This window comes from Ornithorhynchus anatinus, chromosome 12 (assembly GCF_004115215.2).
Source record: "Ornithorhynchus anatinus isolate Pmale09 chromosome 12, mOrnAna1.pri.v4, whole genome shotgun sequence".
NCBI classification, from domain to species: Eukaryota; Metazoa; Chordata; class Mammalia; order Monotremata; family Ornithorhynchidae; genus Ornithorhynchus; species Ornithorhynchus anatinus.
In genome coordinates, this window is record NC_041739.1 from 20,170,115 (window position 1) to 20,242,203 (window position 72,089).

General features: G+C 42.1%; 1 protein-coding gene across 1 annotated transcript; it reads right to left on the reverse strand.

Annotated features, from left to right (window-relative positions):
* Window positions 1-2,677: 2,677 nt before the first annotated feature.
* Window positions 2,678-57,671, reverse strand: TRIM2 (tripartite motif containing 2). The gene is given in 9 exon segments (XM_029076978.2): window positions 2,678-2,754; window positions 2,757-2,871; window positions 3,813-3,916; window positions 11,355-12,078; window positions 14,107-14,287; window positions 15,743-15,894; window positions 20,829-21,066; window positions 24,802-24,983; window positions 57,132-57,671. Coding segments are annotated over 8 exon segments (1,710 nt in total). The 5' UTR covers window positions 24,936-24,983; window positions 57,132-57,671; the 3' UTR covers window positions 2,678-2,692.
* Window positions 57,672-72,089: the final 14,418 nt, after the last annotated feature.

Below are 72,089 nucleotides of genomic sequence, written 5' to 3' on the forward strand. Positions count from 1 at the left end.
ACCAAGGCCATTTGGGACAGAAGCAGGGCAATTGTGGTTTGGGTGCTTGCATTTGGACAAGTAGAACCTTGGACACATGTTGAACCTGGATGCATGTAGAAGCTGAAAACTTGTAGAACAAGGCCCAACTCTGGAAGAGTCCAGTCCTAGTTCCTGGGGAAGAGGAGGCATGAATTACATGGAAGAGGAGAATGGCAATTTGTTAGAAGAGACATTCAGCTCAATTCTCGCTGCCAAACTGTGGGACACATATTTTCCATGTATTCTGGGTTTATGCACAGGATAAGGGGAAAATGAACTGGTAGCCCTGGGCAGAGGTGACAAATCACCATACTTTAAATGTGAAGTGGAAAAGCTAGGTAGGGTTCAAAGACTAATAACAGGCATATCCTATGAGGAACAATTAAATAATCAGTCTTCTTTAACTTAGGAAAAGGAAGATTTAAAGATGTGATTTAATAGCCACTTTCAAATGTCAGTTAATGGGTGGTTTTTATTGAGCATCTACTGTATCTAGAGGACTGAACAAAGACATGATAGTCCTTAAGGAAGTGAATGCTGATCAGTTACTCTCCATACCTATTGAAGATGAACAAAATGAAACAGGCTTAAATTAAAACAGGACAAATTGTGTTTGGCCAAAAGGACGAATTCTTTGAGGATCATGAGAAAAAACACACCAGAATAGACTCCTAAGAGAAGCTGTGATGCCTCCTTGGAGATTTTTAAGGAAAGAAGAGCCCTCTCATCTGTCTGGGATGGCTTAATTTTTCTCCAGAGTCTTGACCGGTAAAACCCTTGAGGCCTATCTCTAGCTCTAAGATTCTATGCTTTACAATACTATTGGGCAAAACACTGAAAAAAGAACTTAAACTAGGGACTTCTGTACGGATAAGAAAAAATGGAGTAATTATCTACCCAACCCTACAACATGAATGAATGTATGCAAGTGAATAAAGGGAGGTGGGACATGGGACCTGTATTTTTGCAGGAGGAGGTGAGGAGAAATGGTATCCAGGTTGTTTTTTTTATGGTACCTGTTAAATGCTTACTGTGTGCCAGGCACTGTACTAAGATCTGAGGTAGATACAAGCTAATTAAATTGGACACAGTCCATGTCCCACATGGGGCTCATAGTCTTAATTCCTGTTTTACAGATGAGGTAATTGAGGCACAGAGAAGGGAAGCGACATGCCCAAAGTCACACAGCAGAGAAGTGGGAGAGCTGGAATTAGGCCTCGGGGCCTTCTGACTCCAAGGTCTCTATCCATGCTCCAAGGTCTCCCATGCTCTATCCATTAGGACACGTTGCTTCTCAGTCACCATGTTAATGAAGTGTTCCTGTATTCTCTCTGTAGATTCCCTATGAGGGGATCAGGAAGAGAATGTGTAATCTAATGGTCATCTCTGACCATCAGCTGCCATCTCATTAAGTGGGAGAAAGATGAGGTCAGGAGAATTTGCCTTAGGCTCTGAACCAGCTGTCACTAATGTCAGGAAATGCCAAACCAGAGGTAATTGCTGTCAATTGCTGTCATGCACAATCTAACACTGAATATGATAAGCCCTTCCTTAATCCTTCCCTCAGGGTGCATTGTTTCTCAGACTTTGGAGTGCTGTGATATGTTTTTGGTTGGCAGAATGAGATTTCCCTTGGCTTGTAACACAGAAAATATCAACACTGGAGAAACTGCGACAGTTGCCTGTAAAAATGACCCCACATTTATGCCACTGTAATTCCTCAGTTTTCCTGTATTTCCAATGATTATTATCTGTAGCACATGGAGACTGACAAAATCCTTTTTATTTTCTAGTTAAATTTAGTCCTCTCGAGAAACAGCAGTATAAGAAGAACCCTATGGGAAATGACAGTTCTCTTCATGAAAAGAAAACAACAAAGACCACAATAGTCTATGTCTTATCCCATACCTTAGGACAGCCGGTCTAGGGTCAGGAGATGACTGTAGATGAGAAATAGATGTTCAGCAGGATCCTAGCTGAAGTAGTGGGATTTTAAGTCTTCCTTTAACAGGCATTGCAGAGAAGAGAGCAAAAGGATGACCCTTACCACATCCCACACTTCCCCACTTTCCTTCCACCAAGAGCTACCGGGATTGCCTCGGCGGGCAACTGGCTCTTCTACCAAAAATCGGGAAGCCCGACCTCCTGGTCGTGTGGGGCAGTGAGTGGGGCCAGGAGAGGATATTCAGTTTGGCTTCCTGTGCTGGATGCTTTGTATCAGCTCCTGACCAGGACCACACCATAAAGTTTCATGTATGTCTCTTGCTTAAGCCTATACCTGGGTAAAAAGGAAGCTATGGAAAGTTAAGTTGGCCTAACCTTTAATCTGAACTCTTTCTCAAGCAAAGCCTTTTGACAGCCAAGCAGTCAAACACTCTGTGATTGGTTTCTGGTAAACAGGCAACCAAGCTTGGCACTGATGGTTTTAAACACTCAGTGGCTTTAAACAGTGTCTTACAAACCTCCACTTTGTATTTTCAGCAGCTCTTTTTCTCATTTATAATATTGATTAAATCTCAATTTTGGCCATTAATCTGCTTGGGGACTCAGATACCAACTAGATCTTGGCTGGGAGTTTTTAATCCCACACCTTCCTTGGATTGCTAACTTTCATCCTGGTGTGGTGTGAAGAGGCATCAAGCTCACCCTGTGAAAGCAAAACTTTGGACTTTTAATACTTTACCTTAAACTTCCCATCAGACGAGAAAATGCTAACCCATTTGTTATCATATCTGCAATGATAATATCGCCACTAGGATGTACAGCCACTCCTGTTGGCCTTTGTAGCTGACCAGGAGACCGTCCTCGTATCCCAAAGCGACTTTTAAATTGACCATCATTGGAAAAAATCTGTTAAAAAACACTTGAATTAATTGCAAAAAAACCATGCAGGATTCAAGATAATTTTTTTATCTAAAATCTTCTCAAAAATAATTATGTGAGAGAGAACAGAAAACACTACAATCAGTTCCACCATAATGCAATGCTGTCTTTTTGCATTTTGAATATTTTTCATTGTATTTGTTAAGCACTTACCAGTGTCAAACACAGTTCTAAGCGCTGGGGTAGGTACAAGTTGATTTGGTCAGACCCTGTCCCACATGGAGCTCATAGTGTAAGTAAGAGGGAGAACAGGTGTTTAATCCCCATTTTACAGTTTAGGAAACTGATGCACAGAGAAGTGAAGTGACTTGCCCAAAGTCACAGAGCAAGCAATTGGCAGAGCAGCTGACAGAGTCAGGTCCTTTGCTCCCAGGTCCATGTTCTTTTCACTAAACCACAATCCTTCTCAAATGGAAATTATTGGTTTTGTGGAATTAGGAAATGTTTTTCCAACGATGCATGTTTTTCTGCAAAGATTCCAATGTGGCGTCAGGAGATGTTGTTTTGTGAATGTGCATAGGATCCAATATGGCATGAATGTGACAAAGGGGGTTTGCCTTCATGCAGCGTTCAATCAATCTGTGGTATTTACAAAGCATTTACAGTGTGCACAGCACTGTACTGAGTTCTTGGGAGAATACAATAAATTGAATATTATACAATGATGTGTATGATGTATGATGAGGCATCAGGCATGATGCCTGCCCTCAGGCTTCTTCAGGAATAAAACCCCCTCATTATAGTGTAGTGAAGAACTGACTGTACTTGGACCAAATTGCTGAACACTAATAACTACACTAGTGTTCAGCAACTTTTTATGTGCCTCGATTTCTGACTCTTAATGACTGTAGAATCTATAGGATGAAAAATCAACTGTTTAAAGTCACATGTAAACTTGCAAACCATACCTGCACACACTGATTATTACTGTCTGCAATTAGTATCTTTCCATTTGTAGATGCAGCTACCCCCTGAAGATTTGTAAACTCTCCTTTATTTCTTCCTTTGGTGCCTGGGAAAATTGTCAAAACCACAAGAAGTAGATATTAACAATTAGGCTTCTCAAAAATAATCCCACAAAACTACACCTCTCTTCCAGAGTAGGAAAATCTCTGCAAAATGTCCTTTCTTAGATATACAAGTTACTTTTATTAGACAATGATAGTAACTGTGTACAATTATGATCAAAGCAAAATCCATAAATATTTCAGCAGGTGAGACACAATAATAAACCTTTTCTGACATCAAAAGATGCAGAGACGATGCACGCATCCTGAATAAATTCCTTTCTTTGAACTGTGCCAGAATAGCTCTCAACTCAATCATTAACTTCTTGGAGAAATACTTTCCCTCCATTCCTTAATTTCTGAGGGTTTCATTTTCAGAGTATGTCTAATTTTCCTGAATTTTAAGCTCCCAGCTTCATAGCTCTTTCATGTCAGTGAGATGTATAACATAATAATTATCTTCTACTAATAAAGTTCTTTTCATCTGTGGTGCCCAGGGCCCTTGACTAATATCAACTCATTAATCCTCACTCTATCCATATGTGGCAAAGCCTTTTTTCCCCTCGTTTAATAGACCTGGAAACTTGGCAACAAGGAGATATTAGGAAACATCCCCTCAAATGGGTGAGATGGCTCAGGAGGGAAGAAAGTTAAAGGAGGAATGCAAAAGAGATATTGTAATCCTCTTTGGTGGTAACATAAATATTCAAGGCAGGAAACAGAATGGATATTTCTCAGAAATGACAGCTGAATGCTATGTCTGGAAATGGAAATTTATTTTCACAACTCAGCAAAAGGAAATGGTGTCAGATTCACTTTATTTCTATTCAACAGCATAATGGCTTTTTGTTTAGAGAAATGAAGTGATAATTTGGAGCTCTGATAACTTGGAACTCTAAGAATAACCAGCTGCAGGCTAAATCTCATGGTTCTTCGGTCATTATGAACAATAGATGATTAGAGTCAAAGCTGACACACACATTTTTCCACACGCTTCTTAGGTTTGATAGATACAGTACTTTCAGTTTTATTTTCCTTTATAAGTCTCTCTTATCACCCTCCTCTTTTCCTTAAGTCCCTGAACTCATACCACCTGCCTGCCTACCAGTTTTACTCTCCATTTATTTTTCCTTCTGACCTTGTACTTCAGTCCCTTTACTCTCTTTATCCCTCCTATGCTCTCCTGGCATCTCTCTTCATTTGTCCTTTTCATTCTTCTTTTCCTCTGTGATTCTACTATGAGAAAGCCATCCTGAAGATGTTTGGTGAAACCTGGGTGAATGCCCAAAGCAGCCCTAAATGGGCAACCTACAACAAAGAAATTGTCTCTACATCTAATTCCAGCCTCAAAAATCTTCACCCTGGGGGGGGGGGAGGGTGTGTGTGTGTGTGCGTGCGTGCGCTGGGTGTACGTTCATAGTCAAAGGTGCCAATTCGGGAGGGGGAGGCAAGAAGTCTTTCACCTCCCCCCAGAAAGGGCATCATGGACTACAAAATGCCATCTCCAAGTGACATATCAGGGGACCCTGGGAATAATGATGGGGAACAGCAAGTCTGCATTAAAATAGGCATGAGAAATTCACAACATTTCTCCTTCTGGACACTGACAGATATAGAGATGCCTTTAAATCTCTCTGAAGTTCAATTTGACCCTCACTTTGCTGATTTAAAAAAAGAAGCGTGGAAGGACAAAGTTGCAATAGCATCTGTGTCAGGCAATGCTAGTTTTCCCAAATGAATTTTTCAGTTGAAAGTCATGATGCCAAATGGGGTAAACTTAACACCAAGCACCTGCATCATGCTAGCTGTGTAAATCCAGTGTAGATATAACAAAACTTAACAGAGTTCCACCCAAGTAATGGTGCCTCCGAGCACCCCAGCTTGTCTGATTGACAGGAAGTACTCCAGGCTTGGCTTTGCCCTTATCCCTCCTCCACTTTCCCTTTGCCTCTGCTCAGTCCCACTCTTTGGCTGGCCAGGATGTCCAGGAAATTTTGGTTGAAGTCTTAGGGATTTCCATCCTTTAAAATCCTGTAGTATACAGCTGAAAATAGCTAGTCTTGGAACAAAGCCAAACACTATGATCTGAGGAGGCTATTTTCCTCAGGTATCAAACGTCTCTGGGCTTAAAGATTCTCTGGATTCTGGGAGGATTTTTCCAGGTGCAGGGTGAACCATTGTCAGTGGGCACTCCACTCATGCTCTTTCATTCCAGCTGGTGGCAGGATATGGAAAGTGATCAGTGCTCAGAACAGTGCTTGGCACATAGTAAGCACTTAACAAATACCATCATCATTATTATTAAGAGCAGAGAACAACCTCATCAAAACGCTTAGGCATCCATTTTTAATTGGGCACACTTCATAGCAAATCAGAAGACTCAATTTTTAAGAATAGATTTTGAAGAACCAATTTTTGTTAGGTTTGGCAGCACTTTCCTTGAGATTATGAAGATATTCTTCCTGGATTGTTTTGGCTTCATTACCTAATAATAAAAATGGAAAGCAGCGCAGCCTAATGAACAAAGCATGGCCTGGGAGCCAGAAGACCTAGGTTCCAATCCCGGCTCCACCACTTGCCTGCTGTTTTACTTTAGGAAAATCACTTTAGTTATCTGTGTCTCAGTTTCCCCATCCGTAAAATGGGGAATCAACAATTGTTCTCCTTCCTACTTAGACTATCAACCCCATGTGGGAAAGGGACTGTGTCTGACCTGATTAACTCCCTTCAGGACTTAGAACAGTGCTGGACACATAGTAAGTACTTTTCACAATATAAAAAAATTATGATTTCCTGAATTTCTGAACTTCTAATTCACCAGGCCAAGCTACAGGAGGCAATCAGCATTCATAACAGCCCAGCAAATCCACCTTTTCTACTTTTTACAGCCCAGCAAACCCACTTTTTCTACTCTTTACCATTAGAAGACTGTGCTGGCGTTGCTAAAGATGACGAGGTTTATGCTTTGGTGACATGATTGCCTTTGAGGAAGTTCAAGCAATTGTATGTCAAGGACGCAAAACAATAAGCAAAAATCTAGAGACCTTTCTTGTAGGTCACGCAAACATAATTTTGTAGTCTTAAAAGAAAAAATCAATCAATGCAACTCCTTTCATGATTACATCGACCTTTGAGGCAATTATGCTACTACATGAGATTATTGGAAATAGTTGACATAAACCTTTGAAAAGAACAATTTAAATTGTATCACAACCTCGTTCAAAATGAACTGTAGTCAGAAAAGGCCTGCCAGAGACCTTGGGGCCATTATGAAGGAATTACAGGGTTAGATGGTGCTGCAATCTGTTACCAAATCAGAGTGGTCAGAGATATCAGCTACCTTGTTGTAGACAAGGCTGACATTCTTAGAAGCCTGAGAATTAGCCATGAACTTCTGTCTGGCATATCCCTTCTTGGTGGTAGAGGTGGTTGCCTCATGGAATGAAAGAGTCTGGGTGGGGTGCCCACAGACAGTGTGTCATGCTGTACCTGGAAGAATCCTCCCAGAATCCAAAGAATCGTAAAGGCCAGAAACATTTCACATCAGGGGGAAATGACCTCCTCAGATCACACCCCATAATATGTGGCATTAGTCCATGACTAACTATTTTAAGCTGTATCCTACGTGATTTTTAAGGATGTAAATCCCTGGGGCGGCAGCAAAAATAGGAGTGTTGAGGGATGGGAGATAGTGCCCAGGAAATGGCATGAGGTACTTCCTGGACAATCTGCTGCCAGTCATGGGGGATGGATGGTCAAAGGGTCACTTTACGGCGGCTGCTCAGGGAATGGCAAACCCAACTGGAACGGCCAAAGAGCTACCTGCACAACACCACAAACGTCAGCTGACAACATTGTTCTAAATCATCCCAGGTAGATAGATGGAGGGCTGAAAATGCCACAAGGAAGCAGCAGGGAAATGAGAGACTTGGATTCTCATCCCTTCTGACACAGACCTGTGGTGAGAACCTGGGCAATCACTAAGCTCCTCTGGATGTCAGCTCTCACAGTTATAAGAGAAGTCTCTTCCTACTTCACAAGAGTATTTTGAGGCTAAAATGACACAACTGATGAGGTAGCACTTTGGAAAATAAAAAAGAGTGATATAAATTCAAGATAATATTATTAGTGCTACTACCATTTCTTGTAATAACCTATAACAACTCAAATTCACTTGATGTGGGTTAAATTCCCAAAGCATAGAGGTCCCAAAAGCGCAATAATTTCTTAATAGTCTGGTTGATGCTATAGGGAATAACGCCCATGGATGGATTATCTGGTGTGTTTTAAACCACTAATTTCTACAGTTGGGATAGTGATCACATGATGATATCCTTCTTGCCAGCAAGGCACCTCCTTCTTTCTAACCTTTTTCTTTCAGAACTTTATTAGTCATTATCCTCGCGGGCTGGCTCCCCTGCACTCTCTGCTGAACCGTCCCTCCTCTGCCCCAAATCCCAGTAGAAGTATGATTTAACCTCCCTAGGCCTCAGTTTTCATATCTATAAAATGGTCATTCTCCCCGTTTCTTAGAATGTGAACCTAGTGTGGGATAGAAACTGTGACTGGTAGTCTCGTGGTTAGGATTCGGCGCTTTCACTGCTACAGCCTGGGTTCGATTCCCTATCAGGGAAGTTTGCCTTAGAAAAGTAGGGTGGCTTGGTGGACAGAGTATGGGCCTGAGAGCCAGAAGACCTGGGTTCTTAATCCCAGGTCTGCCACTGATCTGCTGTGTGACTTGAGTAAGTCACTTTCCTGTGCTTCAGTTCCCTCATCTACATAATGAAGATTCAATATCTGTTCTCTCTCCTACTTAGACTGTGAGTCCCATGTGGGCTCATGAATTATCCATGGATTACCTATATGTATAAACCCTCATTTGACTCATTTCTCACATCTGCTTTTCACTTTAGAGACTTTTTTGAGCAACTGAAAAAATCAGTTTTCTGTGTCATCAGCAAATTATTTCAGCCCTCCATTTTACTCGCGATTTCTCAGAGCAACATTATTTCTAACAAATGTCCAAAGTAGTTTGATTTGAGTGTCCAAGGTATTTTTTTGATACAATAAATTAAGATAAAGCAGTCACAATTTTACATCATTTTAAGATTTAGGGAAATATATTTCTTTAGATGATAAAACAAATTCAATATCAATTCAATTATGAATCAAAATCAAAATTACTACTGTTAATCTTTGGGGACATTTGCTGCTAGAATGAAACTCCTTGTGATGCTAATGGGAGTTTTACTGTGAAACTGCCAGAATACACCGACAGGTACCAAAATTGGTATTACACACATCAGTCAGCTGTATACTGTAGTCCATCTGTAATGTGCCTAGATGATGGTAAACTTAATTCTAACTCAGCAGTTATTAATCATAGAAGAAATTGGTCTTTTGTTGATGGACTGGGATCATATGCAGTTCAACCAAATAGCTAAATATTGAGATTGGGCTCCCCTTTATGCGATCAACTTGAAGAGAGATTCTGCCCAGGTAAGTTCCTTGAGCACTTCTACCGTGCCACTTTATTTTAATGGTTATTTGTTAAGCCCTCTACTAAGTACCATACAAGCTAATCAGGTTGAACAGAGTCCCTGTCCCACGTAGGGTTCACGGTCTTAATCCCCAGTTTACAAATGAGGTAACTGAGGCCCAGAGAAGTGAAGTGACTTGCCCAAGGTCACAGAGCAGACAAGTGGAGGGGCTGGGATTAGAACCCAGGTCCTCTGAGTCCCAGGCCCATGCTCTCTCCACTAGGCCACTCTGTTTCTCTGTGCCTACTGAGATGCTTTTATTAGCGCATACTGGCAGCCATACGTATGGATGAGCTTAATAAATATTATTGGAGGTTTGAATGTCTCCCTTGTCATATATCTTTGCAATGCTTATTAAGATATTCTGCATAGGCCCAAATCTTCTTGAACTAAATCCGGCTCTGCCAAATGCCTGAAATGTGACCTCGGGCAGGTCACTTAAACTTCTCTGTGCCTCAGTTACCTGATATGCAAAATGGGGATTTCTCCCTCCTTCTTAGACTGCAAGTCCCACATGGGACAAGGACTGTGTCCAACCTGATTAACTTGTATCTACCCCAGAGCTTAGAACAGCAGTAAACAGATATCATTAAAAATCAAAATGGGACAGCTTGGAGTGAGAAGCTGAAACATGCATGTGTAAAAATCGCTCAGATACTAGTCTACAAGTCATCCATTGTTGTCCTAGTATGTTCAGGTAAAAAGCAGCAACTCTATTTAATTGGCTAGTGGAATTTTGAAAATCATCCTCACTCTGTGGGGCCCAACCAATCACATTCAGCAGTGAATCTCCACCAAGATTCATCTTGATATACTGCAATACAGGACTGAAAGAAGTGGTGGAAGGAAACTATGGTAGTGCACTCTAAAATTGTCCTTTTATTAATAATAATGATAGTATTTGTTAAGTGCTTACCATGTGCCAAGCACTGTTCTAAGCACTGGAACAGATTCAAGTTATCAGGTTGTCCCACATGGGGCTCACAGTCTTAAACCCCATTTTACAGATGAGGTAACTGAGGCTCAGAGAAGTTAAGAGACTTGCCCAAAGTCGCACAACTGATAAGTGGCTGGAGCTGGAATTAGAACTCAAAACCTCTGATTCCCAGGCCCGTGCTCTTTCCACTAAACCAAGCTGCTTCCCTTGAGAAAGCCCAAGTCTAAATTGACATTTGATTTTGTAGAAAATGGTAGAGTCCCTGGCTATCAGTGTTCATATTAATTCATTTGTTTTTGAAGTAATCACATCTAAGTGTTATAATTGTAGGACTGGAAAGGACTTCTAGAGGTCATCTAATTCATCTTTCTCTAAGCAGATTGCTCCCAACTATTCCATAAAAATAGCTGATTCCTTTTCCTTAAAAACCTTCAGGGGAGAAGTCTTCAGGATCTTCCTTAGTCATGAGCCTTTAATAATAATAACAACAATAATTGTTATTATTAATGATAATAATGATAATTGTTGTAGTATTTGTTGAGCTCTTACAATGTGCCAAGCACTGTACTAAGCTCTGAGGTAGATACAAGATAATCAGATTGGACACAGTCCTTGTCCCACATGGGGTTCACAGCCTAAGTAGCCAGATGGGGTGGCTACTCAAAATGAAAAGGATTTAATCCCCATTATACAGATGAGAAAATTGAGGCATAGAGAAGTTAAGTGACTTGTCCACGGTCACACAGCAGGCAAGTGGCAGACCTGGGATTAGGACCTATGTCCTCTAACTTCCAGGCTCTTGTTCTTTCCACTATGCCACACTGCTTCTCAGTGTCTCTTATCCTTTTCTGCCAGGAAGTTCTTTTTTGGAACTAGGCCTGCAATCAAACTCTCCCAAGAGAACATGAAACAAAACCAACATCAGCATTTTAAATGAAAGTGACCCACAAAACTCATTCTCCTTACCTACTCGAAAGATCAAATCATCTTCAATGGGATTCTCTTTTCTCTTCCCAGTGCTATACATACTAGCAGGCCTTTTCACAGCTTTTTGTTTCACATGGCCACTTCCAGGAGATTTAACCCGCCTCTTCACACCTTCCGTTGTAGGAGACACATCTGCTGAGCGGATCACTTTAAGTTTAAATGGGCTACCCCGGATGTGCTGATCATAGAGTCTCAACGAAAGAGTAAAATCCCCTTCTTTCTGGACAGTATACAAAAATTCATAAGTGCCATTTTTATTATCAAGTATTTCTCCATCTGATACACTGCCATCAGGAGTGCTCAGTTCAGCAGTAATGTAGGCATTCCCAGATTTACACAGCTCCCCATCTTTATCCTTGGTTGTTATAGTAACGGACATGGGCTGTCCAATCACAGTCTGCCTCAGCCCCTCTCCCGTGGCAACCGTCTCAGAGGCTACAGCATTAGTGGTTAAGATAGTCCCGAGATTGTGGATGGATTTCTTCAGCCCTTCTGTTTCCACTATGAAATCCAGCTGGTCATTTTCCCGGGGTTGTAATGGGAAGTCTTGATCAGCAAGTTCATTCAGCTTGTCGCTCATTTGTTTCTTAACTAGTAAGACTTCGGTCTCGGTGCCATGGTTGAGGGCCTGGGCAGTAAAATTGCTGCAACTTTTAATACTCTCCTGGCCTTCTAACAGAGTGTCCAGCTGGGTCTGCAGGACCTAAGGGCGAAATGAGGTGCCAAGTTAGTGATAGGATGAAGTTCCGTGCACCAGCCAGAATGCATTAGAGCAGCGGCACGGCCTAGTGGATAGAGCACGGGCCTGGGAGTCAGAAAGTCATGGGTCTAATCCCAACTCCATCAGTTGTCTGCTGTGTGACCTTGAACAAGTCACTTCACTTCTCTGTGCCTCAGGTACCTCATCTATAAAATGGAGGTTAAGCCTGTGAGCCCGATGTGGGACAGGGATTGTGTCCCACCCGATTTGTTCGTATTCCCCCCAACCCTTAGTATAGGGCCTGGCACATAGTAAGTGCTTAAATACCATAATAATTATTATTATGCTTCCTCACAGGGCAACAGAGGGAGATGCAGATATCTAAGCAGATTACTAGCCACAGATTCTACCAATATCTTAAAGATGGTTATGTTACCTGAGTACCAGCCAAACAGGAGGCTTTGTTAGCACTAATTTTACTTGGAATTCAGAGCAATAGGGTGGGCGAATATTAAGTTGGACATACCCAGGTAGAATTTTTCTCACGCAACTGCGCCCTCATGGGTGCTTCCTAATTGGCTAGGAGACCAAATGATGGTGGTTCTTGTTCAGGGAGACTATCAAAATTTACCATTCCCTTCCTTACAACTTGCTCCCCAGCCTGCCTGGGCTCAGAGACTGTCAGAGGAAGCAGAGAGGGGCAAATCTTTGAAGGTGTCAGGGGAGGAAATTGTAAAAACCTTGAAATCCAGGTGGATGTGCTAATGTTAGGTTTCCCAGAGTTAGTGTAAAAAAGATACTCAGATTTAGAGGCTATAAAAATGTAAATAATCATTTCCAGTTTGTGCTGAGCACCTACTGCGTGTAAAGCATTGTTCATGTGCTTGGGAGCATCCAATATACATCAAAGTCCTGGTGTCTGCTCTTATAGAGATTAATCTTACTTTAGATTGGTGCTCAACATTAGGTTTGCCCTTCATCTCAGGGAAAATGATATTTATTAAGCCCACCCCTTATAGGTTTCTACTAAAACTTATTTTGTTTTCCATGAGGTAAACTAAGTATTGATATTTGCAACACTGACCATGAAACTTTATATTTTCTTCACTAGGCTACCTCGCATCCATTACATTCCACCTAGAAAGTTGCTTTCAATAAAAATACTTGCCCCCAAATCTAGGGTGGCTACTCAAAATGAAAAATGGCATTTGGGGGATCAAGGGAAAGAAAAATTATTTATTCCAAGCTTTGTAAAATCATTAATGGGCCCAAATCTTAGGAAGTCCTAAATGCATCCTTTCTGTCTTCCCTTGTCCCAGACCCACCACTTACTGTCTCACCCATATTTTCTAAGGACTTCTGGTTTGGGCTTAAGCAGGCAGGATACCATAACAAAGTGCTGAGGAAGCAAAGCAAAATGGATTCACTTGACATCTGAAATATTTGTTATTCAAAAATCTTTCCCTTATATGAAAGGCCTCCTCCTCCTTCCTCCCCTCCAACTGAAAGGACAAGACCAAATCAAACAATAACTCTACAGGCTATAAAATGCCACATGCTTTTGATCCATGCCTTTGTTCTTAGACACTCTGAGTTGAACAGTGAGTGACTGCAGTCAGACTGAAGCTGACTAGCAGAGAAACAGGGTGGTGCTAGTGAGCAAACTTTGAAGGAGTGAGACACTCTGGCTAGGGAAAAACCAAAGTATGAGAAAAACCTAAAATCATCACCCATTGACACACTTTCTTTTTATAAGGAGGCTGACGGGGGCAGGGGATTTAGCATAAATTCATAACTAAAACCATAGAACTCTAAAATACTTCTTGTCACTGTAAATGAAAAGAGCTGCAGGTGTGCTGTTGGTTAATCACTTAAATGTAAATATAGTAAAGGACCCACACATTATCCCGCTGATTTTCTGACTCCAGAGAGATGGGGCCATTTTGATCCCCAGATATCATGCATCAATTATACAGAGAGCAGATAAATATTCTTTTTAAAAGTGGTAAAATACATTTATCCAAGTCTTACTTTGTGTTTAAGGCCATAATTAACTTCCAGTTCCATGAGTAGCACACTCTTTCTCACATTTAAAGTCTTCTGGAGCTCATCAAAAGTAGAATGAATGTCATCTACGATGCTCGCCTTTTGATTGGTTAATTGATGAATGATTTCAGATATGAAATGAAGAGCTGTATCTATCTCTGGAAGCCTATGAGGGTTGGAAAAATCCAAAAAATTGACGTTAAACATACTCAATGACAACTCAAGGACCTAATCACAGCCCTAATCCTAAATTTTCCCCAATCAGAAACCAATTGCTCTATAAACAGAGAAGTTTTATTTCAGTCTTAAAGAGCAGAACAAACTCGGAGAGAAACCGATGCCTTCAAATAAATAACAAACTTATTTGTCTACTTACTTACAAATGAAGAGAAAGAAAAAGAGAAGGATGAAGGAAGGTGAAGAAAGAGGAGGAGGAGAGTGAAGGAAGACAAGAAAGAAGAGTAGGATGACAAGAGGAGAGGAGGAAAAGAGAGGAGCTCACACATGAGCAGTGGGGGCAGCAACTCTGGCTCAGCTGTCCTGTCCTCAGTGTCCCTGCTGCTTACCCATGACGGTGGCGGATCGTAGGGGCAGCGGGGTGCCAAGCAACATAGAGCGGCATGTCCTCTCATATGCCGAGTTGAGAGGAGCCTCTGACCCAGCTCTGCAACCTAGTGAGGACATCTGGAACCCTCTAAGCCCCTGGGCTGGGCTGCGGGCTGTGTCCTACCAGCGAGGTAAAGAGATGGTGCTGCCATCTTGGCTTCACCTCCAGAATCAAGGGACTGTCTATCCTGTCCCCAAACTGAAGGTTTAGCCCCTTTTGGGACCTCTGGGGCCAAGTCAAGGGGCCCAGCACTAGTAATCATCATTTTCAGTATAATCTGAGCATTTCAGTGAGCAGAGGATTGTATTAAGCACTTGTGAGCACTCAGAATAGGTAGAAGACTCAGTGCCTGTTTGCAAATCAATCAGTTGATCAAACGAAAGTATTTTTTGAGCATCTGTCTGGAGAGAACTGTACTAAGTGCCGGAGACAGTACCAAAGCGGTACAAGCCATGATCCCTGGCCACAAGGAGCTTACAATCTGATGGGGACAGACCCGAAGTGTATACATACAATGGAAACAAACTGGAAAACAGATATAACTGGCAAACAAAAAAATTAATCAATAAACAAATAAAGAAACGGAACAAATACACTTATGTTTAAATGCTGGAAACTAATGGGATGGCCAGATCAAGTAAGTGGGAATTAATTCAGGAATATTCTCAGGAGAACATTTTTCTCAGGCCTGCTTTTTTAAAGTCCACTCTCATTTTAAATGTTATTAAAATAAATAATTCTACAACTCATTATAAAATCAAGGAAAGGTTTCGCTAGGCAAATAGTTTTATATATCTGGCTTACTTAGTTCATTACTACTTTGAAAACTGTGACAATAGCAGTCCTGTTTTCAGCAGTTGAAATTGGATGCATTAACATAGTAATTCCTAGAGAGACGACGGGGACACAGTAACCTACTTTTAGAGATAGTTCTAGTCGAGGCAGTGAGGCCAGTTGTCAAACTCCCAGCAGAGAGAGCCAACAGAAAGGGAACAGGTGGAGTCATTTACAGACCTTTTATTAACGGCATCTAGCTGGACCTGCAAAGAAGCCTTATGCTGCTCAACGACATCCTTGAGCTGAACCGTGGGGTGTTCTGCATGCTCTCCTTCCGTACACTCCCGGCACATAGCAGTCTCGCAGGATTGGCAGTAAAACTCCATTACCTGAGTTGACAAGAGACAAATGTCAGCTTCAGTGTAGAAACCCAAGCCCTAGCTAGCATCACACCGAGCTTGCTGGCAAAGACTTTTTCCACACTGTAAAGACGACACCTCTGAGACCTTGAACTTCAATGGAAAGGTGGAAGAGAGAAAACCTTCTAACTAAACCATGAGGGCAAAGCAAAAGATCCAGAACATGCAAATCCATATACCTACACATCCGTTACTAGCCTTTATTATGGTGGCATGGTGCTCAGCAGAAATGATTTGATAAATTTTCTCTTCTTGTGCAGTAATTGGAATTTCTGGAAGTCACTGATGGGAACCAGACTTCCCACAGCCTTCTTGGCATCTCCGGGGTTGTGTGTCGGGGATATGTGTGGACTTGGTCTCCTGCCTGGGTTTTGTGGTGGGATGAGTGGCTCCTTTAAGAGGGGCTGTCATTCTGAGCTTCAAAGGCAATCATTCCTGAATTGGACCACTTGTCCAAGTTTCAATTTCTTGCCAAGTTTCAAAAGCCCAACAATATGACATGCGGTTGTTGGCCCTGGATGATAGTACAGAAATGACACCAAATGCCTACTTTTACAGCAGGCAGTTGCGATGTTCACAGATGCTGATCTTCAGTGGTTGGGAAAGTAAAGTGGATCTTGTATTAATTGTTATTTATTGGAGATTTGAGCACAGCCTAGTGGGAAGAGTGTTGGCCTGGGAGTCAGAGGTGTTGGGTTTTAACCCCAGTTCTTTCACTTACCTGCTGATGTGACCTTGGACAAGTCACTTAACTTGTCCGTGTCTCAGTTTCCTCATCTCTAAAATGGGGATTCAATACCTGTTTTCCCTACCACATATACTGTGAGCCACATCTAGAAAATGGACTGTGTCTGACCTGATCGCCAGAGCACTTAGTACAGTGCTTGACACATAGCAAGTGCTTGGAAAATACTATTATCATCACCATTATTATTATTATGTCTCTGCCACAATCTCTAGTTCTGGGTCCAGGAGCCCAGAGCAAAGCATTCTCTTTGGAGGCCCTCCATTAGGGACTTTAATTCCACAACAGGTATGATTAAATAGTGGCCAGGCTTCTCTGGGTCCAATTTAAAGCTCAGCTGCATTCTGAAGTTTTTATTCTAGGGAAAGCCCTAGAATGAAAAAGGTAAACCCCGGGGTTGCCAAGTTCTCAGCTATTTTGTCAACATACTGTTGTGATGGCGGCTTTCCCTCTTTCATTCTGAGTTCGGATGCAGCATCAAGGCAGTTTAATTAGGAGAGATTTTATCACAGCATTTAGAACAGATGCTGGGTGGTAGTTTCCATGTCCCCATGTGCACTAAGCCTTCAAGACAGCAGCCTCTTATTTTATTATTAATTATTCTATTTTATTAACCTTCAGACATTTGGATTGTTTTAAGTAATTTACCCTTGGCAATTAGCTCTAGTGATTTATCTGCTATTGCACTGCAGTGCATAGCCCTATGAATACCCAAATGAGGCAGAAGGATTTAAAGTCACTGCAGCCTGCAGCTGCATCCTTCAGTAAAACAATGGAATAATTTGAGACAAATGCTGCAGATTTTCTCAAAGCCCTTTTGTTAGCAAATAAAACTCCATACAATTCAAAGAACAACAATGGCCCAGCACAGATAAAGCAATTGGGTTGAACAAGGAATGAATCTACTCTTCTTAGGATTCAGTTCTTTCATTTCATGCATAAGCTCTATCTAAATTAAATTGGATTTTAGGGAGTGCTAAGCAACTGGCAAATTTATAAAATGGAGTCCACCTAAATGATTTCCAACTTGTTTTGAAAAAGGGCCTCACAGTTGAACTCTGTTCTAATGTTCTTGTTAACAGTTTCTGGATTGGCAGCTCCAGGGAGGCAGTGTGGCCTAATGGAAAGGACTTTGGACAGGGAATCAGGAGACCTTGGTTCTAGCAAGTCTAGTTGCTTGCTCTGTGACCAAGTCACTGAAGCCCCAGCCTCTTCATCTATAAAATCCATTTTACAGATGAGGAAAATGAGGCACAGAAGTTAAGTGACTTGCCCAAGGTCACATGACAGGCAACTGGCAGAGCGGGATTAGAACAGAGGTCTCCTGACTCCCAGAACTGTGATCTTTTTCTTTAGATTATGCCAAATGCTTTTATTGAATATGCCTGACCTTTATTAACCTCTGAATCTATGCACTACTGTTGAATAAGGCAGTATATTAATTTAGTCCTTTTTTTTCCAAAAAACCAAAAAGGTTCTAGAGGATGCTGACTTCTAGGTCCAAGTGTGGCTGGGAGATAAACTGAGGCTGCACTGGAAAGAAGAGGATCCCATGATTCCTCAATATGTTGACCATAAGTCAAGGAAGCTCTTAGAACCCTGCAGTTATTTAAAATGCTTCTTTGCTTCAATAATCTTTTCATTTACTGACAGTAGGTGTTGCAGCCTGAAGCTCATCCTGTGTTAACTATTTATTGAGCATTTACTGTGCACTTATCATCTAAAGAGGTAGGGGAGTGTGCTTATGTATTTGTACTGGAAAAAAAAAGCCTGAATTTAATTATCCCCATGGAATGGGACAGGCATGGTATTTACAAAGGTGGATAACAACTGCTCATGGAATTTGAAGCCCCAACTCTGGGTTGAAAAGCCTATAGTTTTGCTTTGCAACTAAAATTACAGACCTCTGCATCCTTTTTTTAAAAATTTTTTATGGTATTTGGTAAGCGTTTATTATGTGCCAGGCACTGTACTAAGCACTGGAATAGGTATACACTAACCAGGTTGAATACAGACCATGTCCCACATGGGACTCACAGCTTAATCTCCATGTTGCAGATAAAGCAACTGAGACACACAGAGAAGTTAAGTGACTTGTTCCAAATCACAGAACAGACAAGAGGCAGAGCTGGGATTAGAAATCAGGTCCTTCTGACTCCCGAGCCCATGTTCTATCCACGGGCCAGGCTGCTTCTCACGGAAATTGTTTGCTTCACTTAGACCAGTCGGAAGCCGGAATCACACAGGGCACTTGTCCCTTATATTAGGGGTACCAGTAATCCAAGCCCCCATAATTAAATGATGGCTGCAGGATTACAGTAGCTGAATTCTGTGGGTATAAGAAGATTTCAGCCTGGGTGAGGAACTTTAGAAATGTTACACGTTCAGTAGGAATTAATAATCATTTTTAATTACTCCAAAGATGTGGGCTCGAGAGTACGCAAAATGCTTTTCACTAAATGAAATAAGCACAGATGTGTGGGAGTAAGCCATATTTTTTCCCTCTGGCTTGTTGCCTGGATTCCATTTAACCTTCTTTAGTCCTTGCAAAGTCTATGGTCTCACTGCCAGCTTCTTTTAACTGCATCTCCCACCATTTGCTAATGCTTGGCTCTTTCTGTACACACTGAAGAATGGATAAAGAACCAATGCTTTCTATTTCTCCTGAAATAAATTCTTGGCAATCTGAAGTCTTTAATTTAGAATTCTTTATTAGTGAAAAGGAGAGACATTTTGTCTCCAGATTATTTCCTGCCTGAACTATAAAAAAGGTGCTTTGCTTTCAAATACACCCACCTAAAAGTCAAAAACAGTGTCTTTGAGACTGGCAGTACATCACAGAATACCACATTTTGTCTAAGGCAGTCTGAATTACCCCACGCAGAACAATTTGAAATTTCACATGTGCCAAAAAATGATGATTGACTTATTAAATAAATAGAGATAATTGTGAATGTCCTGTGCTCAGATCACAACTAGTTCTACAGTTCTACAGATTCTACCATTATTTTCATGAATTATTCCTCCCAAAATCCCACATTGTGGCCTAGAAATGTTACCATCATTTTATAAATGAGGAAAAATAAGATGGAGGGTAAGTAACTTTCAATTACCTTCCTCTGTATCTACCCAAAATAGAGCTCCGGCAAAAATTAGAAATCTTGCTCAAAGTTGAGTTACAACTACATTGCACAGAAGACAGATATATATTTTTGCTTAAAATTCATCTACCGCTTGGTTGTTGATGTTCAAAGTAAATCAACAGACTCTGGTATATCACTGCTACAACTATTGTAGACATTTCCTGATTGAGATTAGCACTCACAGCCCAGGGGTTCTATTCCACTAAATCACACTACCTTTCAGTTTAAATGTTACGTCAGTGTAGGTCACCTTTAGGGAGCCTGAGAGATCTCCAAGGTAGAAACCAGAAAGACTTGTGCCTTATATATCATGCTCATGCCAAATGAACAAGAAGCAAAATAATTTTCACTGCCGTATTTTCACAGGTTCAGTGCAGACCGGAAATATCTCTCAGTGACAGGCTTAAAATGGTGTAGTCTCCCAGTTAGGGTATCATTTTCAAATACAGATATTTAATACATGCATATATTAAATATATGCATAAATACCTGTACATACACATAAATATGTATACATATGTAACATCAAGTTAAGCACATATTTCTGCCACAAAATTAGTTTTCATTAAGCTTTATGGCTAGGGCAGGACGGCAGAAATTTGGAACATTCTTCTAACAATGTAAGCATGGCCTGGTGGATAGAGCATGAGCCTGGGGGTCAGAAAGACCTGGGTTCTAACCTTGGCTTTACCACTTCTCTGCTGTGTGACTTTGGGCAATTCACTTCATTTCTCTTTGCTTCAGGTACCTCCTCTGTAAAATGGGGATTAAGACTGTGAGCCCCATGTGGGACAGTGGACTGTGTCCAACCTGATTATTTTGTATCTACCCCAGTGCCTGGCACATAGCAAATACTTTACAAATACCGTTTAAAAAAATCGTAAACCCTTTCTAGATAGAGTGGGATGTAGTGTCAGGAGAAACAGCTCTACACAGGCACATTTGGGACACAGTGAATACTACATGTCGGGAACTCCTTAACATGAGATTCTGAACTGTAGGAGAACCACACTTACATTTCCATCATGATTTGGGCAGGATAGCGGCTTCCCTGCAGCAACGGCTGTGACAGTCTCCAAGATGGAAGACTCTTCAATGTTGCTACCTGGAGTTCGCTGCAGCACATCCATCAGGTTTGTGATGAAGAAGTTGTTCTGAAGTGCAGAAACCCCTTTCTCTGGCAGAATGGAGGTCTGGCGGCACACCGGGCAGGAGAGGGTTAAACTATGGGCCGGAATGTAGTTCTGTAAGCACCTATTTTTGGTTAAGATAAGGAAAAAACCAAGGTGGTCATCTGAATCAAAATAAAACTACTCTCACTTGTGAAAACTATTTTCTGTGCCCTGATCTTTTTAATCTTCTCAAAGAACCAATAAGAGGGCTCCATGGGCCTGAGGATGTTCAGTGTAATTTACCCGGTCAGAAGATGGCTGCACCGAAGGACTAGATCTGAATTTCAAGCACATTTTTCAAGCATACTTTCAAGCACATTTTTCCACAGAGATCAAGCAGAAGGGGTTTTTCCTGGAGGAGGAGAGGTGGTAAGGAGGATTACATGATTCATTCATTCATTTGTATTTACTGAGCACTTACTGTGTGCAGAGCACACGTGGGAGAGTACAACATAACAATAAGGAGACACATTCCCTGCCCCCAACGAGTTTACAGTCTTGCGGGGGGAGGAGGGACAGACATTAATGGAAATTAATAAATTACGGATATGTGCATAAGTGCTGTGGGGCTGGGAGGGAGCATGAATAAAGGGAGCAAGCCAAGGTAACAAAGAAAGGAGCGGGGGAAGAGGGCTTAGTCAGGGAAGACCTCTTGGAGGAGATGAGCCTTCAGTAAGGCTTTGAAGCAGGGTGGGGGGGTGTCTTGGACTTCAGCAGGAGCCATGATGTCCACGCTCTGGCACTTCCATCTGGTCATTAGGTCACCCTAACCTCTCCCCAAGTCTCATTCACATCACCCCTCCCCACCCCAACCCCCGCTCCTGGCCAGGCCCTCCTTAAACTTTTCCCCATCCTTCCCATGATGGCTTTTTCATTCAATAGTATTTATTCAATAGTATTTATTGAGAGCTTACTATGTGCAGAGCACTGTACTAAGCGCTTGGAATGTACAAATCGGCAACAGATACAGTCCCTGCCCTTTGATGGGCTTACGGTCTAATCGGGGGGCTTTTAAAACTACTGCCCATTGACCAGTTACTCCCATGTGCTCCTCCAGTCCTGTACCTCCAAATCTTTCCCTCCCAACCCTGTGATCTTCCACAGGTCCCTCTTTTCCCCACCCTTCCTGTGCCTCTGCATTTTATTAACCAGTTACTGTGCTCATGGCCTTGTCCTAGATAGAACCACAGCCATGGGGACTACTCTCGAGTAGGAGAGCCCCATGTGAGACGTGAACTGTGTCCAACCTGGTTAGCTTGTATTTACCCCAGCACTTAGTACAATGCCTGGCACATAATAAGTACTTAATATCATAAAAAAAGAAATAAATACCATTGATTGACTGAGGAAAGAATCATGAAGGTGGACTTTAGGGACAGGAAGGAAAATTAGGGAAGGGGACGTTCCAACAGGAGAGAGAAAGATTGTTGACTGTTTGTGAGACAGGAGCCATAAAAGGCTGAGGGTAAGGGAAAAATACTTTTTATCTGGAAAATTTCAGGAAAATGCCAAAGGAATATTTACCTGGGAGTGGGGGTGGGGGGAATATATCGGTTGATTGAAATAATCAGGAGTTTTTCCAACGGCATATTTTCTAATTATTTAGGGCTCCTTGAGGGCAGGGAATGTATCTGTCAAATCTGTTGTACTGCACTCTCTCAGGCACTTAATACAGTGCTCTACACACAGCAAGCATTCAACAAATACCATTGACTGACTGATTGATAAGGCTATTGGCCCCGGTTAGCAGAGTGAGCTATGTGAAGGACTTGGTGAAAGGACTTGGAGAATGACTGAATGAAAGTCTGGAAAAACCCAGACTGTTGACAAGAAGGATCATTAATACATACATGATACGTAAAGATCTTAACCTGCAAAGACGTTAAAACATATATTCCCAGGAGATAATTGATTGGACTTTGCATTTGAAAAATTGGCACAATCCATTTGGAATGCTGGTCCCTTCTATAATTTATGAATTTAGTGGATTAAGAAGTAGGTGGGGGTTGGGGGTGGTGAGGAAAGTGGACCCTGTTAAGCTTTCCTGACAAAGAATTAGGAAGATGGCAGGGGGTTTTCACTCTCTCCCTGATAATGGAGGTAGAAAGAGGAAAAGAGAAATCCTGCATGGTTTCATTACTCCTCTGCCTGGACATAAACGTTTGAGGTCCTTTGGAGCACTGGAATTTAAGATTCTATGGGAGACAACAGGAGTTAACCCCTGATGTCATCATTCAATGTACCAAAGTTACCATCCCCAGATTAGTAGGAGGACAGACCAGATAAATGTTTGAGGGTCCTTGGAAGGCTGGCATTTAAGATTCTATGGGAGATGCCAGGGGCTACCCCCATTATTGCTGAAGGTGAAAAAATCATCAGCCCCAAATTAAGGGATCTTTTTCACTAGAAGCAGTTTTAATACCCTCAAAGCTGAAATGAGTAGAGGACAATGTCCTGTCTTGTCTTATGCCAGCGAGTCGTCTCTGATCCATAGCGACACCATGGACATATCTCTCCCAGAATACCCCATCTCCATCTGCAATCGTTCTGGTAGAGGATCAATAGAGTCACTTAAACCCAAGTCCTGTATTTAAAAATGTCATTTTACTGCCATGCATTGACCCGGAAAAGGTGATTTAAAAAAAAACTTCGCAATGTAGTACTTTAGTGTCTTCTAAAACCATCCCTTTTCTACATTACAATCAGCTAAAGATTATGTGACTTCAAGATGAGAGAGGCGTGATGGACTTCAATCTTCATGCTTTTGCCATTACCCTTTGCTCAGCACATCTCCTCTGAAAATAGTTGAGAATTTATCCAATTACTAAGAAAAGCATTTTTAATCCTTAGTCAAGAGCTTAGCACAGTGCTCTGCACACCATAAGCACTCAATAAATAGCATTGATTGATTGGTTAAATAAATGCTATAACTACTCCTGCACTTCCAATGCCAAAAGAAACAGGAATTGTTAATCTCATCCAGCCACTTCCTAAATTATGTCGTTTTAGAGGTGTTGAGTGATTTCTATATCTGTGCTGCATTTCAAAAATTGGGATAATAAAAAAGGGAGAAATTGGGGAAAAAGAAATAGAAATTCCTGACTGCTTTACAGAATGAATAATTCAATATGAGACAGGCTATGAATCTAGGCTTTTGAGCACAACAAATCATACATTCAGGAAAGACTTTTAATAATATTCTCTATAGCTGCTTTTCCCCTTTTCCTAAAACAGTCAAATCAATCTTGTGAAAAATCAATCAGCATAAGAAAAACCAGGTTAAAAACTGACTTCTAAAATGTCTGTGTGAAATACCATTCAACCTTTTGACCTGACACCTTTTACACACAGATGTTTTACTCTGATTTGGTGAGAGCTAAGAAATAGTGAGAGTGAAAAAATAGTCAGAGCGAGGAAATGGCAGATTTCATTTGATCTTCACTAAGAAATCACTGCGTGGTAATTGTGCTTAGCAAGAGCTTCCAAGAGAACAAAGAGAGAAGAAATAGAAAAATGAAAAAGACTTAATTAATGCTTCCTTCCCTCTTTTTCCCCACAGACAAAAAAATAGTTCTATTTGGTTGCTGTCTCCTACTTGTAATTGTTAGCACAAAGCAACTTCTGGTCATCCCTTTAGATTGAAACAAATAACGGACAACGTACGGCAGGGTTTCTAGATGTCCTACCCAAAGCATAAAGGACTGCTTGTTAAAGGGAGGTGAATGGAGAATTCTGGGAAAGAGCCCCATGGTGGCTCTAAGGGGGAACATGGGTGCCGTCGGGGCCCGCCCTCCCAGCCCCCACAAAGACGGCTTACCTCTCGCAGAAAGTGTGCAGACAGGGGAGTACCTTGGGATTCTTGTAGCGCTCCAGGCATATGCTGCAAATCAGAAACTGCTTGTCAATCTGACGCACCACGGGACTTGGGATGTTGGAGCCTTCACTGGCCATCCTAGACCATTGACATATGGGTCCAGTTCCCTTCTACCCTGCACTCTGCTGCAACAAGAGGGAAACTCCCATCAGGAAGATGAGGAAGGTTTAAATCACCCAGAAATGCCAATTCAATCATTGTGATCACCGTGTTAATCAGGCTGAGACCAACTCAGAGACCCTGCAATGCAAACCAGAGCCGCGGAAGGGGGGGGAGTGGGTCTCTCCCCATGCCCCCCCTCCACCACACACACACACACACACACACACCACTCACCAGCCATCTTCTCCCCAATTCTCCACCTGCTTCCCATCCGAGTCTTGGTGTGCCCTGCTCTCCCTTAATGCAGCTATCTGGACTTGATGAGGAGCTGTGGCAGGGGAGGAGACAGCAGTAGCATCTTTCATGCTGTTGTCTAAGTCAGTGCAGGCCAGCTACACAGTTCCCACCCACCTCCCAAAATACTCCCCCCACCCAACCCAGTGTAGCTTCAGAGGTTGCAGCTTGCTCTTTCCCTACACAGGAGCGCTAACCCAATAGAAAAATACACTCTCGTATTAAACCTATGCAGCTCTAGGTCTCAAGAGCTGCACAGATATGTTCCCTTTCACCATCTCTCCAGGGTCTTGTTGGAAATCTTTTATTCCTGTTCCGCACATGGAAAAACTCGAGTTCAGGGAGGTTAAATGACTTTGTGGGAATCAAAACAAATGTACAGATAGAGCAAAATAGATACTGAGTCTCCTGCCTTCTGATCCGGTATTCAGTGTGCTGGCTCAAGCTGCCTCTTTTTTTCAGGCTAGAATTCCAGTTTAGACAAGACCTGGAGCAGAATTTGTTTCAATCAAATGGTTCGTATTCATTGAACTGAAATTATTGGACCCAAAATTGGTAATCCCCAGCTTTGCTTTGTGTGTTATAACGGCTACTTTCCTTGACAAGTGAAATTCCTGATTATTCCGCCACATGTGAAATGCATTAAAAGCCATGGACCATGCCACAGGCAGACAAATTGCTTAAAGCCCCTGGAATTTTAAAGTTCCCAAATAGACGTCCTCAAATCCACTCCGGCTCTAGGGAATCTCAGATGGAAGACAAGCAAAATTCTGCAAAATGAGGGGAAATTGATTAGGCAGAATAGGACAGTGGGCTTGGTCTCCACTTGGAGAGAGAAATGTTGAATGAGAAGAGTTAGAAAGCATTGTGAAAAGAGATTTCCGGGTGAATTGAAGCTGCCAATATGGACATCAGACATTGCATTGGGAAGGAAAGTTTGCGAGAAAACTTCCTGCTCCCCAGTAAAGTGATTCGGAGGTTTCGATAGTCCTCTGCTTCAGACATCAAAAAGCATTAAATGCCCATGTGTGGGCATGGTGTGGGCTGAAAGCAGAGCAGATCACTCAATAGGTGCCATCCATGTCCTCTAAGAATTTAGGATCCAAGCAGCGGCAGAGTCCCTGCCTAAAGTGTGAATTTGGGGAAAGCGGCACTGAAAAACAACAAAAACAAAAGGGACACTGGGATAAAATTATAATGATGATTTTAATAATAATATGCTTATTTTGACAAGTACTGTACTAAGCACTGGGGTAGATACAATACCTTGTCCCCTCCTAACTCACCTTGCTACTCTCCTTCTACAGCCTAGCCCATACACTTCGCTCCTCTACTGCTAACCTTCTCACTATGCCTCAGTCTTGCCTGTCTCACCATCAGCCCATGTCTCACATCCTGCCTGAAGGCACATCTCCTCCAAGAGGCCTTCCCAGACTAGACCCCCCCTTTCTTTTTCTCCCACTCCCTTCTGCATTGCACTGACTTCCTCCCTTTGTTCTTCCCCCTTCCCAGCCCCACTGCACTTATGTACATATCTGTAATTTATTTATTTGTATTGATATCTGTCTCTCCCCTCTAGCCTGTAAGCTCACTGTGGGCAAGGAATGTGTCTGTTTATTGTTGTATTGTACTTTCCCAAGTGCTTAGTACATTACTCAGTATGGCTCAGTGAAAAGAGCGTGGGTTTCGGAATCAGAGGTCATGGGTTCGATTCTCAGCTCTGCCACTTAGCTGGGTGACTGTGGGCAAGTCACTTAACTTCTCTGTGCCTCAGTTACCTCATCTGTAAAATGGGGATTATCTGTGAGCCTCACGTGGGACAAACTGATTACCCTGTATCTGCCCCGTGCTTAGAACAGTGCTCGGCACATAGTAAGCGCTTAACTTCCCAGACTGAGCTCCCCTTCTCCCTCTACTCCCTCTACCACCCCCCCTTCACTTCTCCGCATCTTAACCCTCTTTTCCCCCCCATCTCCCTCTGCTCCTCCCCCTCTCCCTTCCCATCCCCTCAGCACTGAACTCGTCTGCTCAACTGGATATATTTTCATTACCCTATTTATTTTGTTAATGAAATGTACATCGCCTTGATTCTATTTAGTTGCCATTGTTTTTACGAGATGTTCTTCCCCTTGACTCTATTTATTGCCATCGTTCTTGTCTGTCTGTCTCCCCCGATTAGACTGTAAGCCCGTCAAACGGCAGGGACTGTCTCTATCTGTTGCCGACTTGTTCATTCCAAGCGCTTAGTACAGTGCTCTGCACATAGTAAGCGCTCAATAAATACTATTGAATGAACAAATACCAACATTATTATTACTCTGCACATAGTAAGTGCTCAATACATATGATTAAATGAATGAGGTTAGACCCAGGTCCTGTCCTACATGAGGTTCACAGTCTAAGAAGGAGGGAGAACAGGGATTGAATCCCCATTTTACAGATGAGGAAACTGAGACACAAAGAAGTGAAGTGACTCTCCCTAGGTCATGCATCAGTAGGCAAGTGGCATAGTTGGGATTAGAATTCAGACCCTCTGATCCTGGGTCTGTGCTCTTTCAGCTAGGCCACTGTGGGAATGTTGGGAAGAAGTTCTGCTCTGCAGAAGATGTGGAATAGGAGTGTACAGACACTTGACGGGGAGAGATGTTTCATGATGGATCATGGCTTTGAAGCCAGCCCGATCAGGACAGTCTCAGAGGAAAACAGAACCTCCTTGACTGTAGGATCTCTACTTTATTAGCAGGGCTAACATCAGAGCAGTACAAATTGAAACAATTGAAGAAAGCAGGAAAAATGAAGATGCCGGGAAAAAATCCAGCCCAGACCAATGGAAGCATAGAGTATTCATTAATGCAGGGGAAAATAAATTAAAGGAAAATATTAACAAGATACATAAGTAGAATAGAGTGGTGGCGGAAATCAGAACTAATCATTGCCTTATTAATTGAAGTCTGTGAGGTAAATACAATTCCATGCAAAGAAATCCTACACTGGCAATTATCTTAGAAGAAGCAAAAAACTCATTTTCTATTTCTGGCATCATATCGAATCATATGCTTTTCATTTAAAGAGCCTTCTTTATCCTCTCTGTGGCAAGGAGAAGCAGCATGGCCTAGAGAGAAGCAGCATGGTCTAGTGGATAAAACATGGAAACGAGAGTCAGAGGGACCTGGGTTCTAGTTCTGCCTCTACCACTTGTCTGCTGTGTGACCCTGGGCAAATCTCTTTACTTCTCTGTGTCTTAGTTCCCTAATCTGCAAAATGGGGATTAAGACCATGAGCCTCATGTGGGAGGGTGACTATGTCCAACATGATTAGCTTGTATCCCAGTGCTTAGTACAATGTTTTGCACATAGTAAGCACTTAATACCATCATTATTAGTAGTAGTAGTACAGTGCCTGGCACATAGTCAGAGTTTAACAAATGCCATAAAAAAAGAGAGGGAGGCCTAGGATGGTGAATGTCTTCCCAGTCTGTCAAGGAAATGCAGAGTATGAAAGAAAGCTAAAGGAGAGATGGAGGAGCGAGAGACAGCTCTGTTACACACACAGATACACATATTTCCAGTTTTCTAAGGTTTAGACTCCTCTGGAAAATGGCCACTACATGTGGCTGGTGGCTAGATGCCCACTCTACACAAACCCAAGGTGGCCAGTGAAGGACCTTAAATAATTTGATCCTGAGATGTTTGTGACATCACCAATGGTGCACTGCTATGCAGCGTGATTTGACTGAAGACAAATCACAGGAGAGATATCATTAGCTTCTGCCCCAGTTTTGGAGGTGGGAAGAACAGCATTGTTAGCTTGTCCCACACTTCTGATTTGGAAGTGGATCAGTTAGACCCCAATTGGCAGCTCCACACATTGCCCCTTACCAGTTGGGGCCAAACGAAATCCTCTCAGGTGCCACCAAGGTGTGGACACGAGCTGTGGTCTCCAAAATGTGAATGGGGGTGAAGTCCAATGGTTGAGAATGGGAGGAGGGCACTTGCTGTAGTTCTCACAACACAAAGAGGGCTGAGTATGAGTAACAATCAGAACTTGGGGCGATGGCTGCTTAGGTGACTGAACTCATGTGGTCCTTGGCACACACAGTTGGGTGGGGATGAGCTATAGGGGTGGGAAGCTGAGGGGCAGGGGCAAAGGCGAGGCAGTGAAAGGAGGCATTTGCACCTTCTCTCTCCTTCTTTCTCTTCCTACTCCTTTTGTCCCCACACCCTCTTTCTCCTTTCCTTACTTGAACACTCAAATCCCTGCCTCCCATGGTCTTCCCCCTTACAGTTCCACCCCCAAGTTCACTCCCATGCTTAAAATGAAAAGCTGGTGCCCCCAGATGTGATGAAGTCATAGGGTAACCATTGTGCAGAAGTCCCTGAATCAACCCAAAAGTAGAGAGATTCTCTCGGGGATCATGATCATCCCCCAATGCTCCAGAAGGCTTAGTGGTTAGAGCACGTGCCCGAGAGTCAGAAGGACCTGGGTTCTAATCCCAGCTCCACCACATGTCTGCTATGTGACCTTGGGCAAGTCACTTCACTTCTCTCAGCCTCAGTTACCTCATCTGGGATAACTGATGGGGGAGATTGTGAGCCCCTTCTGGGACAAGGATTGTATCCAACCTGATAGATTTGTATCTACTCCAGTGCTCAGACCAGTGCTTGGCACATAGTAAGCACTTAATAAGTACCATAATTATTATTATTAACCCCTGCACTCCCCTGCCAGGTCCATGTCAATGGGGACACATGCCTCAGCCACATAAAGGGAGGTTGGGCACTGAAAGTTAAGCATATAGCATACAAAAGAAGTCCGTCTCCCCATATGGACTGGGGCAGGGATCATGTCTACCAACTCTATTGAATTGTACATCACCAATCGCTTAGTACAGTGCTCTGCACACAGTAAGTACCCCATAAGTATGGTTGATTGACTGATTGAAATAGCTCTCAGTGCCATTTCTGTAGCAGATGAGAGGGCAAGTCAGCTAAAAATGGTCATGTGCCCTATGAAACTGGATGAATGGCCACCCCACCACAATAATTCTTGTAGCTGCCCAGTGTTTAGTACAGTGTCTGGCACGTAGTAAGACACTTAACAAATGCTATAAGAAAATGCTGTTCCATTTGGTTTTGGCCTTTTGGGTTTCCTGGTATTTATTCACAGGCTTCGGCCTTTCCTGTTCTGTTCTGTGGGAATCCCCACTAAGATGATAATGACAGTGGGCACACTGTGCTGACTTCCCTAAGAAATCCAGAATCCTCTGGGACCCCCTAATCAGAATTAGCAATAGTTCAAGATTCAACAAACCAATTACAATGACAAGGAAGTGTTTAATCAAAGAGAAACCATGTTTTATCACTCATAGCAGCTGATGCGTGTTATTAGTGAAGACTAAATGATGGAATGAAAAGGGCACAAAAAATGTGAAGAAATGAACCAGGGACCCATTTAAAAATAGATTCAATTAAGCCAACCCTATTTAAGAGGGACATCTGTCAATTGAGAGAGCAGATACTGCATATTTCCTTACTGTAGTAAATATACAATCAGCATTGGCAGCGGCAGGGAAAAGAGAAGAAACAAGAAAAAATAAACCAGTGAAGGAAACCTATTGGATTCAGCAGGGAGATGTAGATGTTCCCTTTAGTAACACTGTCATCAACTCAGACTCCTTGGTTTCTCATCTTTTAGGTTAAACAAAACGTAGGAAGAAACACTAAGCACAGACAGTCACACTTAAAAGGACAAACATGCTTTTTTTCCAAAACAGAACTCAGTTCTGTTGTGAATGCCAAACCTATACATCAGTACAAGCAAGGGGCATGATGAAAAAACAACAAAAAAGAAAAGCTATTTCAGCTGGATCTTGGTAATTTACCATTTGGCTTAGCTAGCTGGGGATATTCTACTTTGATACGAGTTAGTTTTGTCAAAAAGAGTATTTTTCTTTTGGAGATTTCAGATGGCAGGGGCAGAATAACATATAAATATTTGTATAAAATACTCGAAGTCAAAAGCTTCTGCTTTAGAGCAAAAATAATCAGGTTGAATTTTGGAGTAAAAGTCAATCGTTTTTACTCTCAACTCAAAAGTATTCTCTCCCCAGTTGGTCTCAATGTAATCATCCTTGAACATTTTACAGTGGAAGAGACAAGTTTAAAAATTAAGTGACATTAAATTTTAAAACCTTAATGTACCTTCAGGATTTGTCTACTCAGAGAATATGAGATTGGGTGAAACTGCTGAGGTATGAGTGCAAAGCATTTCTCAAAGAGGCACAGTGATATCTTTACTTAGTATAAATTCAATCCAATAGCTACTTTACCTTCATGAGCAAAATAAAATCTTTTTCCTTTTATAAATGTAAGTACTGTTAAGATGAATTCTAGACTTTATGCCCATTTAAAAAATGCCAAATGTACCCATAAAAATGACTTTGTACATACATTGTTTGGTTATAACCTAAACGAGTAGTCAGGAAGCGCCACTTAGTTTAATTCAAATAAAGAAATCAAAACATTGCATTATAGATTCTTTTTTGATGATTCAATTCATTTTAAAATGTACATTATAAATAATTTATTTCTTTCTGAGAGAAATTAGAAGGAAGCTCTCAGATGCTGAAACCGGAGATCGAGCCTCTCCTCATTTCAATGCAAAGGAATACGCCTTTATCATACGCAAGAAACTTCCCATTGTGTTCTAGAGAGGGGCGTGCATTATTTAGCATTTCAAATCTTTAGGATTTAGAAAAGAGCTATCAAAGGATCAGGGTTAAAATTAATGACAATCACAAGAGAAGGGTGGTTAGAATTTTGCAAATTCTAAAATCCGGAGTAGATTCCCTAAAAAAAAAAATCCTTAGAAACCTGAACACCAGTTGACTCCTACATATTCTCAGAAAGAAAGAAAGAAAGAAACAGTGTAATTCCAATTAATAGAACTACTGACTTATTTCAGAGAAACAAATTGATAAAGAAAAATATCAGAATGATCAGAGGCCCCATTGTCATTGGCTAAACAACGGTTTGGAGTAAAAATCTTCATCTAGAAATGTTTTAACTATAATGCCGCCCTCCTAAAAATCCCTGTTTCTTTGTAAATATTCTCCACACCTCTTTGAAAAAAAAAAAGGAAGAAAAAGAACTCCATGACATAAAGATGAAAATGCAGGTTTGGCCGGCAGTATCACACCCAGTCAGGGACTCTATTGCATCAGGGTTTTCACAGAATTCCACACAGATCAGAGACTATTTCATCTTTGTGGTAGAGAGAATTGTCAAAAAAAAAAAGTCTACAATAAATACTGCAAGTTCGTTTGTTACTTATCAGTGTATTCAGAGCCCAGAGCGGTTGATTCATGCATTATGAATGAATGGGTTTCCAAGGTAACTGGAGCAATGAAACTATCAGGTCCTGAATTCTATAGGCATGGGGGTAGAGGGCGGGGATTACTCAAAATGTTCCTTTACATACTAAAGTGTGGGAGACGGAATTCAGTAAATGAGATTCCATCCTTGTTTTTCGGCTCAAAGCAATAAATACCTTTCATCGGCTACCACATTATCTTAAAAGCCAGTCTGTTTCAAACCACTCAAGGTAAAAAATACATAGAAAAATCAAGAATAGCAATAATAAAATCTAGTCAACTCACATTAGAGACTTGAAAAGAACAATCTTGCACGCCTTCCTCCCCACTGGTTAATCTGGTGCCTTTGTTTAAAAAAGAAAAAAAACACACCCAGCAAGTCTTTTCTATTTTCTAGTTAACGGAACATGCAGCATTATTCCAAAAAAAAAAAAAAAGGGAAAAAAAGGGCCAGTACAGAACAGGAGGAGAGATCAGATATCCACCTGGCATAACAGTGAGAAAATCCGAACAATTAAAACCTACCCATCTTTGTAGACAAATAGATTAATCAACGCAGCAAAGTATTAAATCCTCTCAAGGCTGTAGCTGCAGTCTCGTAGTAATCCAAATGGACAAAGCATATTTCTGTTAATATCTCAAGTTTGCAAGCAACGTGTAAAAAAGACAGTTCAAGATTCGCTGTCATGCAGCCCAGCCATTATTAGAGGCAACAAGCTTTTGCCCTAAGTAGTGATGCTCCAATTCATGAAGAGGACAGATGGAAAGAAAAATGGAGGAAGTAAGAAGAGGCCCAGAGAAATCGTCATTAATTTTTTTCTGGGTCATTAACAAGTGGGAGACCCCCTTCAGGATTCAAACCAATCAATCTTTATTTAGTACATCTTTTTCTCACTCAGCTTGTGTGGAAAAGACTGCAGCAAGCCGTGCAAGGAATTGTGGGATAGGGATGCAGCAGAGAGCTGCAATGAGATTCGCTGTTTTTTTTCCTCCTCTCTGAGTCAGCAATCAGCTGTTTCAATGTTCAGTGCTGGACCATTGAATTTGGTCACCAGTATGTTATTACCGGATTAGCAGGAGGGGACGGCGACAGGACTGCATCCTGTATGTCCACAGAGCCGGGAAAGCACTGCAAATGCTACTCACAAATGAGAATAAGGAGTTCACTTGGACAGGGAGAAAGTGCAGGTAGCTGACATATCAGAACAAACATTGCTCTTTGTTTTCCTAGGAATAAGATTAAATATTACTTCATTATGAAAATTTCAATTTTACATGCTTCCAAGCAAACAGAGAGTATGCATACACGTCTTCTACGTATCCCTCAGTGAGAGTTTCAGACAGATTCAGAATTCTGATGAAATCAGGGTAGGTGGCAAGCATAAAGAAAGAAAGGAAAAGAAAAGCTAAGCAATTTCTCTCCTTGGAAGTTAAACTAAGAAGATTAAACTGAGAAGATCCCAAAACAAGCCTGCTATTTTAAAATATTGTTTCTCTTCTTCCCAGGAGATCCTCACAGCCTAAAGAAGCATCATATAGGGAATCAATCTCCACTTTCTCCTTAATCCTTTGGTGAAAGCATAACTTGGGTGTAGTTAAGATATAAGAAACAAGGCCATATTCTAAATATCATGTCTGATTTTCATAATGGATCATTATAGAAACAGCATGGCAAAGCGAATAAAGCCAAGGCCTGAGAGTCAGAAAATCATGAGCTGTAATCCCAGCTCTGCCATTTGTCTGCTGTGTGATCTTGGGCAAGTCACTTCACTCCTCTGGGCCTCAGTTCCTTCATCTGGAAAATGGGGATTGAGACTCTAAGGCCCAACTGGGACAGGGACTGTGTCCAACTTGATTTGCTTGTATCCACCCCAGTGTTTAACACAGTGCCTGGCACATAGTAAGCACTTAACAAATACCACCATCATCATTTTTATTATTATAGCTGATCACAAAGGTGGTCATGAGTTTCATGAAAATGATCATAGATCAGCCAAATAAAATTGATGCTTCCCCATATTAACAAGTGGGACCTCTCTACACAAAATAACAGTTGCATACTTCAATCTATTTGCAGTTAAATTAATTGGTACACAAAATCAGAAAAATGCTTGTATTTCTTTGCAAATAGTCTGAAAACACACTATCAACAATATGGGCACTTGGATGTCAAATTTTAATACTATTTATTGAATGTCCATTGAGGCTATATGGCACCATGTCAAGTACAGTGGGGTTGAGGGCCCAGCCTCCCAGGAAATCCCAGTGTATTCACTTTTAGATTAATTCATTCAGTCATATTTATTGAGCAGTTACTGTGTGAAGAGCACTGTACTAAGTGCCCGGCATGTACAATTTGGCAACAGATAGAGACATTCCCTGTCCAACAACGGACTCACAGTCTACATAACACAGTAGGCACACAGAACAGTTACAGTATAAAGGTGGGATCATTGGTCACATCTATTTTATGCTTACACTTGCTGATAACATTTTCACCATCAGCAGTGAAATATTTGAATTCTGAAGGCCAATGTGTGCTGGTTTTCTCTGGCACAAAACATCCATCTCTCTCTGTCTCTCCCTTTCCATATTCTTGTCTTATGCTGTTGAGTTGCCTCTGATCCATAGTGACACCATGGGACACCTCTCTCTGCCTGCATTTGCAATCATTCTGGTAGTGTATCCTTGGTAAAAATCCAGAAATGGTTTACCATTGCTTCCTTCGGCTCAGTAAACTTGAGTCTCCACCCTCAACTCTCTCCCATGCTGCTGCTGCTCAGCACAGGTGAGTTTTGACATGTAGCAGATTGCCTTCCCGTCACTAGCCACTGACCAAACTAAGAATGGAATGGGTATGCCTCTCCCTCCCGGAGTCAAGAATGGTAGAAGACTGGAAACTCTCCAAGTGTGACCCTGAGAAGGCACCCTTTCCATATAAATGTATAGATATAGATGTATCTATAGTGATCCTAAGGTATCTGAAAAGGAGTCTGAGATTATCTTCCCTAATCGAAGGCTTTCTTTACAAAATAAATTCTGAATTGGCTCTGATTTTGGGAAGTGATATTCCAGGCCTGGGAAATGTATCAAAAGCAGATGGGATTGGAGAGTACAGGGAACAATAAGCAGTATTGAAACAGTACTGGAACAGTGAGGAGAAAGATGAGTTTAGCAGAGTCTCTCATTACCCAACAGGTAACTCCAATTCACTGAGAAAGTGTCCCGGGTGAGGCTTCTGGGTATTAGTGGCATTGTATGTCATCACTAGAGGACAAGATTAGGGGAAAGTCAGAGGTATGGACACTCTCCACTTCAGCTTTGAGAAAAATTTATTCTACAGGTTATCGGGTAAATACCCAAATTCCCTCTGGGTTAGCTCAACCCTGGAAGTCAAGATAGTGAAGAATTTCTTATCTTGAGGTTAAGACTTTAAAAGTGTGGCTTAGTGGAAAGAGCAAGGGCTTGGGAGTCAGAGGTTGTGAGTTCTAATCCCGGCTCTGCCACTTATCAGCTGTGGAACTTTGGACAAGTCACTTAATTTCTCTGTGCCTCATTTACCTCATCTGTAAAATGGGGATTAAGAATGTGAGCCCCATGTGGGACAACCTGATTATCTTGTATCGACCCAAGTGCCTAGAACAGTGCTTGGCACATAGTAAGCACTTAACAAATACCATCATCATCATTAACATAGAGGGTCACCCTAGCTTGTAATTTAGTTGAGACCGGGCATCTTGTTTACCAATTCTATGGTACTTTCCTAAGCACTTAGTGCAATCTAGGCATCAGAAGAGCTGGGTTCTAATCCCTACTCTGCCATTGCCTGCTGTGTGACCTTGGATAATTCACTTACCTTCTCTGTGTCTTAGTTCCTCAACTGTAATTTGGGGAAATGTCTACACTTAATCAAGGACTATCAGCCTAGTGTGGGCCAAGGACTGTATCTGGTCTGTTTATATTGTATCTATCCCAGCAATTAGTACAGTGACTGGCATGTGGTAAATCCTTAAATATCTCCATTATTATCACTACTGTTATTGTTATCATCAATATCCCCATCTGCAACCCAAAAGATAGAAAAGAACATGTTAAGTATCTGCCTGAATCAGTTGTCCCAGTTTAATTAATCTACAAAATGGTTTTGACCGAAGGACTGGGAATCAGAGACTGAACACTAATCCAAACTACAATTAAAGTAAAATGCAGCAGCTTTTTGTCGTCATCATTATCAACAACATTCAGGTCAGTTTCTTTAGCCTGAAACTGGGTGTGATTTCCCCCTCTTCTCTGGGTGATGGGGCGTTGCAAACAAAATAGCAGTGCCAAAAAATAATTGCTAAATAATCTGACTGTACTTGCCAAATAGCACTAGTTACTCTAAACCAGTCACACTGGAAGTTTGTGGTGGGGAAAGATGGGGAAGATAAAGAAAAAACTGAAAGGGGGGGTGGAGGTTCACTAGCATTTCTTGCTGGAGGCGAGAAAGAAACTTGAGAAAGAAACTTGAGAACCACTCTGAAGTAGAATTGGATTTCCATTCCTCCTTGCCAGGATTCCATAGCAGGCTTTGTTTCTTTCTCTGGAACTGCCTGGCTAATCATCACTGTTGGGTGAATCAAAAGAGATAGGGTCAAGGAAAATTAAACCAGAGAGCCAGGGTGGACCCTGTGTTTCTCCAGGGAGCCCAGTGACCTGGCAAATGTGCTGGGTCAAATGCTCCTTATGCTCTACTGCCTTCATCTTCCCAGGCCCAGTAGTGAGTCTAATTCCAGTCCAGTCCAGTGCTGGGGTCAGGGGGCTAAGCTAGGGAGGTGCAGGAAAATCCTTTGGCTCTGAAGCTGCCCTACAGTTGAATCGTGTCTTAGACCAAAGGACCTCAGGAAGGCTGGGCTTGTTCCAAGTCTCATCTGGTTCAGGTCATTCTAAGATAGGCCTAGGGGAAAAGATGTTTTAATCCAGACCACCCCCCCCTTCCACCCTTTGAGCACTTAGGCTAGTTTTTATTTTTATAGTATTTGTTAAATGCTTACTATATGCCAAGAACTGTCTAAATGCTGGGGGAGATATAAGATAATTGAGTTGGACATGGTCCGTTTCCCACATAGGGCACACAGTCTTAATTTTCATTTTACAGATGCGGTAACTGAGGCACAGAGAAGTGAAGAGATTTAGCCAGGATCACACAGCAGACAAATGGCTGATGGGGATTAGAACTCAGGACCTCTGACTCCCAGGCCCATACTCTTTCCACTAGGCCATGCTGCCTCTGGGCTGCCCCTGGGGAAAGGGGAATCACCGGACAAGGCCAGAACTGGAAGGGGTTGTGGCATTCTCCTCTGCCCTATAATTTCAGTCAGCCTACACTTTTATCTCCCCTTGGATTTGTTCAAAGGGCCACTGCCCCAGGAATCAGTCCCTTCTGTGACCATTAGCAACACCACACCCCAAACCTCTCTGCTGACCAGATGTTGGAGCTCAATAATTAATTTTCCACACTGAGACTATTTCTCCCTGCAGCACTAGGGCTTGCAGTTCCTATAGCAACAGGCACTGCCCTGATAGGGAAAAAGCTCTCCAAATACACTACCGACAGAAAGTAAAAATCCAGGAAGCACACACCTGATCCCACATAAACATTGCTGTATTAAGAAATGAACCTCTTCTCTCTTTCATTATTCATTCTCAGCCTGGGTTTGCAGAGAAACAGCTGGTAAATGGAGATTTAATAGCTGTTCGCCCTCTTAAACTGTGAGCACGATGTGGGATAGGGGCTGGGGCCAATCTGATTATGTTGAATTGGCCCTGGGATTTATTAGAGTGCGTGGCACATAGTAAGTGTTTAATAAATACCACATTAATATTGATAATAATAATCATATAATGATAATAAGGACCAGAGGATCAGAGGGGATTGGAGAAGGAAGGAGATAACAAAACCAGGCTCAAATGACAGCCCAGTGTATTTCACGGTTACGTGCGACTGTCACTCTTGCTCAGAACAAATTTGTCAGGAGGAGGCCAGTAGAAGAGGAGACAGCATAGCAGCCCCAAAGGCACTACTCTCCTGTCTTGGGAGTCAATAATGTGACACAGATGGCCAGAGATGCAGCATACATTGTGAAATATATAACAATTCATCCAGCATCCCTTCCCCCCGCCCCACAGTAGTACATTTCATTTACTTCCTTTCCACGATAAACAAGTAGGCATGGTCATCATACACCGATTGACTAAGTGATGTAGCACTTTCCTGGAAACTCTTTCCCTTTCAGTTCTTCCTGCTCAGCACACTGACCACTCTCCCCTCCTGCCTGTCACCAGAGAAGAGGAAGTGTATCTAGCATTGAATTGGTGCCCTTGCTGCCCATCAGCAGCAAAGTTGAGATTAACGCAAACTCCCAGAAATCACAGTCCACCATTTTCCCCACATTACCCGACTCTCTTTCCATTCCACCAATGTGACATTCACAACTTAAACGAAATAAGACCCGAGACAGAAGTTAAGGAAGAGAGCCTTCTCCTTGTAGGATGTATATCTGTAACTATGGATCTGTTTCTTCCTTTCTACTACCTACTTTATTGCATTAAGTCCTGTGTCCACCATCCAATAGAGCAAGCTGCAACATATTGGAATCAGCATAGTCACTTAACTTCTCTGTGCCTCAGTTACCTCATCTGTAAAATAGGGATTAAAACTGTGAGCCCCACGTGGGACAACCTGATCACCCTGTATCTACCCCAGCGCTTAGAACAGTGCTCTGCACATAGTAAGCGCTTAACAAATACCAACATTATTATTATTATTATAGTCATTCTTATTCAATTTAACCATTCTGCCCTGGATAAGGCTAGCTGTCCTCATCACTTAGTACTGACACTTTCCTAGGCTTGGAGAAATAAACAACCTAAGACTTGGATAAGTGAACTGAGAGGTCTCCATGTTCCAATTCTTCTAAATTTAAGGGCCAGGACACTGAAAATCTATTTTGTTGCAAGTAGTGATGGTCCTCTACAATTCCCAGACAATGCTGCGATATATATACTTATATGTATCCATTCTATTTGACTGGGAAATCACAAGAATATATGAAAGACGGTCTTTAGCTCAGCTGATGTATTTGTGTTTGCAGTTTTGTTTTTGCCTCAGTCTCATGATTCTCTCAAAACGTCTACTCAAAACAGCCAAAACAACCACTCCTTTCTTGATTGCAACATTCCAGACTGTATGCCTCATTCACCCAGAGCAGGTTTTAGGAGTGGTGGCCTAACAGTGAGTTTGGGGAACAGGTTGGGAGACTTCGCAACCTTCTGTGGGACCTTGGGCAAATCACTTCACTTTTCTGTGCCTCAGTTCCCGCAAATGAAAATGGGGATCAAGGTTAGGGTTGATGCAAATTTGGTGACCCCTTTATACTAGGCAGCTCCAATGATCGCCCATTTAACCCACTCCCTCCCCAACATGAGGTTATTTTTAGCAATGGAAACTCTTCCTGATCTGCTCTAGGATTCTGCTTGGATCTTGGGAAGAGAAAGAGCAGTCTTCCAACCTGTTTCATCCAGTGCATTATTTAGACTCATGCTTCATCATTAAGGTTTCAGGACAAGAGGATAAAAGAGCAGTGAGGCATATTGGGGCATATTGGTTTATCTTGTTTCACCAATACCAATCCAGCAGCTCATAGCAAAATGGATAAGCAATGACCTCTGCCTCCAGGGAATTTTACTTCAAAGAAAAAGGCAGTTTGTGCATTATCTGAGAGTCAATCAAAACACATGAGGTCAAGTTTTTCAAATAATGAGGTCAAGGGAAAATATGTGTAAATTCATTCAATAGTATTTCAGTAGTATTTATTGAGCGCTTACTATGTGCAGAGCACTGTACTAAGCGCTTGGGATGAACAAGTCGGTAACAGACAGAGACAGTCCCTGCCGTTTGACGGGCTTACAGACTAATCGGGGGAGACAGACAGACAAGAACAATGGCAATAAATAGAGTCGAGGGGAAGAACATCTCGTAAAAACAATGGCAACTAAATAGAATCGAGGCGATATACATTTCATTAACAAAATAAATAGGGTAATGAAAATATATACAGTTGAGCAGACGAGTATAGTGCTGAGGGGATGGGAAGGGAGAGGGGGAGGAGCAGAGGGAAATGGGGGGAAAAGAGGGTTAAGCTGCGGAGAGGTGAAGGGAGGGTGGTAGAGGGAGTAGAGGGAGAAGGGGAGCTCAGTTTGGGAAGGCCTCTTGGAAGAGGTGAGTTTTAAGTAGGGTTTTGAAGAGGGGAAGAGAATTAATTTGGCGGAGGTGAGGAGGGAGGGCGTTCCAGGACCATGGGAGGACGTGGCCCAGGGGTCGACGGCGGGATGGGCGAGACCGAGGGACGGTGAGGAGGTGGGCGGCAGAGGAGCGGAGCCTGCGGGGTGGGCGGTAGAAAGAGAGAAGGGAGGAGAGGTAGGAAGGGGCAAGGTGACGTAGAGCCTTGAAGCCTAGAGTGAGGAGTTTTTGTTTGGAGCGGAGGTTGATAGGCAACCACTGGAGTTGTTTAAGAAGGGGAGTGACATGCCCAGATCGTTTCTGCAGGAAGATGAGCCGGGCAGCGGAGTGAAGAATAGACTGGAGCGGGGCTAGAGAGGAGGAAGGGAGATCAGAGAGAAGGCTGACACAGTAGTCAAGCCGGGATATAACGAGAGCCCGTAGCAGTAAGGTAGCCGTTTGGGTGGAGAGGAAAGGGCGGATCTTGGCGATATTGTACAGGTGAAACCGGCAGGTCTTGGTAACGGATAGGATGTGTGGGGTGAATGAGAGAGACAAGTCAAGGATGACACCGAGATCGCGGGCCTGAGAGACGGGAAGGATGGTCGTGCCATCCACGGTGATAGGGAAGTCTGGGAGAGGACCGGGTTTGGGAGGGAAGATGAGGAGCTCAGTCAATAGTATTTATTGAGCACTTACTATGTGCAGAGCACTGTACTAAGCACTTGGAATGTACAAATCAGCAACAGATAGAGACAGTCCCGGCCCACTGATGGGCTTACAGTCTACAAAAGTGATATGGTATTGTGGCTGAAACAGTGTCCTGCAGAGTCCAGTGTTTATACTCTTGGCTGGGTAGCCCTTGAGCACTTTGATAACTCACCCTGGCTCCATAGGACTTACGTACATGTCTTTATACTCTACTACTTCCCCTAGCTTTAATGATGGCATAAATCACTTCTTTGAAGAAAGGGGCCTTTAAATAATAGTGATAACTGTGGTATTTGCCAAGCGCTTACTATGTGCGAAGCACTGTACTAAGCTTTGGGGTAGATACAAGGTAATCAAGATGGACATAGTTCCCGTCTCACAAGAGACTCACAGCCTAAAGGTTTCAAAGATAAAGGCAGTACGTGGCCCAGAGGTGTGAGAGCTGACTGTGTACCCACCAATACAGCCTTCTTCTCAAGTGTCTGCCTGTCAGCCCTAGGTGAGAGAAATAGTATATAAACTATGGTGCACTCCCAGCTCTACCATCTGGAAGCCCTTAAACAGTTTATAAATGATCTTGCCATGAGGTAATTAGGGGGCCCAGTGTAAATAATCTCCATTCTCTTTTCTGGGCATACTTGGGGGATGGGGGAGTTAAAATAGCAAGAGAAAAATCTACCTTCTCCAGCTCTTTGCTCACTGAAGTGTACGTTGGAATAAGGTTGCCCCTAGAAACTACGTACAAAAAATTTGTAAATTTTTCCCTCTAATTATACCACACTGACTAGATATTCCCGAATCATTCACTTTATTAACTGAACTCCTGTTCCTCTGGGCCATGAGGAATAGAAAAGCTGGTCTCAGCAGCTGTTCGAAGAAGCAAACACACAGTTTTTTTAAAAAAAATCATAATCCATATTCAGATATGACTGGCAATCCAGATTTAGCTCAGCAGAGGATTCGGCAATCTGTGGTGTTACCTACAACTACTCTTTCACCCTCACTCCAGAGAGCCTCCCAGTGGGAAGAAAAGCAAGATAAAAAATCTCACCCTTTAAACAGATTGATTTACACATTCCCTGCTGCTCCTCTACTGAACTGCCTCTTAGGCACTCTTCTGACAACAAAAGAAAAAGCTAGTTTCATCTACTCAGAGTTTCTGAGGAAGGGGGTGTGGGGCTGGAGGAAAGTGGGTGGTAGATAAAGGCTTTAAGGCAAAGCTTATTATCCCTTTTCCTTCTCCACTCCCCTCTCCAAAACTCCCCTAAATCTTTTCTCTAGAGGCCCAAGATGGAAGGACAAGGGATCCCATTTTTTCCTCCCTTTGAGCTTTTCCCAAATACTTCCTTGATGTTCTCTAAACAAATAATACTCTCACCTTAAGGACAGCATGCCTTGGTCTTATCCCAGGTGCCTTCAGGAAATCCAGGACATTTGTTCCAAAGTTTAATCACTTACCCAACAAGAATCAATAAATGTGATATTCCTCTTATGAAGCAGTCATTCAGTGGCTTTTATTAAACACTTACTAAGCAGAGAGCATTGAAATAAGTACTTGGAAGAGTACAGTAGAGGGAGCAGACATGACCTCTGCCCTCAAGTAGTTTACAATCCAGTGAGGGGAGATAGACATTAAAATGAAAAGCAGCGTGGCTTAGTAGAAAGAGCACGGACATGGGAGTCAGAGAATGTGAGTTCTAATCCGAGCTCTGCCACTTTTCTGCTGTGTGACCTTGGGCAAACCATTTAACTTCTCTGTGCCTCAGTTACCTCATCTGTAAAATGGGGATGAAGATGGTGAGCCCCATATGAGACAACCTGATTACTGTGTATCTACCCCAGCACTTAGAACAGTGCTTGGTACACAGTAAGCACTTAACGAATGCCATCATTATTATTACAATAAATTATAAGTAGGGGAAGAAATTGTGTATAAAGATATGGACTCAAGTCCTCTGGGGGTGGTGGATGGATGGGATGGGTACCTAAGTGCTTCAAGGGTATGGTGTCAATTGCACAGGTGATGCACAAGCTAATAAAGGGAATGATTCAGGAATGTGCTCTCAGTGTGGTATAGTTAGAGAGGAAAATTTGTATGTAATTTCTAGGGGCAACCTTGTTCCAAAGAGAACTTAGGTGAGCAAAGAGCAGGAGATGGTAGTTTGTTCTCTTGCTATTTTAACATCTCCTGGACAAGATGTGATTTGAATAGGGCCGTGAAGATGAGAAGAGTAGCGGCCTTCCAGATGTGAAGGAGGGAGGTGGTGAGCATGGGGTAGATGGTAAGAGATGAGAATAATGCACAATATTCAGTTCCATGGATTGTATCTGTCGAGAACTTGGCCCAATGCCAGTTCTTCAAATGAAGCAGGGGGTCGTAGGGGCCAGGTTTCCTTCTCAAATTGTCTTTCTTCTCCTTCTTTGCCCCTATAACATCTCCTTTAATTAACAATGTATTTGATGATGCTGACAATAATAAAAGTAACTGTGGTACTGGTTAAGAGCTTATTATATGACAAGCATGGTACTAAGCACTGGGGAAGTTACGAGATAGTCAGACAGATTGGCCACAGTCCCTGGCCCACATGGGACTCAGAGTCTAGATGGCAAGGAGAACAGGTATTGCAATATTGAGTAGTATAAACTCAAAAGAGGCCAAACCAAAAAGAGAGAAATTATGGTCAAGAGTGCAAAGTACATGCTAAGGGAACATGCACAGCTTCAGTCCAACATCTGGTCTGCCTAAGGAGTCAAAAAATAGTTTAGAGAACATCATTAAAAAGGAAAAAATTGGACTCAAACAGCTAAAGGTCCAAAGTAACAGAATCAATCAGTGGTACTTACTGAGGACTTACATTGGACAAAGCATCAAACAAAGCACTATGGAGATACATAACCGTAACAATAATAATAATGGTATTTGTTAAGTCCTTACTATGTGCCAAGCACTGTTCTAAGCACTGGATAATGATGGTATTTGTTAAGCACTTACTATGTACCAAGCACTGTTCTAAGATCTGGGGGAGATACAAGATTATCAGGTTGTCCCAGGTGGGGCTCACAGTTTTAATCTCTATTTTACAGATGAGGTAACTGAGGCACAGAGAAGTCAAGTGACTTGCCCAAAGTCACGCAGCTGACAAGTGACAGAACCTGGATTAGAACCCATGACCTCTGACTCCCACGCCCATGCTCTTTCCACTAAGCCACAAGAGTGACTCTACAGTGAATTTACAGTCTAGAGGAGAGACACACACTTCACTTCTGCAGGTCTCAGTTCCCTAATCTACAAAATGGTTACTCATTCATTCATTCATTCAATAGTATTTATTGAGCACTTACTATGTGCAGAGCACTGTACTAAGCACTTGGAATGTACAATTCGGCAACAGATAGCGACAATCCCTGCTGAATGATGGGCTTACAGTCTAATCAGGGGAGACAGATGGACAAAAACAAAACAACATAATCACGATAAATAGAATCAAGGGGATGTATACCTCATTAACAAAATAAATAGGGTAATAAAAATATATACAAATGAGCACAGTACTGAGGGGAGGGGAAGGGAGAAGAGGAGGAGCGGAGGGGAAGGGAGAAGGGGAGGAGCAGAGGGAAAGGGGGCTTAGCTGAGGGGGAGGTTAAGACTGTGATCCCCCACATAGGATAGGGACTGTCCAACCCAACTTGCTTGTCTCCAGCCCAGCCTTAGTACAGTACCTGGCACATAGTAAGAGCTTAAAAAATATCATCATTATTATTATTTAAAAAAGTATTACATATATGTGAAGAGTGGTGGTCTATCGGATGTGAAGGGGGAGGGAGTTCCAGGCCAGAGGGAAGAAATAAGCTAGGGGTCAGCTGTGAGATAGGCAAAGTGATATTCACCACAGCCTCAGCCCCACAGCACATATGTGTATATCTGTAATTTATTTTAATGTCTGTCTCCCCCTCTAGACTGTAAATTCCTTCTGGGCAGGGAATCTGTCTATTAACTTTGTTGGATTGTGTCCTTCCAAGTGCTTAATACAGTGCTCTGTATACTGCAAGCACTCAAATACCACTGATTGATTTTGCAATCTCTTGTAGCACTAAAATATTATAATTACCAGTTATTCCCCACGCTGAACTCACCATAAGGACAGCTAAGAAGGCAGTATAAATCCCCAGCCTCATTCAATTCTGTGGCTTAAAAAAAAATCCTGTTTATCCTGCAGGAAACCAAACCACACTGCAAATCCTTTTCCTGATGAATATACAGCAGAAAACTGTTTAGAGGAAATGTATTTGGGAGTCAAGTGGCAAGCTAATCCCTTTCACTAAGGAGATTAATCAACTCATCCAAATTTTTAGAAATTATACCATCAGCAAGCAGAAAGGAAGATCAGCTCTGCACGTTTTCATCAGAAAAAATTCATTTCCATTCCCTCCAACAGGATATTGAGTTACAAGCATTAGGAGATCAGAACCTAACCTCATCAGTTAAATCATACCCTGAGGGTAGTTCCAGATCTCCTGCTAGTCAGTGCTTCAGAAATGAATAATTTCTCCTGGCTGCTACACATATTATGGGAACTGAAGCCGTTTTTCCTGTGAAGCTTAGCATAGTCTAACGTGCCGTCAGGAAAATGTGTAGTGGCCCCTGCATTATGCAGCACTTTAGAATTGAGGTTCATAAATCAGTCCCATGTATACAGCAGCTGGATTTGGGCAGGTGGCCCATCAGATAATCAGCACCCAGCCAGCACTTTGTTTTGACGTAATTCCCAGAGTCTTCAATTCCAACAGGAAATAATACCTCCAAAAGGGAAATCATGGAACCTGACATTTAGCATCTCTATCAGAAGGTGGCATGATTCCCGGGCCTTTTAGAAGTGACAGAAAATGTGGTGACCATGTTTAGAAGAAGTGTTAATGGTCACATCTGTTTCAAACCGCAGAGTTTTCCCTTTCCTTTTGTCACCACGCTGAGGGACTTGCTTAAGTTCATTCCTTCATAACAATATCTTCTTTACTGTACATACCCTGCACTAAATTAAATATCACCTATTGATTGTTCAATTGCTAATTCAACCATTTATGAAAAAGCATGGCATGATATGAGGAACCTTAAAAAGTTATTCAAAAGAAGCAATCCAAAAAATACAAACTACTAGCTTTATTATCCAGGTCAAAACCACAGAGTTGTATTTGAAATTTTGCTAGAAAAGTACATATTTTATAAAGACATTTAATATAAGCATTCAATAGCATTTATTGAGCGCTTACTATGTGCAGAGCACTGTACTAAGCACTTGGAATGTGCAAATCAGTAACAGATAGAGACAGTCCCTGCCCTTTGATGGGCTTACAGTCTAATCGTATTTAACAGCTTTTGGGGTGGATAACACAAAATTCAACCAATATTATCTTTGCAAAAATTTTATTTAAAATCTCAGCATGATTCTTGGTTATTTAAAAGTGTCTGATCCCTTAGTAATGTCTTCCTTGTAAACTGCAATTCCAAATGCTTTAGTGTCACATTTTTGTTCTTCTGCCAAGTCCTAAGATTGAGTAACAATTGCTGGCCATTAGATTTTTCCTGAAAATCAGTCCTTATAATTACATTCCCTACCTTTCTATGTGTCTATTGAAATAGTTCAACTATCTTTTGTCCTGCTTTAATAGCTCCTCTCTGCTGGTTCTTTCAGATAATCATATTGATAAAGTAAACTGATGAACACAGGACCAGCAGAGCATGACAGGGAGAAAAGACTCTGCCAGTCATTGTGAATGACAATGAGGAATCCAGGTCCACTGAATACTTGTGCAGTAGGGTGGCAAATTTGACTTCACTTTGAAGTGAAGCACAATGAACACTGAATTCTATGCTGTCTTAATACAGTTTTGGTGATTCCAAGGGTCAGGGACTGGAATCCATGGAAGAGGTAGATGGCAGCGGCAGTGTAAGTTAAAAGAAAACACAAACCCAAAGGCTGGGATGGGGGTAGTGAAGCGTTGGGTATGGAAAAAGGACTGGCCTAGTGGAGGATGGGGATTCTTAGGCTGAGAAAAGGCTGAAAGAGGTTGAGGAAATTGAGGATGGGAGGGTCAGGCTTGGAAAAGTGAACAGTGAAGCAGGGGAGCCATGGTTTCAAAGAGGCTTTCATACATGGGTTTTCAAATGTGTCCATAGAAGGGGCAAGTTACATACAATAATATAGCTTGCCGTGCCCCAAGTTTTTCAACATAAAGTGAAATTCTGCACAGCATGGTGTAGAGGATGGCGTACGATCCTGGGAATTAGAGGGATCTGGGTTCTAATCTCGACTCTGTCACTTATCTGCTCTGTGACCCTGGGCAAGTCACTTAACTTCTTTGTGCCTCAGTTACCTCATCTGCAAAATGGGGATTAAGACCATTTAGGAGAGGGACTCTGCCTAACCCGATTTGCTAGTACACCCCCAGCGCTTAGTACAGTACGTGGTATGTAGTAATCAATTGAAAAAAACCCCACAGTCATTATTACTATTTATTATTGTCATGGAATCCAAAAAATTAACTTAGAGAACAGAGCAGTGTGGCCTAGTGGAAAAGGCACGGGCCTGGGAGTCAGAGGACCCAGGTTCTAATCCTGGCTCTGACACTTGTCTGCCCTGTGACCTTGGGCAAGTCACTTATTGTCTCTGTGCCTCAGTTTCCTTAACCTTAAAATGGGCATTCAATATCTGTTGACCCTCCTACTTAGGTGGTGAGTCCCATGTGGTACAGGGGTTGTGCCCAAACTGATTAACTGGTATCTATCACAAGCACTAGAACAGTGCTTGACACATAGTGTGTAACAAATGTAATAATAATTAAAAAAAGATAAAATATGCTAGGTGGCATCAGGAAGAATCACTCAGAACCCCAACAGTCATAGAGATTTAATTGACGACCTTCCAGTGCTTGAAAGTATAACCACATCAGATGATGTGGCGCCTACCTCTGAGAACAAATCTGGGAGGAACAGAATTCCATTGCTTTGTCTTTTTCTATAGGGAGCATCCAACAAGCTCTAAGAAATTATTTAGAAACCCAAACCCACAGGAATATTTTAAGACCTCAAAAGATTCTTGCAGATGGAGTTTAGGTAAAGTTTCATAACAATCCACTCTCCTCTTCTTCTTCCTATCAGGGAAGCTGCTTTAATCATTCATACACATATTGTTATATAGTTTCCTCTCTTTGATGTTGTTGAAGGCTTTTAGAAAGAAAGTAGGTAGAGAATTATATTCAAAAACATTCAGTGCACTGGGATCTGACCAAAGTGCCTACAGTTGCAAAGAGAAAAATCTAGAAGAGAAAACTATTCATTCTGTCATTTGCTTTCAGTGACTCGCTTGGCAATTTTCTGAAATGGACCACATACAGCTATTAAAGTTTCCTATAAAAACTCTCAGCAGTATTGACTTGTCAATTCCCTAGGCGTTTCCTGGAAGGATTTAGTTTTTCCCTTACAGCTGCTACTTCTGATATTCTAGGGCAGCAGAGACCATTGCGGGGTGAGAAGCTCCTTAGTATCTATATTGCAAATCCTCCCCAAGGAGGAGAAGGGAGACTGGGGGAAGAAGCGAAGCAGAAGATTTATCTGCTCCCAGGCACAAACATATCTGGCTATGTTTCTGATGAGCCCACTTTGGTTGGTAAGGAATAGACCAATATTTTCAGAGTTGACTGAAACTACAAACTCCATTGTGTTATAACCTACCAAGTGTTAAATACAGTGCTTGGCACAAAAAAGTAAGCATTCAATAAATAGCATTGATTGATTGAATGTGTACCATCAGGTACAATTAACTATAATCAAGTAAAAAAATGTATCATCTAGTCATCTACGGTTTTTAAGAAAAAAGCAGAAAGAGTTTCCACCATAGTTTCTTGAGAATTATTGATTCTTACACTGAGTCCTACTATATCTAAAGTCTTCTGAAACCACAGGGTTTACAAAGTTTGACCTACTGTGTGCAGAGCACTGTACTAAGCGCTTGGAAAGTATAATTCGGCAACAAATAAAGGTAATCCCTACCCAACAATGGGCTCACAGTCTAGAAGGGGGGAGACAGACAACAAAACAAGCAGGCAGGCATCAATACCATCAATATAAATATATACTTACAGATATATATCATCATTAATAAATAGAATAATAAATAAGTACATATATACACAAGTGCTGTGGGGTGGGGAAGGGGGTTGAGCAGAGGGAGGGAGTCAGGGTGATGGGGAAGGGAGGAAGAGCAGAGGAAAAGGGGGGCTTAGTCTGGAAATTTTCAATAGTGATGTGCCATCTAATGCATGGAGAGTGGTGACCAGCACTGCATTCCCTTTATTCTCTTTCCTCTTCTCCCATGTCTACTTTGACTGTGAGCCCCATGTGGGCCAGGGACTGTGTCTGAACTGATTCTATTGCAGCGACACCAGAATTTAGGACTGTGCTTGGCACATGGTAAGTGCGTAACTAATACCACAATCATTAAGACCCACATCCTTCTCCAAATTCCTTCACCCTTTATGATCTAAGAGAAGGAGTTCAGAGGACTCACTTTTACAGTACAGCTTCAGTTATATTGTTCATTGTGCAAAACTAGCTGAAATAAAATCCCATTTTCTTGCTTAGCAACGAGGTTCAATTATGGCTTTGTGTTTGAGGGGGAATGTTTTCCACGGTTGAACAAAACCGGTTTCTTCACTTTAATTAAGGTCTGGTTCAGGGTTGATTTTTCCCATCATCTGTCCTAAATCATGGTCCACATGAGAAACCTAATATATCTCCAGCAGAAATGAAATGAGGGGGAGGGAAAACAGAGACAGAGAATTCCTTCTTCCACTAAAAAGCTCTTGGTTTACAGAAAGGATTCACCACTGAGAAAATGTTTTCTTGCTCACTTCCACCTGTCCAGGCTGAGGCAGAATGAAAGTGAAGACCTTACCTATCAGAGTTCAGGGGAAAAAAATTCCACAAATGCCTCATAGGTATCAGGGCCTTCTTCAAAGTCCTAATGAAAACCCGGCCCCCAACTGTCTTCTCTTGAATTCATATCTACCACCTCAGCACTTGCCCAGTCAGCCAGTCTCAGAATTTTGGTATATTTATCAATGAATTTTGGTATTTGTTAAGTGTCTACTATTTGTCAAGCACTGTTCTGTGTGCTAGGGTAGAAACAAGTTTATCAGGTTGGACACAGTCTTGGTCTCACATGGTCCTCACTGCCTGAATATGAGGGAGAACAGGTATTCCATCTCCATTTTATAGATGAGAAAACTAAGGCCTAGAGAAGTGAAGTGACTTGTCCAAGGTCACACAGCAGACAAATTGCAGATCTGGGATTGGAACTCAAGTCCTCTGACTCCCAGGCCCATGTTCTTTGTGCTAAGCCTCACTGCTTCTCTCTAGCCCATGCTGCTTCTCAAACGTTTTCCTATTTAAGCACTTAATTATTCATTACTTTCCATCTCTCCATATTTTTTCTCTATCTCTGGAAACTTTTTGTGTGTCTGCCTACTCGCCCACCTCCCATCTTGATCATAAGATCCCCCTGATCAGGAATTGGGATTTTAACCTCTGTTGTACTCTCTCAAGGACTTAGCATTTATTCATTCATTTAATTCATTCAATCATATTTATTGAGCACTTACTGTGTGCAGAGTACTGTAGTAAGCACTTCGTAGTGTATGATACAACAAGAAATAGACACATTCCCTGCCCACAACAAGCTTACAGTCTAGAGGGGGTAGACAGACATTAATGGAAAAAAATTACACATATGTGCGTGACTACTGTATATATTGTTATACTGAGCGCAACACTGTTGATTGATAAAGGGAAGCAGGGTTACGACGTGTTAACATCATACCACGGCATCACCATTCAGGGAAACAAGCTTTGTGCAAATGATAGCAGAAGAAAAAGAAGGCAGATACACCAGTCCTTTCCCTACTGAAACACTGACTGACTGCAGTGACAATATTCACCCTCAGGTCTAGACTGTTTCCTGGTAGCTTCCGACTACGCAGTTGATTAATACAAGATGGAGAAAAAAGCAAATTATCCTTCCTCACATTTTCTTTGATAACCTCAGTTGTAGCTCTGAATCTCCCATCCTGGAGCTGCCAATCGTTTTACTGCTTTGCAGCACTGAGAACACACAGCCCTCTAACTTCTTCTTAAGGAAGCAGTAAGGATTAAATGGGCTTCTGCAAATATTAACATGTTCCTTGCATCATCATCATAATCAAGTAGAGGCCTGAGGAATGGCAAATTTACTTAATGCTACAATTAACAAATTAAAGAGTGAATTTTAAAATTTATTTTAAATGTAGTGAATATTTAGATGATAATTAAGCAAGCATCAGGAGACAGGGCTGAGGTTTTTTATTCCTGTTTGGTTTTTGTGACTTATATTGACAGCCATGTGATAGATTAGAAGGGGTCGTCACTCCAAATATCAGATTTTAAAGTGATGCTTTTTCTCTTGTGGAAAAAAAAGGGGTTCCAGAAGTCTTATCTTAAATTCTGGGTATAACACAGGCCCTTAAGACAGAGAGGGGAAGGGAGAAATTATACTGCTTGTAGCCATGTAGGCATATTTGAGGGGCTAGAGCTCAACCAGATTAAACTAGTTTGCATGAGCAACAATGGAACAAAAACAGCAATTTCATGAAAAAGAGATCTACTCATTTCTCTGTTATGCTTTGGAATAGAAAAAAATAAAGCCTAGATATTAAAAAAACTGAATATTTCCAACCAGAATATAGTTGCTCAACAGATCAATTAGTTGCTCAGAACCTAATAATCAACTATGTTTTCTAGCAATCATTTCATGATCTAATAAAAAAACACTACTTTGGTTGAGTCACTTGCCTGCATTAACTGCCCACAAGCAGGATCCCAATAAAAACACTTTTAAATGTCAAGTTAATAAACACACTGAAAGTCCTTCTGAGAGATGCTCAAGGTCACATACTAATCTCCACGGGAAGGCCTTTTGCACAAACATATTAGATCTAGGCTCAAGACGTTGTTTTGGGGAAGTGGGCTTTTAAGGTCTGAGAGAGGAATCATCTTTCTGTTCAAAGCCACCTTCGAAGGCTTATTACCATCACATCTCCTCCAGGAGGCCTTCCCCAGTGAAGCCCTCTTTTTCCTTCCTCCTTCTTCCTTCTACATCACCTCTGCACTTGGATCTGTACCGTTCTAGCACTCGATATTCACCCCACCCTCAGCCACACAGCACTTACGTACAAACAGTAATTCATTTATTTATTTTAACGTCTGTCTCCCCTTTCAGCCTGTAAGCTCCTTATGGACAGCAAACATCTATTAACTCTGTTGCACTGTACTCTCCCAAGAGCTCAGTACAGTGCTCTGCACACAGTGAGCGTGCAATAAAGCAGTGAGGCCTTGGGAATGGAGCATAGGCCTGCGAGTCAGAAGGTCATGGGTTCTAATCCCGGCTCCACCACGTGTCTGCTGCAGGACCTTGGGCAAGTCACTTCACTCTGCCTCAGTTACCTCATCTGTAAAATGGGGAGCGAGATCTGTAAAATGGGGACTGTGTTCAACCCAATTTGCTCTTAGGCACCCCAGGGTTTAGTACAGTGCCTGGCACACAGTAAGTGCTTAACAAATACCATAATTATTATTACTATTAGAGCACGAGCCTGGGAGTCCGAAGGATCTGAGTTCTAGACCTGGCTCTGCCACTTGTCTGCTGTGTGACCTTGGGCAAGTCACTTAACTTCTCTGTGCCTCCATTACCTCATCTGTAAAATGGATCCCCACATGGAACAGGAACTGTGTCCAACCTGATTACCTTGAATTTATCCCAGTGCTTAGAACAGTGTCTGGCACTTAACAAATGTCATTTAAAAAAATGAATCCTTGGTGTTTGTTTACCACAAAGACCCAGAGCCTCTTACAAGGGCTAGTGGGCTTACAAGAATTCTCTTTGAAGAGGAAAGAAATACTTTAAGGGAATAACCATGGTGAGCAACATTTATTCCACTCAACAAGCCTAGATCTAAGGTGGCAACTCAGCTAAATCTAAATTTAAATCTAATTTTTTTTTTTAATTTAAGCTCTATGTGCCAGGCACTGAACTAAACAATGGAGTGGATTCAAGCAAATCGGGTTGGACACAGTCCCTGTCTTGCATGGGGCTCACACTTGACCCCCATTTTACAAATGAGATAACTGAGGCACAGGAAAGTGAAGTGACTTGCCCAAGGCCACCCAGCAGACAAGTGGCAGAGCTGGGATTAGAATCCAGGTCCTTCTGTCTCCCAGGCCCGTGCTCTATCCACTACTCTATGTTGCTTACTTATTTCAATAGGTTACATATGAATTCCATTGGTTGCCTGAGCACTGAGTGCTCTAGCCATGTTTCACAACCATGTCGCCCAGCTCTGCTCGTAACACTCAGACCTAGAAGGTCAGAAGCTTTCCCTCCAGAAATCCCAGTCCCGACCTAAAGTCCATATGTTTCTGGGCTAGAATATGCAAGAGTGGTTTTTAAGGTGGTATATTTGTAGATTGCATTTAAGTTAATTGTTGATCTGCAAGGATCTTGCGGCCTTTGTTGTGTCCCTGAGTGGCAGGCAGAGTTTCGGAGCTTGATACTGCTCACAGTATAATTTAAACAGGAAACAATGATCCCATAAAAAGTCCCATGTGGCCCAAGGACCACGGATACATGCTCTTGACCTAGATTCAGCCAGGCGTCAGCTATGTTAGATGTCGGATGAGGGATTGGGATGGGAATGGGGAAAGACAGGATGAAGAAAATTTACAAAATATTTTTGGAATAAATCAACATTAATCCAGTTCAGTGTGCCTGAAGACCTATGCTTTTAATCCACATGAAATTACACAGGCCAAATATACTGGATGTAGCAAAATGTACCAGTATCTCATGATGCATTGCAATTAATAATAATGTTGGTATTTGTGAAGCGCTTACTATGTGCCGAGCACTGTTCTAAGCGCTGGGGTAGACACAGGGGAATCAGGTTGTCCCACGTGGGGCTCACAGTCTTAATCCCCATTTTACAGATGAGATAACTGAGGCACCGAGAAGTGAAGTGACTTGCACACAGTCACACAGCTGACGAGTGGCAGAGCTGGGATTCGAACCCATGACCTCTGACTCCAAAGCCCATGCTCTTTCCACTGAGCCACGCTGCTTCTCTAATAATAATGTTGGTATTTGTTAAGCGCTTACTATGTGCAGAGCACTGTTCTAAGCGCTGGGATAGACACAGGGGAATCAGGTTGTCCCACGTGGGGCTCACAGTCTTAATCCCCATTTTACAGATGAGGTAACTGAGGCACAGAGCAGTTAAGTGACTTGCCCACAGTCACACAGCTGACAAGTGGCAGAGCTGGGATTCGAACCCATGACCTCTGACTCCAAAGCCCGTGCTCTTTCCACTGAGCCACGCTGCTTGTTGCTAAATCTAGATGTGTTTGATATTGATAGGGAAGGGAGAGGGAAGCAGGGATTTAAGATCTTTTTCTGATGTGATGTCATAACACTGCAGCCAAAGCATTTCTTCATTTGGTCAGTTTGGGGCAAAAGTTATTTGCTGTGCATAAGGTTTGCCCAGTCATTCCAACCCATCTTCCGAGATGCCAGGGAGCCAGATCTGGCCCTAAATGAAACCAGCTGGAAATCTAACAACTATGGCTTCGTTGGGTCCAAATGGTTCTGAATTAGAATAATAATGTTGGTATTTGTTAAGCGCTTACTATGTGCCGAGCACTGTTCTAAGCGCTGGGGTAGATATAGGGTAATCAGATTGTCCCACATGAGGCTCACAGTTAATCCCCATTTTACAAATGAGGTAACTGAGGCACAGAGAAGTGAAGTGACTTACCCACAGTCACAAAGCTGACAAGTGGCAGAGCGGGGATTCGAACTCATGACCTCTCACTCCTTTTTCTATCCCTGGGACTGAACTATGAGAGCAAGCCCCAGGAGTTTCATGCCTGAGTTCTTAAAGGTATTTAAAAATATATATACATGAAAAAGGTGGCTCTGCCACGGAGCATCCATTCCAACACCCTTCTGTCTAAAACGCTAACTGCAGCCTTCCTTTGAAACAGATCACTCAATAGGGGATAAGAAAAAAGAGGTTAGTGACAAGGCAAAAAAAGGGGAAAAAATCAACATGCAAACTGCACCATAGTTAATCCCAAAATACTCTTGCGATGCCAGCATAAGCAAGGATTTCATTTAAAAATATTTGGAAAAGAAAACATCACTAATTCTGAAGCTGCCTTTATGCAGACATCAGCTCTGAAGAAAACAGCAAGAAAAAGTATTGGCTGCCTTGAGGTGGAGTGTGTTTGTGCATGCAAACGTTTGTGTATATATGCTCATTCTGGTGGGGTTGAATTTGGAACCATCATTTAAGGAATGTTCTGGAGACAGGCAGTCTTTACGTTTAGTCAGCTGAATCTGCCTCTAATAATCTCTCCCATGCCGCACTTCCTCTGTTTGCAGAGCATGCAATTCTCAGCATGTAGTGTTTATTTTCAAAAGAAATTTCCATTACCAGCCTCCCCCCCCGCCCCACGCAACCAACACACACACAAACACACTCTGTTCAAGGGTGACATCACAGTTTTCTAACACACTAGAGGAGTCCTGTTCCCTATCAGCAGAAGGGAAGAGAATGAAGGAAAACTAGTAGGGTAGAAATTTACTTAACATTCTAGTTTCACCAGAACAATTCAAAGTGATAGAGAGAAGAACAAGATTTTTAAAATGATTAGTCTGTCCTGGGAGTGGCCTCCAAAGGCTGCTGAATCAGTTTTTTTTGGGGGGGGGAAGCATAAAATACTTGCTGAAATATTTATTTAAAACTTCCAGTTTCTGGCTTTAAACCAGAATAGCACATAAACGTTTTTTAAAACAACAGGATCCATTTGTTTTCCTACATCGCCATCTCCCCTGGCTCACCATCCCAGCAATTTAATTTGGGGACTTAGCGCTTCTAACAGTTCTGCTTCTGACAAGCACACTGGAGCCGGTCTTTAGAAAACATTTGCTCTAGCCTTTTTACAGGCTCCAGTCTGGCTTCCACACCACTGCAATGAAAGCTTTAGAAATGGACTACTTTTCTGACTTCCTTTCATATCTAAAACCCATAAAGATATTCACAAAAAGATGCAAAATTGACTGGCTCTCGGCAGCAGATCCTGACACAAGAGAAACAAGTTAAAACACAAAGCATACCCACCCCCCCCCCACAAAGTCAGATACCCCACAATCTGTATGCTTAACACCACTCCTCTGCAGAGAGATCTCTCAGCCATCATTAACACAAGAAATGTAATGAATTATTGCAAAACGGGGACTTACTGCACATGAAAAATAAACTCAGGAGAAAGCTGCCGCTATGGTCTTTTCACTCTTTCCTGCCCCTCAGCCCCTCTGCCCCTCTAGAGTCAGGGCCGTAATTTGTCCTTTAAAAATTATGTAGCCAGGCACACAATAAGCAGGCACTCACTTCAGGTTCTCTTCATTCCCCTCCTTCGCAGTTGCAATCTCCCAACTGATGTTATCTGAAGGTGAAACAGCTTTTATCCCCTTACATTTCTTAGTGGTAGGACTGACGCTCCTTGGACAGCTATCAGTTACACAGAAAAAATAGACAAGCAGAGAAAACACACCCCCCGGCTTGATTCTGTAAGGTCTCAACTCGATGTTCTCGGTCGAAATGGCTCTCTAGCCGGTCATTTCCATTCTGTGTGAAGTTCCAGAGCATTAAGACATCTGTTTTTCATAAACCAAGCAGCAACGGCAAAGCTAGGATTATATTTTGTCCAGCAGACGGCATTCCCTAAAAACCAATACGACAACTAATCCCAGGCACGAAAGAGCTTGAAAATAAAAGCCAAATCCGTGCCCAGTTCCAAAACAATCTCCTGAGAGTAGATGACTAAGTGTTCCTGTAGCCAGCCTGTAGCCAGTAGAAATGGATTACTTCACTGACTTCCTTCGCATCTAAAACCACACATTCACAGAAAGATGCAAAATGACCGTCTCTCAGCTCAGATCCTGACACAAGAGGAAAAACAAGTTAAAACACAAAGTCCCTCACCACACACAGAGTCAGATAGCCCACAGTGTGCAATGGGCCAATCACGTCGCAAATAGATTTATAAAAAAGGTGTTTGGCTCAGTTTTCACTCCAGCTCATGAAAACAAATCCCCAGCCCTACTACCCTCCCCTGACTCCTTGCCAATTTTGCCACTATAAACATTTATCCCAGTACCATGTTTCCGGGGGAAATGGCTTGAGAAGAATGACATGAAGCTGAAAGGCCCAGCCTTAGTTCCGTCAATCAGTGGAGAGTACATTACTAAGCTCTTGGGAGAGTGCAATACAACAGAGTTAGCAGACATGTACCCTGCCCACAACGAGTTTACAGTCTAGAGAGTCAATGAGATGGAATACTGATCAATCAGTGGTGTTTACTGAGCACTTCCTGTGTGCCGAGCACTGTACTAAACACTTGGAAGAGTACAAAAAATGGACTTGGAAGACACAGTCCCTCTCCTCAAAGGGCGTACAGTCTATAGGAGATGCTAATAATGCAAAAAAAATACTGAAAACAAATCAGCAAAAATTGCGTATTTTGTGCCAACGAAGATGAGACAAATGTGTCTCAAATAGGTTTGAAATCAATGGGGTGGAAATCAATCAGTGGCATATTTATTGAACATCCCTACTGCATACAGCACACTCTACTAAATTCTTGGGAGAATAAAGATGGAGTTTCTTGTCAAGAATGATGACTGTATCTTGATCCCAGCTTTTCAGGACTGAGAACATGAGCAAAGGAAGTACTCAGAGTGCTAGTAGTGGTTTGCTCAGTGTCACTCACAGTGTCTTGTCCCTTCCAGTCTTGTTCCCACTGGGGCAATGGATACAACAAGCAAATAGGAAGGCAGGGGTGTAGCACACTGCAAAATGCACACAAGGGTAATTTCTTATTTTATTTGGAGGGCCCATTAACAGCCAAAGTGACTGCAGCACAGGGCTGATCCAGGGCCACAGTGCCACAAGTTGGCAGGCAGTTGCCTTGATGGTCAGGGTTTCACCGTCCTTGTTAGCCCCCTACATTTTGTGATACCTGCTATGTTCTGTCCACCTCATGAAATGCCCTGGGTGATTCCTTGGTTAGAAACCTGCACCACTGATGGCCCAGACTCAGCAAGTACTCCCTTGGCAGGTCTGGAACTAGGATCCAGGTCTCCCGATTCTTAAGGCCTTGCTCTTCCACTGGACCTACAATCAATCAACTGTATTTATTGAGCGCTTACTGTGTGCAGAACACTATATGAAGCACTTGGGAGAGTACAATACAACAATACCACAGACACATTCCCTGCCCACAATGAGCTTATTGTCTAGACCAGGAGATAGACATTGATATAAAGAAATAAATAACAGATATGTAATTCTGGTAGTTACAGATGCAATCGGAATCTACTCTCTGCTTCATGAGGTCATGAGAAAAGGAGGACCTAGAAAAGGTAGAATTTTATCTCCGTTTCTGAGATAAGGGAAGCAACTGTCCAAGGTCATGAGGCACCTAGAGCCAGAGCCATGCGGGGTAGCCCAGCCTTCTTTTTCCCCAAAGCTCTGCTCCTTCTGACCATTCCCATGGCTTTAGTCTCTACCACCTCTTTTCTCTTTCTGGAAACTTTGGGGGGTACTCAATATAAAACTCCATCAACAGATGTTAGAGGGTAGCCACCGGTATGCAAAGCACTGCAGTGTATAGCAGAGGTCACCCTGGGAGAGAACATTAGGGATAAAAAAAAAAACCACAATCCCTGCCCACAAGGACACAGGTCTGCTTACTAAACATGAACTAAGTTCAAGTCTTCTTTCTGTATTCACACTACCCCAAGATCCTCCAGCAATGCCCAAGAATGCCACTGTCTTCCCCATCTGCAACTGAACTCCCCCAAATCATCCCTGCGCCATCTGGATCCACCCACACAATATCTGTTGCTGACAGGACACTTACACTTCCCAATGTCTCCTCACAATGGGGCCCCCAATATTGGTCCAGAACCCCAACCATTCTTGCTGCCCAGATCCTACTGCTGGGGATTGCTCTTGCTCTAACGAGAGTCCTTCCCATTGCCATTTCAAAGCTTGTGTTGCCCCCTCCACAGTATGTTTCCTGCACAGAAGTTGTGTTCTTGTCCTTTGATCCATATTGTTTTAATGAGATGTTCTTCCCCTTGATTCTATTTATTGCCATTGTTCTTGTCTGTCCGTCTCCCCCGATTAGACTGTAAGCCCATCAAAGGGCAGGGACTGTCTCTATCTGTTACCAATTTGTACATTCCCAGTGCTTAGTACAGTGCTTTGCACATAGTAAGCGCTCAATAAATACTATTGAATGAATGAATCCACATGAGGAGCACACAAGGGGGTTTGCATCTCCTCCAGATCCTGCCATCCAGTCCAATTGGGGGCATGAGGACAGCAGCTAGCCAGGTTAAGGGAGTGGGCTTTGCGGTCCTTTTCCAGGGCAGCAACAGGAGCAACGAATAGGACAGGAGCAGATTTTTGGAAGCTGTGGCTATTGGATAGCCTGGTCACGGCTGCAAGTACTGCTGGGAGAACCCAATGAAGCAGAAGCATTTTTACGATGAGGCGGGCCCACAAGTCAGACATAAATACAATGAGGTGATTGGTCCCTTTTTGCTTCAGTGCTTTTAGCAGGCAGAACATGTTCACCTCATTGATATTCGCTACTGACTCAATCGCATTCACTTGTTCCTTGGAGATTGCTGTATTTTCTTTCTTCCCCCCCTTTTTTTTTTGACTACTTGGCACTTTTCTAAGAGTGAATACTGGATGGTTTACAATGGAAAGTGATATTTCTGAGTGCAAATGACTAGACAAGTTGTTGAAGTGACTGATGTGGCAGCGATAGCCTAAATTAAAAGGAAGACTCCAGACTCCAAAAGATGTTATTAAAAGCACATCTCCTCCAGGATGCCTACCCCAAATAAGCCCTGATTTCCTCTTCTCCCACTCCCTTCTGTGGGATTTGCTCTTGGTCTTGGATTTGCACCCTTTATTCACCCCTCTGTCAGCCCCACAGCAATTATGAACACATCCATAATTTATTTGTATTAATGGCTCCCCCTCTAAATTGTAAACTCGTTGTGGGCAAGGAATGTCTCTACCAAGCCCGTTATAATGAACTTTACCAAGTGATTAGAACAGTGCTCTGCATAAAGTAAAGGCTCAGTAAATATGATTGATTAATAGATCTCATATCTGGGGCCCTTTTTGGAGTAATATTAATAGACAGGTCTGGGAAATAAACTCCGAGCTATAGTTCATTTTGTGGCCTTTTTTGGCCTTTAAAAGAGGGTAATGAGTAGTCATTAAAATTTCAAAAGGATTAGCAAATAAATGAAATTTTTAGTGATTACATTTTGGGAATTGGGATTCCAATTGGAGAAAAAAAAGATTGGAAAAATATAGATTGAAAGGGAGGCTAATAGGGAAATAGCTACTGGTTTACATTAATGCTGGTCTATTTTTTTTTTGGAATGTTTTCTTAAAATGATTTAGAAATTGATTTCTACAGGCTTATTCATTATTTATGGAAAATTGCTCCCAAAGACCCATGGGTGTCTGTTAAAAAGAGGCATCAGGAGGCAACACTTGATCTAGGAACCTAAGAAAAACGAAAGCTAAAAGAAAGAATTCACAAGGAAGCCTGATCTGCAAGCTCTGGGCAGAAAATACATCCATCTACCTACCCAAAGATTCTATCTACCCAAATATACCCATTTTTTTCCTTGAGACCAGGGATCAGCATCAGCAACATTTTATTTCATCTGGACCAATCAGAATAAGGGAGTGTGCTGAGGGGGGAAGAGTCTGGTCAAATCACCTAAGGGGGCACTGAGGTAAAAAAAAAAAGATAGCTTCTTATGTGGGGTTTGACCTTCATCACTCCAGCATCCAATGCTGCCAGTCCAAAATATGCCCTTTCCCACCAAGTGTCCTCTTTATCCCAACAGACAGAGTTAAGGATGAAGGCCCTTCTCATTGATAGCCATCATGTGAATTCCCTTCTTCTTGAAAATGGACTATGCAAAAAACAGCAACAAAGTCAAGGCCCTAGGCCAGTATCATAGTCGGGGAAGATTGGCCCTGCCCCATCAGTCATGGGCACTGGGGACTATCAATGCCTAATTTAAACCAAAATTCAACCGGGTCAAAACAGTTTCTAAAAAATGGAGATGGTCTCATTTGAGAGTATCACTTTTTTAGACTAGATACAAGCTAATCAGGTCAGACACAGTCCATGTCCCACTTGAGTGTCAGTCTTAATCCCCACTTTACAGATGAGGTAGCTGAGGCACAGAGAAGTTAACTGAGTTGTACAAGGTCACTCAGCAGAGAAATGGCAGTCATAATTAAAACCCAAGTCCTTCAGACTCCCAAACTGGGTTCTATCACCTAGACCATGCTGCTTCCACTTTAATTGCTAGGGAAAGTACAATGCACTAGAGTTACTTTCAGATCAATCAATGGTATTTATTGAGTGCGTACTATGCGCAAAGCATCATACTAAATGCTTGGGAGAGTACAATACAACAGAGTTGCTAGATATGTTCTGTGTCCACAAGAAACGTACAGTATAGGAGAAGAGCTTACAGTCTAGAAGGTGATCAGTAACACCAAATATTGTTATAAACCATAACATCAAAATTGATGTTAATTACATTTTTTCATTATCAAATTCCCATAGTAAAAATGAAAACATGCAGCCACTATGAGAGGTATCAGTTAGATATATTTCCCACCTAACATGGAAAAACCTGGTGACAATTCCCTCCAATCTTTAAATTGAAATTTAACAGGATAAATTAATTCAGCTAGAACTATTTCTTATTCTTGTTTCCTGTTTTCTGCAGCCTACCACAGACTCCAATATTTTTTTAAAAGTAGCAAGATTGGGCCAATGGCTAGGTTGGTGAAGAAAATGGGAATTTGGTGTGAGAAACTTAAACCTTCTCCTTATTTTTTAGTTCAAATCATTCATTTTGTTGGTTCACAATTCCACAGACAACCAGATTAAAAGCAAGCATGCAAGCAGTGTAGCTTAGTGGAAAAAGCACGGGCTTGAGAGTCGAAGGACGTGGGTTCTAATCTCGACTCCACCACTTGTCTGCTGTGTGACCTTGGGCAAGCCACTTAACTTCTCTGTGTCTAAATTACCTAATCTGTAAAATGAGAATTAAAACTGTGAACCCCACATGGGACAACCCGATTACCTTGTATCTACCCTAGCGCTTAGAACAGTGCTTGGTATATAGTAATCACTTAACAAATACCACAATTATTATTATTATTTCCACCTATTGACATAGATGGGGTAGATTTTTATGAACACTTAGAAAGTTACGGTATCATCAAATCCAACCAACTTTTTAGAAGTTTCCCTTGGAGACAAAGAATGAGAAGCACTGTTAGTCTAGCTTAGGCTCCATGAAAAACAGTGCTGCATGGAATTTTTTATGACTCTGGCATTCTAGTGATTTCCACTGTTCTTGCCGTACAAAAATCAACGCTTGCAAACAATAACCAGAGATTATATCACTGAGCATACCTACCAGTCTCAATCTTCTCTTTCTAAATATGGCCAAGAATTACAAATCTAGTGAGAAACAAGGGCTCGCACAGCTTGCTCACTTCACCTCTAGCCTCTGCCCAGTCTGAGAGCTGATGTGGAGAAATTGCCTATGGAGACTTTTTATGAAAACACTAAATTGGCATCCCAGTGCTATTTCCACACTGCTGAATCTCTGGGTTTGTGTTCACTGCCCCTGTGTTCTCTGTCAGGTCTCAGTTACCGCTAATTTATTTTAAAATTACAGTACAACAGTACAGTACAACCACTTCATGGGTTCTTGGAGCCTAAAAGTATCACCAATTGTCCCAGTATTATTTTTTTTAGTTTCTTTATAACTCCTGCTTTCATTATACATTTTGGATAGAAAGGCAGCTGAATCTTTTTTTGAGATATCATCAGTGACATTATTTGAGCGCTTACTATGTGCATGAAATACCTGATGAAGTATTTGTTTAAACTTTCCAGGTTCTGGATTTAATCCAGAGTTGTCCATAAACATATTATAAAACAGTGTTCAATTTAGGCAGTGATCAAGATTGCTGATGAAAACATTTTTCCACAGTTCTATGCATGTTTCTTACAGTATACTCTGATAAGAATATCTTTCAGTACTGACTCCTGGAAAAAGCTCATCTGGTTGAATGAACTGCTACCCAGAAAAGCTCATCTGGTTGTATGAACTATTAAAATTAAAGTTTTGTGTTAGTTTATCTAGGAAGAGGGATGTTGAAATCCCTTTTCATCTTTGCCTTTTGTGTTAACCCAGTGATTTGGTTCCAGACTTGGAAGGAGAGTAAGTCATTTGTGCCAAACAACAGTATCCTGACGTAACTGACTGTGACTGGAGAAAAGGAACAGGGAAGGATTGCTGAAGGAACAAAGGAAGAGAGTAGACAGCTCAGATTTTCAAAAAGAGACAGGGAGACACACCTATTTCTTGCGGTCTTTGGAAACACTTCCCTGAGAGTTACAGAAATAAGGGGTTACTGTCAGTGGCTAAGAAGTAGCATGCGCTGATGGAAAAAAGACTAATGACAATTCTATGCATAAAAATCACCTTTCACTCAAAAGATCCTCAAAGATGTCGCTGAAGGTTTCTGGATGTTCTAGAGAAGCAGTGTGATCTGGTGGACAGAGCATAGGCCTGGGAGTCAGAAGGACCTGGGTTCTAATTCTAGCTCCACCAATTGTCTGCTCTGTAATCTGGGACAAGTCATTTAACTTTTCTGTAGCTCAGTTACCTCATCTGGAAAATGGGGATTAAGACTGTGAGCCCCAGGTGGGACTGTATCCATCCTGATTAGATTATATCTAACCCAGTGCTTAGTATAGTGCCTAGCACCTAGTAGGCGCTTAATACCATAATTGTTTTAAAGCCAGGACTAAATTTCATTCCTTTCTGAACATCCCTTCGCATTCCAGATGGTAAAACGAAGAAAACCACGCAGCTGGCACTGCTCCTCTTCTTGCCTGCTTGTTTCCCGCTGACACCTCAAGCAATCATTCCTCATTTCACACACAGCAAGAGAAGGGAGATGCCTTAAAAAAAAATAATAAGCTTTTCTGTCACAGTACAACCACTTCATGGGTTCTTGGAGCCTACAGTGATATCACCAGTTGTCTCTATTATATTTTTTTAAATTAAAAACTAATCAGAATTAATATTAAGGGACCGCGATATAGAGAATATGAGTGGCTGTTGTTAAAGACAATCCTTGATAATAATGTTGGTATTTGTTAAGCGCTTACTATGTGCAGAGCACTGTTCTAAGCGCTGGGGTAAACACAGGGGAATCAGGTTGTCCCACGTGGGGCTCACAGTTTTAATCCCCATTTTACAGATGAGGGAACTGAGGCACAGAGAAGTTAAGTGACTTGCCCACAGTCACACAGCTGACAAGTGGCAGAGCTGGGATTCGAACTCATGAGCCCTGACTCCAAAGCCCGTGCTCTTTCCACTGCGCCACTTAGGAAGTTGTGGAGGACTTTAAAGCACAGTCTCTTGCCTGGAGCTCTACAGTGACTGTACATGACTCATTGGTCCTCTGGGCTTTACCTTCTTAGGCTGAAATGGGTCTATGCCAAAGCTGAACGTGACTTGGTTTGGGCCAGCTTCAGGTGCCCTGCATGTTTCAACAGCTCAGGGGTGGGGCACTGGGGCACTGCAGCGAGACAGCCACAGTGCTGTGCTGAAGGAATCGTAGTTTCCTTGGGCCACTGGGACTCAACTTCAAGCATTCTCTGAATGCAGGCGTGAGAGGATAACAGATGAGAATGGGCATCTGGGAAGAGAGCAGGATGGCCCTCTTAAAGAGACAGGGAATTCACAGTTCTAAAGATGCAGTGTCTGGTGGGCCTCTAGAAAGATACTCACAAATAAAAATGGGATCTTGTATCTCTTTTTATTTTTCTGTTCAGGGAAAAGTTATTCTGACTTCTTCACGTTACCCTTGGATATTGTCAATTAAACTTCAGAAACTGACATCTGAATCTAATGCTCATCATAAACCCAGGTTTCCTTCGCTAACACCAACTACTTTACCTACAGTTGGTCAGTCACCAGGTGCTGTAGTAGCTCCCTCAGTTCATATTTACATTAGGTTGTTGGAAAAGAATAAATATCCTTTGGTTAAAAATTAAGCCTGAGTCTTTTATGCCTGATGGCATTGAGAGGGCCTGGAGATTAAGAATTCTGCCCTCCTTTCCTGTTTCTTAGATACACTCCATAAGACTTTTGACTGTTGAGCTAACGAACAGATCTGACTGATGTTTGTTAAGTGAGTGGCTGCCTCTCTGTAGCTAGTGTTTTCAGATGCTTGCCTTACTGATTTCCAGAGCAGCAGTTAAGTGTCAGGTTTACCATTCACTCAGAATGGTATTTCACTAGAAGAGGTTTCAGGTTGCTTAGCAAATAGATATACAAGTCAAAATCCTGAGAAGTAGCATGGCCCAATGGATAAACCACTGGCATGGGTGTCAGAAGATTTTGGGTTCTAATCTTGGCTCCACCACTTGTCTGATCTGTGACCTTGGGCAAAACATTTCACATCTCTGTGCCTCTTCCCTCATCTGTATGAGGATTAAGACGGTGAGCCTCATATGGGACAGTTACTGTGTACAACCTGCTTTGCTAGTATCCACCCCAGTTCTTAGTACACAAAGTGTGGGCTTAACGAATACCACAGTTATATCAGAAATGCAGTACCCTACAAAAGCTGAGAAGGGTTAAAACAATGATTTAGAGATTACATCCTCAACAGGTTTGGTTCAGGTTGCTTTTCCTATATCTTTAGCTCATCACCCATAAACCTTTCTCTCCCCACACCCCCAAATCTCCCCCTCACATCTCCAGCTCCTTCCTTGCCCTACATCTGTTCTCTCTGCCTTCTTGGCCATCTCTCTAGACTGTAAGCTCGTTGTGGACAGGGAATGTCTCTATCAACTTGTTGTATTCTACTCTCCCAAGAGCTTGGTATTGAACTCAGCACACAGTAAGCATTCAATAAATACCATTGATGAGGAGGAGGTCACACACCTGCTTTCAAAATCTACTCCTCCAACTTTGCTTCCATTCTCATCTCTCTAGCCCTTGCTCCCTCTCCTCTCCTTTAAGGTCACCTTCAACCACCCACTCACCAGTGATTCCCTTCCCTCTACCTTCGAAAACCTTCTTTTGACCCCCTGCGCCATCAAGCGAATACCTCTACCTTCTCATTCCATCTCAGATCAAATACTTTGAATGGGTCTGTACATGCCTCCTACCTCTATACCTTCTCCTCCATTTCCCTTCTTGATTCTCTTCAATCAGTCACCCCCACCCCACCTCTACTCCACTCATCTCCCCAAATCTCATGGGCTCTAATCTGTCCTAATCCTTTTGACCTCTAGGCTAGCTTTGACACTAGAAGCCAATCGCTTGGAAACACTATCTTGGATTTTTTTTTTGTCACAGTTCCTTTTGGTTCTCTTCTTCCCTTTCTGGCCAACTGCCTCTCTCTCTTTCCCAGATCTCCTTCTGCCTACTATCTCTAAACTGCAGTTCTCTTAAGGTACTCATCCAAGTCCCCTTTTCCTATTAATATTATTAATTAGCAATTTCTATGTGCCACACATGGTGTTAAGTGCTGGATAGAAGATAAGCACATCAGACACAGTCCCTATTCCTCATGGGGCAGTGTAATGGAGGGAGAACAGTTATTGAATTGCCATTGTAAAGATGAGATTGAGACACAGAGAAGTTAAGTGACTTGCCTTAGGTCACACAGCAGGCAAGTGACAGAGCCTGAATTAAAACCCAAAACCTCTGACTTTCAAGCCCATGCTCTTTTCACTATATGATGCTGCTGATCTCTTTCCTGTTTAGACTAACTCCTTTGGGGAGCACATCCGCTCCCTGGGCTTGAACTTTACCTCTCTGTGGGTGATGGATGACTCCCACATCTATGTCACTAAGGCTGACCTCTCCCCTTCTCTGCTATCTCACAATTCCTCCTGCCTCCTTGTATTTTAAGATAGGTCCATGACTGAACATATCTTCCCTTACAAATCCTTTCCTGCACCTAACTTTCCCATCATCTTTAGCAACACCACTAAACCTTCATCTATCAAGCCCACAATCTTGCCATTATCTTTGATTCCTCCATCACTTTCAACCTCCTATATTCAGGCTTTTGCCAAATACTGCTGGAGCTTCCTCTATATTTCCAGGATCCATCCTATCCCGTCCAGCCAAATGGCCATCATGCTTATCCAAACACTTGTCAATTCTATCATCTTATTATTATCATTCTTGGTAATAATAATAATAACAGTGATAAGTAGGCACTTACTATGTGTTAAGCACTTCATTTAACACTAGGATATAGATCCATCACAGTGTCCCCATCTCATCCAGGGCTCACAGTCTAAGAGGCTTTACTTTCTCAATGATCTCCGTCTCCAACCTCTCCTTTCCAGGTCATACTTCCCTCTGCAGTCCAAAGCACTTTTCATCCTACACACACCCTCCCCTCCTTAAAAACACCCAATCATTGCCCATTCCCATGTCAAGCAGAAACTCCTGACCTTGGACTTTTAGACATTCAATCAGCTCTCTCGCTCCTACTAATCGATTCTTCTCTCACAGCACCCCAGCCCACTCATTTTTTTTTCTTTAGCCATCCTACTCTGTGCCTCATTCTCATCTCTCTGCTGCTCACCATCAGTTCACATCCACCCCAACTGCTGGAACTCCCTCCCTGTTCATATCAAAAGCCACAGCTCTCCTGACCTTCAAAACCTTTTTGAAATTACATCTCTTCTAGGAGGCTTTCCCTGATGAATTTCTAATCTCTCCATTTTATATCCAACTCCTACATCTAACCTTAAAGCTATCTAAGCACTCAAGTATCTACAAACCTCCATAAGACTTATCAACATATCTTGTATACTGTATTATTTTCTTCTACCTGCAATTTCTTTTACTGCCTGTCTCTTCCATTAGTTTATAAAGTCCTTGAGGTCAGGGATCATGTCACCTAATTATATTGTGTTTGCACTCTGCACGTAAGAGATTTATAAATACTATTAACTAATTGACAAGCAATGAAAGTCACCAACCTCCATGTCAGTTTTCTCCTGATTCACTCTGTAGCCTCTTCAGTAAATGACTTGAATGTTTTTACAAGAACCTAACAAATGCCATTTCTGGGTCAACCCAGTCCAAGATTCTGACTCTGACCATGGCAATAGGATGCTTGGAAGAACTGTATGCGATGGATGTCTCCTTGATATCCAACCTAATACTTCGGGATAGATTGTCTAATTTCCCTAACTTTCCTCCACTGCATCTCCAATTTTTCTTCTAGTAAATCATTATGGCCTGATCACCCATGACTTGATCAATCAATCAGTGGTATTTATTAAGCACTTTACTGTTTGCAGAAGTGAGCTGAGCTGTATACTGAGCGCTGTATACTGTACACTGTATATGCTGTATACTGAGCGCTTGGGAAAGTACAGTGCAATAGAGTTGGTAGATACAATTCCTGTCCATAGGGTGCTTACAGTCTACAAAACAGAACACATCTTCCCACCCAAACCCTGTCCTCCCCCTGCCTTTTCCATTACTGTAGATAACACCATCATCTTCCCTGTCTCACGGGCCCATAATCTAAGTTCCTCTAGACTCATTATGGGCAGGGAACATGTCTGCTAATTTTGTTGTACTGTATTCTCCCATGTGCTTAGTATAGAGCTCTGCATATAGTAAGAGCTTAATAAATACCACTGATTGATGGATTGGTATTATCCTCAACTTATCTCTCTCATTCAACATGCCACCAAATCCTGTTGGTTCTCCCTTTACTACATGGTTAAAATCCACCCTTTATTCTCCGTCCAAGCTGCTCCCACACTGATCCAAGTATTTGCCATATACCACCTTGACTACTGCAATAGCCTTCTTGCAGACCTCACTGCCTTATATCTCTCTCCAATCTAGTTCACACCGCTGCCCAGATCATTTTTCTAAAAAAAAATTCAGTCCATGACTCCCTTCTCCTCAAGAACCTTCTGAATCTTGGGCACCAGCCCTGGCAACAGAGTGACTGGGCTATTTGCTGCTGTGTCATTTCTATTGTGGGCCCACTTGGCCAACTTTGCATTGAAAAAACCCTTTCTGTACCTTGGGAGTGTCTCCTGCCTTCATCAACATTGCAGGCTCACAATTCTTAGATCTTGCTACTTTGTTCCTCTGCTTTCTTTGGTTTCTGAGCTTCATGTTCTTCATTCAATCAATCAAATTTATTGAGTGTTTACTGTGTGCTGAGCACTCTCCTAAACACCAGGAGAGTAAGACAGAGTTGTTAGGCACATTCCCTGCCCACAAGGAGTTTGCAGTCCAGAAGGGATGACTTTGAAATAAATCACTTTTAAGTATATAAATGCTGTGGGGCTAAAGGTGGGGTGAATAAAGGGTACAAATCCAAGTGCAAAAGTGAGGCAAGTTGATCGTCTATTTGACATATAGAGGAATGGATGTCTGTTCTCTGATCTCTCTTGAAAACCTCCTCCTTGGGAACCGAGAAATCTGTTTTGTTATTTCAGTGTCTTCGAATATCCAAAAGTTAATACTACTGAGCAACAGGCTGCTGTCAGTGTATCTCCAAACACATATGGGAGGGATATTTATCCTCTTCATACACAATAATAATAGAGTGACAAAAAAAATCAGAAAGTAAAATATGGAGGATGTTATCAGAACGGTAGCACTATCTTCTGTTTCAGTGAACTGTTTTTCCAGTGAGCTCAAAGCTCTTTCAGAGCTTTACTAAAGTCATAATCCCAGCAAACAGCAAGATTGTCACCCTGATTTTCTAGTTAAGGAAACCAGGACACAGACACAGGACACAGAGTTATTGATGACACTCAGCATGCCAGGTTCAGCAGTGGGGCTAGAACATAGTCAGATCTTCCAGTGTCTAACCAATCACTAGAAAAACCGCATTTCCCCTTATTCCCTTTTAAGATGTAGTGCTCCAGGTTAGAATATGAGTATGATAAATGAGGTTTTGCACTTCTGGCAGTCAGGCAAATGAAAGATTGCTTTTCTTGGCCTTCCATAATGGACACCAATCAACTCCCAGGAGGGCCCTGCAACTCTGCAGTAATGATTTGATGAATTCTTGAATAGCTTTAGATATGATTTTCACTACCACCCCTCTTTTGATTCTCTCTAGACAACTCAAGAAAATCTACAAGATTTGTGATTTCAATACCACTTCAGTTCTCAACTGTGACTTTTGAGTTTTCTCCAAACACAGATAGCAATTCTCTGGATGTGTTGACAGTTTCCAGGGAAGATAAAAGATTAAATCCAAATGTCCTTTTCACTTGATCTCTTGGTGACTGAAGTTACTCATAAGTAACATCCACGCAATACGGAGAACGTCCAAAACAAGAGGAAATCCTGAGTGGAGAGAGGGGGGAGGGTGACATTTTTGGCCCTCATCCCCATACTTGCCCTGGTTCTTTTTCATGTAGTCTGCTGTCCAGTAGGCTGCTGTGGCAAGATACTCAGAGTAGGCAAAATGGAGGTGCAGACCAGCCATATCCTCTGTGGCTCTGAGCATGCCATCATCTGGGCAACAGTCTGTCTGAAGGTCTGAATTTAAATTTATTATTCAATTTATGTAAAGTATCATATCTGAAAATGCCCCTGGATCCAAGGTCTCTGATGAGGGCAATCTCAATAGTATGAATGAAAGACCTACTTAGAGAACAATCTGATGTTTGAAATAGAATCATGTCTGCTCTTTTAATCAATTCCACACCACTAAATAGTTTTGAACTCTAATCTTTCCAAGAGCTACAAACACATGGCTTAGCATGGTTATTTTAAAATAAAATAAAATTCAGTATTGCTTCTGCTAAAATGAAGACACAAGAATTACCTGAGCAAACTCCAAAGTTTCATTTTAGGGAACCAACCTTATCCAACAGTGGCCTCCTCCCTGCTACAACAGGATCGTCTAAGTTGATTTGTTGTCCCTATAGCCATTCAGAGGTGGAGCCCAATATACCATGACCAAAACTGCCTATACAAAATGACTTAACCTAGCTGGAAGCAGAAAATTTCTGATCTTCCCAAGAGGAATCCAGGCCTGGCAAATGTGGGCGGCTCCCAACCTGCTTGCTTCCCACCCCCAGGTGTCTTGCAGAGAGAGCTGCCTTTGATCCCTGAAGATATTTGTTTCTACAGCTACTTGCTAGAAACCAGAAAGACATACCTGAGGTTGAGC